Below are 72,089 nucleotides of genomic sequence, written 5' to 3'. Positions count from 1 at the left end.
CTACCCTGAGGAACTCCTGCAGTGATATCCTGGGACTGAGATAATTGACCGCCAACGACCACAACCATCTTCCTTTGTGCTAGGTCTGACTCCAACCAGCAGAGAGTTTTCCCCTTGTTTCCCATTGACTCTGGCTTTTCTGGGCTCTTTGATGCCATATGCAGTCAAATGCTGCCTTGATGTCAGGGGCAGTCACTCTCACCTCACCTCTGGAGTTCAGCTCTTTTGTCCATGTTTGGACCAAGGCTGTAATGAGGTCAGGAGCTGAGTGGCCCTGCCAGAACCCAAACTGAGCGTCAGTGAGCAGGTTATAGCTGAGCAAGTGCCCCTTGATAGCACTGTCGATGACCCCTTCCATCACTTTACTGATGATTGAGAGTAGACAGATAGGCTGGTAGTTGGTTGGGTTGGATTTGTCCCGCTTTTTGTACACAGGACATAGCTGGGCAATTTTCCACATTGCCGGGTAGATGCCAGTGTTGTAGCTGTGCTGGAACAGCTTGGCTAGGGGTGTAGTTAGTTCTGGAGCACAACTCTTCAGTACTATTTCTGGAATGTTGAGAGGATCCATAGCCTTTGCAGCATCCAGTGCCTTCATCCATATCTTAATATCATGTGGAGTGAATCGGATTGACTGAAGACTGGTCTCCTTGATGCTGGGAACCTCAGGATGAGGCCAAGATAGATCATTCCCTCGACACTTCTGGCTGAAGATGGATGCAAATGCTTCAGCCTTGTCTTTTGCACTGATGTGCTGGGCTCCCCCATCATTGAGAATTATTTGTGGAGCCTCCTCCTCCTGCTTCACACAAATGGCATCTTTCCCTTAGCCTCCGTGTTATTTTTAAGAACTTGCTGGATTTGCATATTAATTGGCCATTAAATGTGCTGCAGAAAGCTGGGACTCATAATTAAAAGCAAAGTACTCATGATTGTTAATGCAATGCTAATCAATCTCTCTGGCCCATATAAGAACAATTTAAACTGTTGAGTCTCATTCCTGCATGTACTAAATTATTGTTAGAGATTTTAAAAATATCTGTCACTTTTTTCTCTCTCTTAATCCAATCTTTCTTTCTCTTTCTTTATTTCTTTCTGTGCTTGATTTGACTCCAATTCACCCTCCTTCCCTGTCATACCTCTGTTTCTTTCTCAATCTTTAAACCTCATTAGCTAAGGAGATACACTGTCTTGTCATTCACTGAGGTCCCTGATGCCCCATTACCCTCATTGCAATGTTATCAGCTTGTACTTCCAGAAAGTTACAGCGCAAAAAATTTCAAGCTGAAGTTGCGGGAAAAAGTCTAACTAACATGACACATCATGAGATGCCCGTCTCCAAAAAAATTTGGCCTGGTGTGTCAGTCTGCAGCTGGTCCCTCACTGCTGAAAGTCACCCATCACAATCAACTCCAGTGCTGAAAAATAAAGATTTCCATTTATATAGTACCTTTCACAATCTCTGGATGGCCCAAAGCACTTTTCAGCCAATGTATGGGCTTCATAAATACAGGCATAGAGTACAAATGCAGGGAAGTTATGTCTAAATTTTATAAAGCTCTGGTTAGGCCCCAACTAGAGTATTGTGTCCAGTTCTGCTCACTACACTTCAGAAAGGGTGTGAGGGTCCTTGAGAGGGTGCAGAGGATATTTACTAGAATGGTTCCAGGGATGGGAGATTTTAGTTACATGATTAGGTTTGGAAAGCTGGGGTTGATCTTCCTGGAGCAAAGGAGATTGAGGGGAAATTTGATAGAAACGTACAGGCTTAGATAAGTTAGACAAGGAAAAACTGCTCCCATTAACTGATGGTATAAGGACCAGGAGACACAGATTGTAGGTTTGGGGCAAGAGATGCAGGGGGAATGTGAGGAAGAACTCGTTTATGCAGCAGGTGGTAATGACCTGGAACTCGCTGCCTACAAGTTTAAGTGGAGACAATCAATAATTTTTAAAGAAAATTGGATGGGCACTTGAAGGAAATAAACTTGCAGGGCTACTGGGATTGAGCAGAGGAGTAGGGCTTACTGTATAGCTCCGAGGAGAGCCGGTATTGACTCAATGGGCCGAATGGCCTCCTTCTGTGATGTAAATGACTCTATGACTAAGTGCTTTTGAAATTTAGTCATTGTTGTAAAGTGGCAAATGTGGTAGCCAATTTGCATATAGCAAGGCCCCGAAACAGCAATGTGGTAATGACCAGACAATGTTTTGGTAATGTTGTTTGAGGGAGAACTCCCTGCTTTTCTCTAAAATAGTGCCATGCAATCTTTTGCATCCACCTGAGAAGGGAGATGAGCCTTGGTTTAATGTCTCATCCTACTGCCCTCAGAGATAGTCCTGCTATTTGCCTTCAAAATTGGAGAGGGGGTCCTACCTGCATATTAGGATGACAATTTAAATAATGCTAGCACTGGATACAGGTGGGTGGCTGAGTCACCTGACTGCTAACCTCAGTCAAGATGACAGCAGATGCTGTGCAAACATGGCTGTAAATACCATAGCACCATTTTAACCATGTCATCATCCATTTGTGCCCATTGGATGAGTCACAATTGGCCCCAAGGACTGTTCTCTTGCTAAGTGCCTTAATGGGAAAAGCATTGGATATTTATTCAAGCCTTCCGGAAGAACAGTCTGCAGATTATGGCCTGAATTGTATTTGCATGCTGTGCTCCGCAGAGGCATGCCTTGAACTCAGCGGCCTTCCGACATGGAAGTGCTACCGGAAAGCCCCCACGATATTACACACGGGGGCTGATATAAGTAGGAAGGGCAGAGTGGTCACCCCTGATGACGTAGAGGGGACAGCCTCTGCGTCCCTGGCAACGGCATCCAGCACCACCGCGCAGGTTCCGGCGCCGTTTTTAAAGGGCTCTAAGCCCTTAGAAGAAATTTTAATTTTTAAAGGTACAGAATGCTTTATCTCTTATTATCAAATAAAAATGATATGGAGGCCCTTCCCCAACTCCCCCACAATGGTCATTTCATTGCCCGATATTGGATAAAGTTGCCTTTTTCCCTACCCGAACTTCCCCCCCCAACCTTCTAACTTTTGCCCTTCAACCCCTTCCCACCATCCCCACAGCCAATAAACATTGTTTTCCTCACTCCTCCATCCCTCCTGCCCTGAAAATGTTATTACTCCCCCTTCCCCAACAGATTCCTGCCTCGGAACTCCGTACAGAGTTCCAAAGGCACGCGAGGTGCGAGCGGCGGCCGTAAAATCGGTGTGGGATCGCTGCCAACAGCAGGTAAGTTAATTTACTTCTATTTAAGGTTAATTTAAATATTTAGATTATGGACCCGTTGCCAGGCGGTCGGTGGGTGGTGGGGGGTGTGGGGGGGGGGGGGGGGGGGGTGCCACACCAAGGTCCCCCTGCCGCCGTTAATATGCGGCAGGCCGTTCCTGACATCACAGGTTGAGGCGGGCCTCTCGCTGCAGAATTTTACCAGTGCCCCCCCACCACGACCCGTGGCACAAGGGGCTGATAAAATTCAGACCTATGAGACAGTTAAAAATGTGGTACTTAACACGTATGAGTTGGTGCCAGAAGTTTACCAATTAAAATCTTGAAAATTGAGGAAGAGACATTCGCTAGAGAAAAAGAAATGATTTTTAACCATTGGTATCATTCTATGAAACTTGAAAAGAATTTTGAAAATGTGAGAGAGGTGTTGTTAATGGAGAAATTCAAAAATAGTTTTCCAGCAGGTATTAGGACACTCCTAGAAGACCATAATGTTTCTACTATAAGAGAAGATGCTGTTTTAACTGATGGTTATGACTAATCCCATAAACAGCTAGGGTACAGTAAATCTTCATTTGCAAGTCCACACAGGACTTGGAGAGATAGATCAAATGATGAACCAGTTTCTGAGTACAGAGAAAGAGATAGCAGAAATGAGAATGATAAAAAAAAACAGTATAGAGGAAAGGAGCGAGTCAAAAAGACCAAGATGTTTTCATTGTCATAAGGTTCGACATGTAAAAGCAGAGTTGGAAGTTAAACTGAAAGCTGTAGCTTTAGTGAGCGTGAGTAGTAATACTGCATCAAGGAGTGAGGCTGTTGAAAAATCAGTACCATCTAATGTATTTACAATGGATGTAAATAGAGGCATTAAAGATTTTGAGGGTTTTATATTTGAAAGGGAAGTCACTCCATTTTTGTCTAAGTGCAGAGGCACTAGAGGAGTATAGAAAGTGCTGGAGGGTACTTAAAAAAAAAGTAATTCGGAGAGTGGGGAGGGGACATGAAAAAAAACACTAGCAGGAGAAAAACAAGAAAAAAGAAAAAGAAAAAAAAGGGGGCAGCACAGTGGCGCAGTGGTTAGCACCGCAGCCTCACAGCTCCAGCGACCCGGGTTCAATTCTGGGTACTGACTGTGTGGAGTTTGCAAGTTCTCCCTGTGTCTGTGTGGGTTTTCACCGGGTGCTCCGGTTTCCTCCCACAAGCCAAAAGACTTGCAGGTTGGTAGGTAAATTGGCCATTATAAATTGACCCTAGTAGGTGGTAGGGAAATATAGGGACAGGTGGGGATGTGGTAGGGAACATAGGATTAGTATAAATGGTTGGTTGATGGTCGGCACAGACTCGTTGGGCCGAAGGGCCTGTTTCAGTGCTGTATCTCTAAACATAAACTAAAGATTTTTATCCTGAGAGATACCAGTTCAGCTCAGAGCTTAATGTTAGAAAAAGATTTAGACTTTTCTTCAAGGAGTTTGCTGAATAGAAATGTATTGATACACGGTGTGGATGGAGGTTGTGTGACCATCCCATTGTATAGAGTGAATTTAAACTGTGATTTGGTAAAGGGATCTGTTATTATTGGGGTTGTGTCTGAACTACGCATTAATCAGGTTGATTTCATATTAGGAAATGATCTCGTGGGAGATAAGGTTTCGCCGTTTTCCGGAACGGTGGACAAGAGTATGAGAACTGTTCCTGTTTGCCCACACCTGTTTGTAATCCCCTTGGGCCAGAGAGTAAATTAAATAAAGACACGGATGTATCCATACCATTAATGGACTTAACAGAGGCAGCAAAAGTACCTAAAAATTTCAAATTAAAGGTTCTCTGCAAGAAGGACTGAAACTTCAGACTAACCCTGAAGAGTTCATGCGACCTGACATGAAATGAAAGGTGCCTGGCAATGCTGATACAGCACAAGGTGCAGGAATCCAAGCAAGTTACAAAGACCATTTGAAACCCCAAAGTGAATGGGATGATATTATTCAACAGTTGCATGACAGAATCACAGTGTTAGAACAGAAAGTGAAAGTCCAAAATGAAGAAACTATCAACCCCACTCAGAGTTTTAAACAAGGCTCATTCTGAGTGGGACCAAGAAAAACTATAGAATTACAAACTGTTTAGAGAACAGTCTAAACTAGAATATCAAATATTTCTATTCAAACATAAAAGCATTCAAACAACCTTCCTAAAGAGGCTAAAGAAGATTTTGACCAACAAAAGAAGGAATTGTTTTCACAGAAAGAAACAATTTTAAACATGCTATCTCAAAAGGTTTGAGTCTGGGGAATGGACATAAGAATAAAGATATGCCTTCAGTTAAGCAGAAAATGGTTTAACTGTGGAATTAAGTGGGATATTAATTTGAACCTGGAAATATGGAAGAGAATGAAGTTCAGAAAATGGAATTTGAACAGACTGATTCAAAGACTGAGTTTGAAAATTCACATGTGAATATTGATGAGGAATCTCCACTTACAGAATTCCGATCTACTGGTACACAAAAGCCAGAGGGACTATTAGAATCATTGTTTACTCAGGGACATGGTAAAAATTTAGATTTTCATATATGGAAAACACCACAAAAAGGAGCATTAAGTCTTGTCTTGACTCTTCAACAGTTTGTTGTATATGTTTCGGGTAATCAAAAAGAAACATTGACTTTTCTTCTTCTTTGGCCTCCTTGTCTCGAGAGACAATGGGTAAGCACCTGGAGGTGGTCAGTGGTTTGTGAAGCAGCGCCTGGAGTGGCTATAAAGGCCAATTCTAAAGTGACAGACTCTTCCACAGGTACTCCAGATAAAATTGGTTGTCGGGGCTGTTACACAGTTGGCTCTCCCCTTGCGCTTCTGTCTTTTTTCCTGCCAACTGCTAAGTCCCTTCGACTCGCCACACTTTAGCCCCACCTCTATGGCTGCCCGCCAGCTCTGACGATCGCTGGCAACTGACTCTCACGACTTGTGATCAGTGTCACAGGACTTCATGTCGCGTTTGCAGACATCTTTAAAGTGGAGATATGGATGGCCGGTGGGTCTGATACCAGTGACGAGCTCGCTGTACAATGTGTCCTTGGGGATCAGACCAACCGGCCGTCCGTGTCTCCGCTTTAAATGTGTCCTTGGAGAAACATTGACTTACACCGATCATAATCCACTAGTGTTTTTAGAAAAGGTTTGCACGAAGAATCTTCGGTTGTTTCGCTGGAGTTCGATGCTGCAGCCTTTTAACTTAAAAATGATTTATGTTGCAGGGAAGAACAACACAATTGCCGATGCTCTATCTAGGGTGTAACTTTTTTTTAAATGACGTACAACTGTCGTCAAAGAGACTTACGAAGTTCATTGGCATAGCAGAGTTTTGGAAGTGTCCTTTCCATCTATTTAAATGCTATCATCTTTTGGTCAAGGACAAGGTTTCTGGTTATGAATTCAGCAAAGGATAATTATCAAGATGGACTGTTTGGTGGACAATGGGGAAGACTGTTATGTGTTTTGCATGTGATAAGGTAGTTGTTTAAATGCGTAGCATGTTATAAGTTATTTTATTCTTGGTGTAAATCACTATAGTGTTGAATTTTCATTTTTTTCCTGGGCGAAGGTGTTATGATCATTTGGTTCATGACTTATATTAATTTTCTAGAGATGACTTTTAATTTGAGAATTGAGTTTTTTCATGCAAGACAAATGAAAACACCTGGTTTGAGAAGCTGGAAAACAAGTCTAGGGTGGCTACAAATCAAAGGGTGGCCCATGTTTATTTAGTAAGATCATATTGGAAAGTGTAAAGACCCTACACAATGGGAACCCCTCTTAACTTGTTGATGGGGATGGTGTGTTTGCAGCTGCGGTAATCAGGGGTTTAAATTATTCATATTCCCCAGCAGAAAGAGAAGATTTGGAGTTAGAAATCATTAGTTTAAATTGCTATCTGGGACATCCAACGCGTACCACTTGCTATGGAGATAGATGATGCACGGGATGCCTGTTGGGTTTTTGATCAGTGTGCTTGCTGACACAGTCAGTCAGTTGGCTTTTGGGAAATCAGTTGGCTTTTGGAAGTCAGTTGGACTCAGGAGCAAAGAGGCCATTGGGAACAAGGGGTGTTTCTGAATTGAGGTAGGCTCATGATAAAGTTGGGAAGTCCAGATTCAGGAGGTGATCTCATACCTCAGAAGAAATAAAAGTGAATGCCTGAAGCTGTGGTACATTTTGGATTGGTCCCAGGAGAAGTGAACAAACTGACAAGATCCTGTAACATCGAGGGAAATTTTTGGGGTGAAAGTTATTACAAAGAGTTTTTTTTATCGAAAGCTAAGAATTCTGTGTGTTTTTAAAAAATGATTTTTCTGTGAACATTGAATGCTGAAGCTTGGGCCAGGGTTTCATGTTGGGCGGACGGGAGCCGGCCACCGACTGAAAAGTCGGTGGCGAACCCGCTTCTGCCTCGCCTAGGAATCTGACCCACATTTTACAGGTCCCCAGGCTTTAATTGTTCTGAGGCGGAACTTCCACCCGCTTGAAGGACGAAGTCTCGCCTCATTGAGCTATTAGCCAATCAGCGGGCCGGCAGTTCTTAGTCCCAGCAGCGCCAGCGGGAGCAGTGGCCACAGCTGGGACTGCAGCCCAGCTGAAGACACAGCCAGGAAGGAAGGTAAGTTTTGGTTGCCTCACCATGGGTAATCAGTCAGGTCCCGGCAAGGTAAGGATGGTTATTTGGGGGGGGGGGGAAGGGGATGTGTTGGCCACTGGGGGTGGTTGGGGTAGTGGGGGTGGCCCTCCATCAGGCACCCTGTGCCCAATGAGCAGGCCCCCTATCCGGGACGATCGCAGCCGCCTTGTTTTCAGAAGCAGCTTTTCCTGGCTCCAGGACGCCCGCTTGCCACAGATAAAATCTGTGTGGAGGTGGACGAGGGCCCTTAAGTGGCCATTAAGTGGCCACTTAAGGGCCTTGATTGGTCTGGAACAGGCCGTCCGATTTTCATCCCCCCATTCCCCCACCCAAAGTAAAGGGGGAGCAGAGGCGGGAGTGGGTCAGGAAAGCCTCCTGGAGCCTCCTGCTCCATTTTACACCAGCCCGCACCAACCACCACCACCATCTGGCTCATTGGGGTGGCATAAAATTCCAGCCTTGGTGTTTGAACTGAGTGGGACAGACTGCAAGACACCTGTTCCAAAAAACAGCAGAGGGAAATGACAGGTCACATGACTTATTGTTAGTGTTTTGGTTTCACTTTTGCACTGTGAAAGACCAGTAAGCTGGACAGGCAGGATGCAGTGAGTTCTGGCTGGGACTTGCTTGCATACCAGAGAAAAAGACCTGTCTCTCTAAAGGAAGACTTGCATCTCTTGGAAAGAAATCCTACATTTGAGGTGTGGCTGTGATCTTTCTGGAGAGAGGAAAAGACCACTGAAAAGAGGAAAAGACCCAGGAAAAGAGGAGTTGCTATGCTCTGTGGAGAAAGATGGTTTTGCAGAGAAGAAGCCCCTGCATTTCAAAGGTAGCAGATTCCTCTTGCCTCCTGTCTCTGAAGAATTCCTGCCTCAAGTGATTCCTGTTGCCTCTTGTGTTTTGGGAGATCCTGAAAAATCAAGAAAGCTTCCATTGGTAGACTGTGACTTCAAAACAAGCAGACATGTTGCTACACCCTTTATTGAAAAACTTGTGAGACATCTGCTGCAGACAAATCGCCTTGAAAGCCTAACCATCAGACTGCTCATCAATCTCGCCTGGAGAGACTTGGAGTGGCATCTGACTATTCGACTCTGGGACACCTCAGCTTACCAGAAACATCCTACCAGTAAGTGTTAAACTCAACCATTTTATTTTTCCTTTTTATTCTTAAGAAACAGCTGTAATCCAAAACATCCTTTTTCCCCAGTTATCCTTTTCTTAAAAATGTATGTGCATGTGCATGAGGGTTAAGAAGAATGGGATGTTTGAAAAGAATCCTTTCACACATAGTGTTATCTCATTATTGTTTAAGACTTAGTTTATTAATAAATAGTTAATTTTGTTGTTTAAAGAAACCTTGTTTGGTGTGCTTTATTCTGGGGGACAAATAGAGTCTTTAATTTGGCTATTCACCGGTAGGTGGGAAACTTGACTGATATACTGTGACCTGTGGAGTAGTGGGACTGAATTAACAGTGCATTACTCCCACCTTGGTCGTAACAAAGTAACAGTTGAATAAAAGTGTTTTGTTGAGATTTAGAGTTTGAAGTATACATCTTCATGTTCTGTTAAGATATAATTGTTTCCAAATTGTAGTATTCGGTTAGTAGTGTTTTGCTTCGTTTAACTCTTGTACAATAAAGTTTTTTGCTTAAAATGTGAAATCTTCTGGTGTAATTCTTTCAGAAATAACTGGGAATTCGACTTTCTCTTTTTAAAAGTTAATGGTGGCTAACAGGATCATAACAGTGTAAAAAAAAACCTTTTACCCTTGATATTGCAAAACAAAAGCAATCAGATGTCAGCTGTGGCTCAGTTGGCTGCATTCTTATCTCTGAGTCACAAGGTTCTGGGATCAAGTCCCAGAGCATGAATTATGAACAAAAATCTAACCTGACACTCCAGTGCATTACTGAGGAAGCACCATGCTGTCGGAGGTGATGTCTTTTGGATGAGATATTAAACCGAGGCCCCATCTGCCTGCTCGGGTGGATGTAAAAGAGCCCCTGGCACTATTTTGAAATAAAATCCGAGTTATCCCAGTGTCCTGGTCAATATTTATTCCTCAATCAACATCACAAAATCAGATTATCTGGTCATTATCACATTGCTGTTTGTGGGAGCTTGCTCTGTGCAAATTGGCTGGTGTGTTTCCTGCTTCACTACAGTTCAGAAAATACTTCATTAGCTATAAAGCAATTAAACTTGTCTGATGGTCATGAAAGGTGTTATATAAATGCAAGTCTTTCTTTTGCATGGAAAATTTCCCAACCTTTTCTTCTGGGAAAACAGCCCAACGACATTAAAATATTCTTGATAGCCAATTTTTTTTTTTAAACAAAAAGAGCAGAATTTAGGAATCATTAATAAAGTTTTCTCAAACTGTACATAGTTATTTTGATGAGCAACTTTTTATATCTCATGAAAATTGCATCATATTCTAATTAGCTAAATTGCGTTCCTGTGAAAATGTATTTGAGGGAGAATGTTCACAGGACAAATATTCTAAATCCACTTCACACAACAGTGCTTAATTTGGCACTCACATCCAACTCTACTGGAGCCAAGCTACAAACCAGGCACCTAAGAGCTCTCCAGAAACTTCACAATAATTTAGATTCTGCAGCAAATCTGCACAGAATTTGAAGACACCTAAATCTGCATGTAATAAATATTTTTAAAATACTGAATAAAACAGCACTACATTGGTGATATTCATTAGGATAACTGTGTATAGTGTTACGAATGCTTCCATTTCTTTTGTTAAATTGTGAGAATTTGTGTTTTAAAACTGAAAATGATTCTTTAGATGCTGGAACTTTGTGTTTTTTTTTAAAAGGGGTCATCGGAAGGTCTTTTGGTATTGGCTTGTAGACAACAGTTGCTGGAAGGCATCTGTTTTCAGATGAATACCCAGCGGGGGGCCTTTTTGACTTGGGGAAGATGTTTATGGAGAAGTGATAGGTCAAGATTTATAGGGATCAGTAGGCTGGACTCCTGGCAAGCAAGGCATTTGGGGTATGGACAGTGTTCTGAAAAGGAGTTAAAGAATCAACCTGCCAAGGACTAACCCCATCTCAGCCATTTCCGGCTCTTTGAAAAGCCCTTAAAAGCGAGTGAAAGAAATAGAGAAATTGATGCTGTGCTCCTTCTGCAAGGCCTGCCTGAAACTCCTGTTGCTGCATTTCCCCTGGAAAGCCTGCCCAAACTAATCATCAACGTCACCTGAAAAGAACTGTTCTAGGAAGATCCCAGTGACAGCCATCTATGTGTATTTGGAACGCCAAACCAAAACAAAGGACATCTGATATCGTTCCATATCTTTTTTTTCTTCAAGAATTAGCAAGTATTTGGCCAAAGTATTCTTTTTTGTCTGTTTTTTTTTTGGGTAGTAGAGCTCAAAAGAGTAAATCCCTTTATTTTTTGTGGTATATGTGTGTGTGTATATGAGAGGGGCTAAGGTAAAAAGGGAACTTTCATATTTCAATCTGTGTGTTAATGCTTTGCTTCATTACTGGTTATATCTTGTTTTATAAGAAACTGATAATTTTTTGTTTATTAAAGAAACCTGGTTGTTGTGTTATTATTGACCTTATTGGTAACTAGGAAAAAATTCAAATATATGTTCTGACCTATGGAGAAGTGGAACTAGAAATACAGTGCACTCCTCCCACCTCAGTCGTAACAAGAGTAACCTATGTGCACACAGTTCAGTATGCTCAGCCTCTATGTTATATGCTCCTTAACCATTTACAATAATTGCTTTCACTTACTACCTAGCTGCCTCACTTGACATTTCCATTGATTTTAAATGGAAAGAAAATAGTGTAGTTTCTATAACAAGCACCTGACCCACAATGCCAGTTTTACACTGTTGCGTAATTGAAAATTACTCAGACTTTCTACAAAGCCATCAGATTTAAAAATCTGACATTCATGAATTCCCCAAGTATTTCATACCTTGAACAATTGGCAAAAAATAGCCTGCCCACCCCAGGCCAATCAAAGCCCTTAAGTGGCCATTTAACAGCCACTTAAGGGCCCTTGCCCGCCTCCACGGAGACTTTACCCGTGGCTGGTCAGGTGGCCAAGGTCAGAGAGAAGCTGCCGGTCAAAATCAAGCAGCTCTCAACCAGCCCAGGGGCGGGAAGGAGGCCCTCATGATCAGGCACCCTGTGCACGATAGAGGGCCGCCCCCACTACCCCAACACCCAACACGTCCCCCCCCCCCCCCTCGCCAGGGCCCGACCGATTACCCCCCCAGCGAGGCAACCAAAACTTACCTTTGCTCCAGGCTTCCTGACATCTCTTCATGCTGGGCTGTAGTCCCATGGCCACCACTCCTGGTGCCGCTGCTGGGACTAAGAGCTGCCGGCCTGCTGATTGGCCGACAGCTCTATTAAGCGGGACATCCTACCTCAAGCAAGTGGAAGTCCCACCTCACACCAATTGAAGTCCAGCGATCTGCAAAATAAAGGTCGGATCCCCATCGAGGGAGAAGCAGGTTTGCCATCGACTTTTCAGTCGGTGGCTAGCTCCCATCCACCTAGGGTAAAATCCCAGCCCACATCTTACAGCTTAGATGCTATGCTGACCCGCAGATAGGTCCGTGCAAGGAACAGTGGTGGGGAAAAACATTCTGACAGTGACCCACAGTACTTTTGTGCAGCCAGGAGGAACAAAAATATAACCTAGAAACTATTCTGCATTGTTTTTGGAACAACTAGCATAGCTGATACGAGCACATTTTCTGCCTAGTGTCCCTGAAACTGTAATCAGGGTCCTAAGGTGCCCAAAGATGGGCACCTTTAAAATGGTGGCTTTCAGAGTGTCGGTATTAGCAGGACAGTAAGTTTACCGACCCTGTTAACGCAGATTTGGCTGGATGAAAATCATCCTGATTGTAACTGTATTGGAACCAATGGGTAAAAACTGTTTAGAGAAGGAAAACAGGAAACATAAAACTAGTGGATGTGACATTTCACAGTGATATACATGGTTATGGGATCTTAGCCTCCCCTCCTAAGAGTCAATGTCCAGGCCCGAGCGTAATTTAATTTATATTTACCAAATATTGTATAAACTAAATATTTTATAGGAACCTATGGGATACTTCATATTCATGTGTGATGCTGTACCTAATTCTTAATAACCGATTGGGCTGGATTTCAAGAACCTGCTGCTGATCTCGGCGGTAGCTCCAAAAATGGCGGCCCACCCAAACGGGCCGCACGCCAAAGAGCCGCCGCAATCTCAAGCGCAGAGGCTCATTTAAATAGCTGGGGCAGAGTGCCCCCCCCCTCTTTACCAATCTTGTGGAAGGGGTGGGCTGTCTGTCCCCAGCAATGGCATCAGCTGCCTGTGCATTTATTCTAGGTAATACCTCCCACTGTCTGTGCCTAGCTATAAATACAAATACTAGCTTTAAACTGTAATTAACAGAGAACAGAAAGCTAGAAAAATCATTAAAATAATAACTGTGAATCCCATTGAAAGAATTGACATTTCCCATAATTATTAATAAGATTTGTTCTCAAGCTGAGTATGGCTAGGGGAACAGTTCAGTGTAATGAATTGATTGGAAGTGAAGCAGTCAAAGCAGATTCCTTCTGGTTAGACTAGTCGTTCTCTGACAGTCAAACAAAAATGATCTAGATTCCCTGTGCAGTGCACTTTGTTAATGTCTGACATTATTAAGTTAGAGGGCAAAAACAATTCTCTCTAGACAATGGAACTGATTTAGTGATTTGAGCTAGTTTAATCATAGGAGGGAATCACAATAATTGTCTTTTGATACTGCATTCAGGTAGGAGGTGCAGAGAGTTGAAAAGTTATATCTTTTGGGAAAAATAATGGAAGGAGATAGCTAAAGTCAGAGTGAAGGAAGAGAGATCCAAGAGCGTATATACAAAAATCTTTAAAGATTTGAGTTCAGGTAGAAATGGTAATTAAAAATAGTAAATGGATACATAAGCCATTGAATTCAAGGAAGTGATGTTGAAACTAAGTACAGTTTCCAAGTTTTCACTGAACAAAGTCAGAAATGAAATCCTAGTGACTGTGACCACAGCACATTGCTGCCTGTGACCCCATCAAATAATTCATCTGCTGTCCATTTCTGTGGCACTGTTTCCTAATTCATTCATATTTGTCATGATGAAGACATCGCATCTATTCCAACAGTTTCTCATCATGTCTTAATGGTTATAACTAGTGTAGCAAGGGGTTCCTTCTTGGTACCCTCATCAATATGCTACCCTGAAGCAATATCATGGGGTTAAAGTTCAACATCTATGCTGACAACACTCAGCTTCATCTCTGTGCCTCCATAAGTGATCCCAAGTTGGACTTTCCAAGTGCCTGTCTGGCATTAAAACTTGAATGATCTGAAATTCCTCCAGACTAAAACCATCCTCGAAGACTCCCAGAAGCACCTACTTGTCTCTGGTCTTAATTCCAATCTCCCGATCATGACTTGATGATACCAAGTTAGGGAGCATTGCAAACTGAAAGAGAGAATGTAGGTCAGCAGATAAATTAACTACCTAATCTGTGTGTGCAAATTGGGGGGAGGTGCAGAGAATTGCTATGGAATACATTTTGGGAAGTCAGTATCTGAGGAGTCGCGAATGGTGCTGAACATTGTTCAGTCATCAGCCAGCATCCCCACTTCTACCTTATGATGGAGGGAAGATCATTGATGAAGCAGCTGAAGATGTTTGTGCCTAGGACACTAGACTGAGGAACTCCTGCAATGAGGTACTAGGACTGAAATGATTGACCTCCAACAACCATAACCATCTTCCTTTGTGCTTGGTATGACTCCAGTCGGCAGAGAGTTTTCCCCCTGATTCTCATTGACTCCAGTTTTGCTAGGGCTCCTTGATGCCATACTTGGTCAAACGCTGCCTTGATGTCAAGGGCAGTCACTCTCACCTCACCTCTGGAGTTCAGCTCTTTTGTCCATATTTGGACCAAGGCTGTAATGAGGTCAGGAGCTGAGTGGCCCTCGCAGAACCCAAACTGAGCGTCAGTGAGCAGGTTATTGCTGAGCAAATGCCGCTTAATAGCACTGTTGACGACCCCTTCCATCATTTTGCTGATGATCAAAAGTAGACTGGGTTGGATTTGTCCTGCTTTTTGTGTACAGGGCATACCTGGGCAATTTTCCACATTGCCAGGTAGATGCCAGGATATTACAGCCATGGCCAAGGTATAGCAAAGATTCACCAGCATAATAACAGGAATAAAAAATGATAGTTTTGAAGAAGGGCTCAAAAATTTGTCTTTTTAACTGTAACATAATGCATAGGGTGTCTGAGTTTCAAAATTAAAAATGGTTTTGGGGAGGATAGAGAAAAAATGTTTACATGCTGTATAATGCAGCTCTCCATTAATGCCAAACATATTTTGCTCCCTCCCCTAATGGAAGATGACACCACCAAATTTGAGTAGAGAAGAAAAACATACAATAGTATTTTGAAATAAAAATCCATTAATATATCAGCACAGTATAGAGTGCACCTTTAACTTCAGTATGTTGGGTGATATAACACCATGGTGCAGGAAGTGTATGAACAGATGTCTTGTGAATTTGTTTCTCGTGGGTTTTGTGTGCTCTGTAAGGGATGCCCCAGCATCCTGATCCAACATGTGATGATTTAACTTTGCATCAGAATTTTGAAACACAGGGGACAGATTACTAATAAGCCTCAATCAGACAGAGTGGTAAGTAGTAGCAGTGATCATTGCTAAAAATTAATTACAGCATTCAAAAATATATTGGATAACAGAAGTGCACGCAGAGAAGCAGGAAAATGGGACTGTGTAAAATCAGCCCCCGAAAGGGGCCTATTTTCAGCTCAGACAAGGCAAGCCAAATTCATCTCCTGAACAAAATTTCTAGGAGGGAACATGAGCTGATTCTGTTCACTCTTTAAGCAATGCTTTGTACTGAGATATTACAATATTTGCCCATTGATTTTTCAGATTTAAAAAAATCAAATTAAATCAAAAATGTTAATATGTTAATCTCATCAGTAGGATTAAGATGTCAAACACACTGCACATTTTCAAATGATAAACAAGATGTTCTTTTGAATGATGTATTAAGGATCAATTATAGATTTGTAAAACTGAATAAACAGGTCACTGGACAGACTGCACATCCAGCAACACAGAAGATAAAGACATTGATAGTCAAACTTTATTGCCATAAATAGTTTACAAAACAACTAAAGTTCAAAGATTTTCAACTCAGCCGAAAGAGAAGTTTTTTATCCTGCAGAGCTAATGATTTAGAAATTAACAATTTATCATTTAAGCATTTTATAATTGCAATGAAACTTAAAGTTGACTAAATATGTAATTATATATAAAATTTAAACCTAAAAAATTTGATTCTGAACATACAGGCATTTATGAATACATTGCAGATTTATTAAACTAATTATCTTATGCAGTAATCAGACATTATAATTGAATTTAATTTGAAGCTTGCCATGAGTGGATTTTCTGCTCCCATTGTAAAAGCTAACTCCAGTTGGCAGAAAGAGGAAGAATGCCAAAATAAGTTTTATTAATTGCACATTTTTTGAAAATATTGAAAGTCATGAAATGTCCAACATTCCATTAGTACTATGAAAACCATACATGTAACACAAACGGTAAATAACCTATACTTCACCGAGTTGACAAGCTGACAATGAGAAAATACCACATGCAAACACCATAAGAATGCGACTGGGATAGTTGAATGGAGCATAGTTTAAGCCAGTCATTCCCATCAACAGAACTAATAAAAGGCAACTGGCATACAAATTTGTAATCAACAATGTCCAACATATGGAATATAGAGCAATTTGGAGGCCTTTAGTAATAATCTACCCCAGAACTAGATTTTAGACATCTAAATTTTGAGTAAAAGCAAAATACTGCGGATGCTGGAAATCTGAAATAAAAACAAGAAATGCTGGAACCACTCAGCAGGTCTGGCAGCATCTGTGGAAAGAGAAGCAGAGTTAACGTTTCAGGTCAGTGACCCTTCTTCAGAACTGGGGTTCCGAAGAAGGGTCACTGACCCGAAACATTAACTCTGCTTCTCTTTCCACAGTTGCTGCCAGACCTGCTGAGTGATTCCAGAATTTCTTGTTTTTATCTAAATTTTGAGATCTGGTCTAGCTGTGGAAATAACCACTAACATAAAAATTAAAAGTAATATACAAGAGTAAGAATTCTGCAATTAATTCAAGAGTATGGGGTTATTACTAGAGGAATTGGAATGTTAAATGGATACCTGTAAGCCTTAAAAATGAAGGCTATTGTTGATCTAATATTCGTTACTAATATTAGAATAATATGCTAACTGAAAACAAAAGTTCTATGCCCGCTGGCAAGCCTGCAGCCAATGAAGAAAGAACTGATATAATGGCCGGAATTTTACGCTGGGCGGACGGGAGCCGGACTCAGACGTAAATATCGGTGCCGATCCCGCTCCCACCCAGCCTGGGGATCCGTCCCGTATTTTACGGATCCCCAGGCTTTAATTGCCCCGAGGCGGGACTTCCACCCACTTGAGGGAGAAGGTCCCGCCTCAGTGAGCTGCTGACCAATCAGCGGGCCGGCAGCTCTTAGTCTCAGCAGTGGCTGCTGAGACTGCAGAGCCCAGCCAACCGAGGAGGATGCAATGGAACCGGGACAGAAGGTAAGTTCGGGCAGCCTCACCAGGGGAATCGGTCATGCCATGGTGAGGCTAGGGTAGTCGTTTGGGGGGGAAAGGGGCGTCCTGGTTCCCGGGGTTGGGGTGGGAGTGGCCCTCAATCAGGCACCTAGTGGCAACTTAAGGGTCTTGATTGGCATCGGGCGGGCAGGTCGTCTTTCACGCCCCCCTGCCGGACCAGCATAAAGTTGGTCGGAGGCAGCATCATGGCAGTGAGGCCTCCCGAAGCCTGCCACTCAATTTCACGCCCCCCCCCCCCCACACCACTATTCGACCCGCTGGGGCGGCGTAAAATTCCGGCCAATGAAAGATTCAAAGCCTAGGTCAGCTACATTTTTCCTGAACTTAAGCTTGGTTCTCCAATAATCAGCACCCTCCTTTAATATATGATCTGTATCTCATCTTACAGACAAGTCACAAATAGAATTCATTTTATTTTGTTCATAAGTTTATATTTTTACATTGATAAATATTCTATTCATGTAAAAATAGTATTTCTCCAACTAATAAAATCACTAAAAATAGCGTAAACATTTTTGTGCGTATTTAAGTACTGCTTTTGTTCAAAACAGAATTTCAGCAGCAACTTGTTTGTAAAAGGAATAAGCTTAACAGTGCCTCAATCCCAGAAAAACACTATTTAGAACATTTATATTTAAAAAGTATATTCTCTCTTCTTTAAGCTTGTGTCAGTAACTTCAGAATTCAATTTGGTTTGAAATCATTCCTTAAACATCTACCCGTCTTGCCTGGCCAAAGATGATAAAGACAGTAAGGCCAAATGTGTTGACTATGCTGATCAAGCTGAAAACAGATGGCCAGGATCCTGAGGATTCTATGAGGTAACCTGCAAAGTATACTAAAGCAACACCTGAAATGAAGAGAAAGTAAAAATTAAAGTGGTGTCTGTGGGAGAAAGGAAGTGTATGCAGGTATGCAGTAGACTGACTCAATACAAACCTTTGACCCACTGCACCGCCCCACCCCCCCCCCCCCCCCCCCCCCCCCCACCCACTGTCTTTAGTTGATTGTTCTGCCATTTTTGCACAGGACATGATTTTCACATGCATTAATGCAAGATGAGTAGCAAAACTCTGATGTTGTCAGTGATCTGACTCCTGCATGCACTAAAATTAGGTGGTGACAGTCCATCTCCAGGAAGTAGTACAACTGCAGCCCGATACATCATCAAGTCTAAAAAGAGTTTCCTTATGATTCATGTGACTGCCAGGGAATTTTACTAATATTAGAAAATTTTAATTTTACAATGATCCCTATCTGCAATCTACAAACATTGCAATCTAACTGTCAGTGAGCAGAGTTCAGAACTGTCAAGTATGTATACAAATACTGGTAACTTCAATGTGCAGGCACAGAGGGCTGAACACAGCCATAGAACATTGTGCACTCAAAAGCAGAACAAGCATCTATCAAGTATCTATACGAGTACTGTTCCTTGCCTGTAGGTTATCGTAACAGAAAAATACTGAAATCCAAAGCCTATTTTATCTTAATGCCTTACCCCAATTTTCTTTTTGAGATGTGCATCACCCATTTTTGCTTAGAAACAGGGTAGCTCCACAAGACCACTCTCCAAATATACAAACTCAGGCAGAGAATGAATCACTTAAGATTCTCTCTAATCCTGAACATTTATGTACGAGGGCACTTATTGAATTTGTTCTAGTCATCCATGAAATAGCAAGTGTCTGGGAATGCAGTACAAAGTCAATATATGAATAGGCCTGTGGGTATCGCACCAGTAAAACTCCATAAGAACATTCAGGAGATAGCATTTTGGAAGAACATTACTAATTAATGCAGATTTTAATTGAGTTTTCTAAAAAGTTGTTCCAAGCTTTTCTTTTGATATCTCCACTGTAGCCCAGCTGCCTTTCAGGTTGTTGGCAGAGTTTGCAATATGACAGAAAGGAAACAGCATGAACTCTCAGGTACATAAGGCATTACAGCATCACATGACTGGAGTGTTTTGCAGTAAGCTATTTATACACACACACACACAAATAATTTTCTGTAGTTCCCAAAACTACACAATTGTACTTAAATGTGCTTAGTCTTGAGAGTTTTCACTGAGGACAGAAACAGATTCTTCAACATAAAATCCAAAACAGGCTGGCTTTCTGTTCTCTGGAGCAAAACTAACAGGAGGCCCAATCAACGTCTTCAAAAACACAAAAGGGTTCAATAGTGTGAATGTTGAGAAAGTATTTCTGTGTGTGTGTGTGTGTGAGTGTGGAACAATTGTTCATAAGTATGATAGCTACTAAAAGACCAAACAAAGGTTTGAGGAGGCATTTCTTTATCCAGAAAGCATTGAGAATGTGGAATGTACTGCCACATGGAGCGCCTGAGGTAGATAGCACTGACACACTTAAGGGTAGGCCTGGTGCATACACGAGTGAAGGGAACAAAGGAATATAGTAACAAGATGGAAGAGGTAATTCAGAGTGGGAGGAAGCTTGTGGAGTTTCCACACTAGCACAGACCAATTGGATTGGCTGGCTAGGTGTTTCGGTGTTGTAGATTCTATGTAAGACAGATAGAAAGGAAGCAATAATTAGTGTGCTTACTGTTCAAGTTCCATAGCTGTAGAGATGGGTGTATCAAGCCATTACAGCTCTTATATTATAGCAAATAATTTTTATCTTTAAGCCCACAAAAGTGTGTATAAACCAATTATACACAGCTAACCCAAATGTAAAAGTTGAAAAAAAACATACTAACCGACCAAAGCTCCACCAGTGTTCATAACACCTATGCAATTGGTAAAACAAAAAAGTTAAATGATCTACATAGAGTAAATTTACTCTTCAAAAAAATAATTAAATAACGATCTACACCAAGATTAATACAGATCACAGAAGTAACTAAGTGATCAGTTTGGCAGCATCTGTGGAGAGAGAAACAAAGTTAATGTTTCGATGACCTTTCATCAGAGCTCCAATCTGATGGACTGTACTGATGAAAGGTCATCAACCTGAAATGTTAACTCTGTTTCTCACCACAGATGGTGCCAGACCTGTTGAGTATTTCCAGCATTCGCAGTATTTTACTTCTGCAAATAGCCAGTTTAACCATTTTATTTATTCTACAGGAATGCGTGGTGATCAGGAATTCCCAGTGAGATGTTAGTAAAAATTCACAGTCCCATAATTTCGAGTGCATGTTTAATGTTTGGAGTGGGAACCTGACATTTTTACTATTTCACATTAGTAATTGCTGACATTTGGTGTGTGTATAAATTTAATGTGCTGTTGAAGTGTCAACTGCATTATAAAATGGTGCAACCTGGACAAAAGATCACTTAACAGGTATTTTAGAGCTGACTTTGGGCAGTAAACTAGACCAAATCCAATTGGTCTTGGGTAGTAAATTGACCAAATCCAATTGGTACAGATAAAATATCTTAAAATTCAGAATCATCTACAAAACTCATTCGCTGCTTCACCGCAGGCTCTCTACATTACATCTCATCTCCAATTATTCATTTTAGCTTTATTGAGTTTAGGAATCTTTGTAGAATTATAGCTTTTAGATATTAGCACAAATAAACTTATGTTTGATAGCCTCCACACTTGCTGTTAACAATGAGAGAATCCCATTATCAGTCACAGGCAGTCACACTAATGCCTGATATATTTCTTAGGTCTGAACAGCAGTAGTACAGTGAACTCTTTGCATAATGGGTCAGTACTAGGACCACTGCTTTTCTTGATATATATTAATGACCTAGACCTCAGTGTACAGGGCACAATTTCAAAATTTGAAGATGACACAAAACTTGAAAGTATTGTGAACTGTGAGGAGGATGGTGATAAACTTCAAGAGGTCACAGACAGGTGGTGGAATGGGGCGGGGGGGGGGGGGTGGGAAACACGTGGTAGATGAAATTTAATGCAGAGAAGTTTGAAATGATTCATCATTCTTCCTACCAAATGTGAGGCAATATAGAATATAGTGTACAATTCTAAAGGGGGGTGCAGGACCTGGGATATATGTGCACAAATCATTGAAGGTGGCAAGGCAGGTTGAGAAAGTGGTTAAAAAGGCATCCTAGGTTTTATAAATAGAGGCACAAAGTACAAAAGCAGGAAGTTATGATGAACCTTTATAAAATGCTGGTTCAGCCTTATCTAGAATATTGTGTCCAGTTCTGGGCATCGCACTTTAGGAAGAATGTGACGGCTTTAGAGAGGGTGCAGAAAGGATTTACAACAATGGTTCCAGGGATGAGGGACTTCAGTTACGTGAATAGATTAGAGAAGCTGGAGCTGTTCTCCTTACAATAAAGGACGTTGACAGGAGACTTGATAAAGGTGTTCAAGATCATAAGGGGACTATACAGAGTAGATAGGGAGAAACTGTTCCCATTGGCGGAAGGGTCAAGAATCAGAGAACACCGATTTAAGGTGATTGGCAAAAGAAACAGTGGCAACATGAGGAAAAATGCTTTTTACGCAGTGAGTGGTTAGGATCTGGATTGCACTAAGAGGGTGGTGGAGACAGATTCAATTGTGGCTTTCAAAAGGGAATTGGATAAGCACCCAAAGATAAAAAAATTTGCTGGGTTACAGGAAAAGGGCGGAGTTACTCTTGCTGAGAGCTGGCGCGTACTTGAGGGGCTAAATGGTTACAGCACAGAAAAAAGCCATTTTATGATTCTACTCTACCATGCTTTGTGCCAGTGATTGAATGTAGATTCACACCCATCATTTCCCACACTTCAACCTCACAGTCAGGAACTAGGTTGCTAAAAAGGAGGTTTGGCACTTTCCTCACAAAAAAGACAAAACAACAAAGGGAGCAATCACCTTGCAGCACTGACTAAAGGAGCAGGCTGCTTGACCACTCCCAGCTGAAAAATGATGTATGGAATTGGGCACGGGGAGGCTGCTTCAAAAATGGGGGAACAAAGAGAACGCAAAACCAAAAGTACTCAAAATATATTAATCATAAGCTCGGACAACTTGCATGCAACGCCCTTGTGTGTTTGCCAACTTCTATTATAAATATTTGTTAACATGGCATAGTGTATACGATTTTCATACCTATGTAAAACTTATTTGTAACTGCGACTTACCAAACAGTGAACCAGCACATGATGGTGCTAAATCTTGTACATTGACAGATACCCCACTATTAAAACAAAGGAAGAACAGTGAAGTACCTCAACTTTACTTTTTACACAACACAATACAGTCACCTGGAATAAAACTTAGTCCTGTGCAGCACTAAGCCTGGATCAGATAAATACAACTTGCAAGTCTTCAGACAAAAGCCCATTTATCATTTACTCAGAAATTCAATCTTAAAACTAGAACTCAACTTAATATTTTAAATCACTTGTGAATACAATTTGCTACCATCTGTACAAAAAAGGAGTTGCATTTGTACACACTTATCACATTCTCAGGCATTTTAAAGTGTTTACAACCAATGAATTATGTTTGAAGTGCAGTCACTCTTGTTTTGTAGCACAAACACAGCAGCCAATCTGCACACAAGATCCCACAAATTGCAATGAACTAAATAGCTGGATCATCCAATTTAGATGTCAAAGATAAATGTTGGACAGGCTATCAATCCAGTACTTCCTCGAATGGTGCCGTGAGATCCTTTACGTTCACTGAAACAGCAGATGGAACCTCGGTTTAAAGTCTCAACTGAAAGGCAGCACCTCCAACAATCTAGCACTCCCTCTAAACTGCACTGATATGTCAGCCTAAATTACATATTCAAATTCTGGAGTGCAATTTGGACCTATAACAATCTTGCTCAGAAGCAAGAGTTTTACCATTGAGGCAAGGCAGGTCACCAGGGCAGGGATGATGGGAAAGCAGGACAGGAAACAGGCAACAGAGTTTTGGATGAAGTCAACTTTATGGAGGGTGCACATGGGAGAATGCTCAGGAGAGCACTGGAATAATCAAGTCTAGAGGTGAAAAGTTATGAAGGAGGGCTTCAGTGACAGATGGACTGAAGTAAGAATGGTGGTGGGTGATGTTATAGGTGGAATGAAGAAGATATGGATTGGAAACTCAGCTCAGGGCCAAAAAGAATGCTAAGATTACAAAAAGGTCTGGTTTAGCAAAAGATAGTGACCAGGAAGGATGTTGAAGCAATAATATAAAAGCAAAACACAGCAGATGCTGGAAATCTGAAATAAAAACAAGAAATGCTGGAAATACTCAGCAGGTCTGGCAGCATCTGTGGAGAGAGAAGCAGAGTTAACGTTTCAGGTCAGTGACCTTTCATCAGAACTGGCAAAGGTTAAAAATGCAATAGGTTTTAAGCAAATAAAGTGGGGGTGGGGCAAGAGATAACAAAAGGGAAGGTGTTGATAGGACAGGGTCACAGAGAATAACTGACCAGAAAGTCATGAAGCAAAGGCAAACAGTATGTTAATGGCATGCTGAAAGACAAAACATTAGTGCAGAGAAGGTGTTAATAGACAGAAAAATGAATAGCCCTGGTCTAAAGCACAAAGATGGAAAAAAGTGGTTAAAAAAAAAATGAATGATGAAACAAACAAAAATAAAATTTAAAAAATAAAACTAAAAATAAAGAAGGTAGGCCCATCATGGTCTGAAATTACTGGACTCAATGTTCAGTCCGGCAGGCTGTAACATGCCTAATCGCTAAATGCGATGCTGATCCTTGAGCTTGTGTTGATGTTCACTGGAACACTGCATCAAGCCCAGGACAGATATGTGGGCATGAGATGTGGGATGTTGAAGCAGGTGGCAAAGGTATGAAGTTAGCACCAAGTACTAAAGATAATGGCTATTATTCAGATACAGGAAAATAAAGAAGCAACCTGCATTTACATAATGCCTGTCACATCCTATGTCCTCAAGATGTCCTAATGCACTTAACAGACAGGAAGTGTAGTATCCCGTTGTCGGGAAATGCAGCAATCAATTTGCACATAGCAAAGTTCCACAAACAATGTTGAGATAAATAACCAGATCATCTGTTTTAGGTGTTGTTTGAAAGACCAGGACATTGAGAAATCTCCCACTCAACTTCAAATAATGCCATGGGATCTTATATTTCACTGAGACAGGGCCTTGGTTTAGTGTTTTTATGTTTAGAGATACAGCACTGAAACAGGCTCTTCGGCCCACCAAGTCTGTGCCGACCATCAACCACCCATGTATACTAATCCTACACTAATCCCATATTCCTACCACATCCCCACCTGTCCCTATATTTCCCTACCACCTACCTATACTAGGAGCAATTTATAATGGCCAATTTACCTACCAACCTGCAAGTCTTTTGGCTTGTGGGAGGAAACCGGAGCACCCGGAGGAAACCCACGCAGACACAGGGAGAACTTGCAAACTCCACACAGGCAGTACCCAGAATTGAACCCGGGTCGCTGGAGCTGTGAGGCTGCAGTGCTAACCACTGTGCCTCAACTGATAGATGGTATTTCTGCAGTACTGAGGGAGTACCCTGGAGTGAGGCTTGAACCTACAACGTCCTGACTCAGAGGTGACAGCACTACCACTGAGCCAAGGCTGATGCCTTAAAATAGCTTATACCATATAACTGTTCCCATTAACAAATAGTGCATGGACTAGGGGGACACAAATTGAAAGTTTTGGGAAAAAGATGTAGGGGGAATATGAGGAAACATTTTTTTTTTTACGCAGTGGGTGGTAATGACCTGGAACTCGCTGCCCACAAGGGTGGTGGAAACTGAGACGATGAATGACTTCAAGAGGAAGTTGGATGGCCACCTGAGAGAAATAGATTTGCAGGGCTATGGAGATCGAGCCGGGGAACTGACTGCATAGCTCAGTGGAGAGCCGACATGGACTTAACGGGCCAAACGGCCTCCTTCTGTGCCGTAAATGACACTGTGACTCTATTGTAAAACCTAATAGATGGCTTAAGACATGCAAATTTAACACAGCCAATCTTAGCTTACCTGTGACTGAAGGTCTGAAGTCCCAAGCTAGCAGATATACATATTAAGGCTTGGTAATAGCTGCCTGAGTAACTCAGTAATTTGGTAAAGATACTAGATAATCCCATGGCAATCACCTGTTTTTTTTAAAAAAACAAAAATTTGTTTTACTTCTATTCTCTTAATACAGCTGAGCCACAGCTGAACTATTTCCAAAGTGTTTTAAATTAAGTATACTAGTTATCATACCTGCATTAACTTACGCACCTTAGCAGTGTCAAACCCTGAAAAATACAAGAGAGTAAATATCGTAACATAGAAAATATTACACTACCAGTGTTGGCAAATAATTGTATACATTTCTCACCTGCATGAATGTTTTGTTTGCCACGTGTTTAGTTTGTCAAGTGTTCAGTTTAACAGATTTGAATAAAATACAACTTTAGCATTTGCAGATTTTTTTCCTTTTTTAAACTGAGATTTATAGAGCTGCTAATAATTCAAAGCAAAGCACTTACGACACCAAAACCGATTCTAACAAATTACAGAATCTATAAATGATTTATATACCTCATAATTGATCTTTTTAAGTAAATTGAAAATAGGTCAAAGGTGCTTCCTAGAATTATAGAAAGTTTAAGGCACAGAGATAGGCCACTTGGCCCATCGTGTCTGTGCCGGCCGAGGAACGATCCACCTATTCTAATCCCACCTTCCACCATTTGGTCTGTAGCCCTGCAGATTACGGCACTGGAGATGCATATCCAGACTCCTTTTGAATGAGTTGAGAGTATCTGCCTCAACTACCCTTTCAGGCAGTGAGTTTCAGACCCCCACCACCCTCTGGGTGAAAAAGTTTTTCCTGATCTCCCCTCTAATTTTTCTACCAATCACTTTAAATGTATGTCCCCTAGTCACTGACCTCTCTTCTAAGGTCAATAGGCCTTCACCTCCACTCTATCCAGGCCCCTCAAAATTCTGTACATTTCAATCAGATCTCCCCTCAGCCTTCTCTGTTCCAAGGAGAACAACCCCATCCTATCCAATCTTTCCTCATAGCTGCTTATCACAATAACTTATCTCGTCTTCAAACCCCTTTTGTATGGACTTTCATTGTTTCAGGATAATTTTAAAATGTTTACCGTTCATTAAAGTGCAATATTAACAATTTTAGAAAGGGAACCTTCCAAACACAGTAGAATTGTACTTTGTAATCCCTATTGCATGTCCAGTTGTTCCCCTTTGTAAAGTGGCTTGGGAAATTTCAAGAGCTAGAGAAGTGCAAGTGGTTCTACTATACTGACTGCAGCAGTCCTGAACAAATATTACTAGGTGATATCTCATGGTATTGTTCACAGCCTGAGGAGGTGATCAAGCTGCGTCTGAAGGGACCAAGTGTGTGGATAGAAACCAGGGTGCAGAAAGGTACTGGGTTAAGATTTGGGGCGTGTGGGTAGCAGGGCATTGTGTTAGGAAAATGGATTAACTCACAAAAGGGAGATAATAAATTTTAATTATTTTCCAATTATAAGGCAAAGAAAAGAGCACAAACAGGCTTTCTTCGGTTTAAGGGAGAAAAGTGAAATTTATTAAACCTTAAACTTAAACTCTATTACAGTTAATGCCTACGGATATATATGACGCACCCACACTAGCATGTACACGCGATACACACATGCAAATAGGGACAGAAAAGAGAAGAAAAATAAAATGGAGAGGTTTGAGGCAATCTCGAAAGGGGGTTTCTTGTTACTGTTTGTGTGTTTCCAGCTCACCATACAGTCCTTGATTGTCGACAGCTATTACTTTTCATTGGGGCCCAGTATTCTTCTTAAACCTGTTCACTGTAGGAGACTTTTCTCTCTTGGGGGTTCATATCTCTCCAATGGTTTCCAAAGCTGGCGAGAACGAGATGAGAGCAGATAGGAGAGAGGTCTTCTCAGTCCAGGAGAAAAGTGCTTTATGATTTCATCTCGGCACAGTGGCGCAGTGGTTAGCACCGCAGCCTCACAGCTCCAGTGACCCGGGTTCAATTCTGGGTACTGCCTGTGTGGAGTTTGCAAGTTCTCCCAGTGTCTGCGTGGGTTTCCTCCGGGTGCTCCGGTTTCCTCCCACAAGCCAAAAGACTTGCAGGTTGGTAGGTAAATTGGCCATTATAAATTGCCCCTAGTATAGGTATGTGATAGGGAAATATAGGGACAGGTGGGGATGTGGTAGGAATATGGGATTAGTGTAGGATTAGTATAAATGGGTGGTTGATGGTCGGCACAGACTCGGTGGGCTGAAGGGCCTGTTTCAGTGCTGTATCTCTAAATCTGTGGCAAGTTCAAAAAACCAACAGCCAGCTAGTCATGTGACTAAAACTGGTCTGACCACTTCTTCTGTGTATTAGAGAAGCAACGACTGGGTCTCTTTGTTCAAACACTGTCTGTTACTATGCAAATATCTTTCCAGTCAGGGGCTTGCAATTTTAAGTTTTAATGTTCATGCGGCGAAATAATGTGTGCCTCAGTCTTGGCAGGTGGGGGATTTGCCTGACAGTACATACCAGAAATTTGCTGATTCGGGTCTATTCACATAATTAGGGCTACTGATTTATGCTGACCAAATCAAGTTACATTTTTATAATGAGGTTGAGGGATCAAAACCCACAATTCTATTATTCCATGAAAAATTGCATCCTGTAAATACAAGCCTTGTATTGTCTTCAATTAAAAGATTATTTTGTTTTCCATTTCTTTGTGCTGACTCATACAGTATCACAAGTCAGGTTGAGCTAGTTTCTCACCAAGGTTGACCAGATGATCAGTCAGAAAGCCACCAAACAAGGAGAATGGTACTGCAACAGCCCATGGAACTACATTGAAAACCCAACCCTGAAAAGACAAAGATAGAATGCAGTCAGTTCTCAATGAGAACATTCTTCTTCAAATTAAACTCACCAATCATTCATTCAAACTTAGCAGTTGAAAGTCCAAGATATTTATAATTGATAAAATAAAAACTCCCATTTTGTTAGCTGCTCACCTGTTTATACCAATTCATTCTCTTTTCCAATCACAAAGAAGGCGCAAGAGAGATTATATAATGTTAATGTACATCTCAGAATCAAAGAGAAACCCCAACAGAAATGATAACAATATTCTCAATGAGGAGCCTGGTAAATAGACAAAAAAACTCTACTGTATCAACACGGATAATTCTCTACCTTTGCATTGCTGGCAGTACTGCTGGTAGTGGATGAGTGTATGTATGTTGGAAATTAATTGCAGTGATCACCTAATGTTCACAAAATCATGCATAGTTGCACCCAAGGCTCCATATTGGCAGTGTCACATAGGAAGGTTACCCTCTGGTGCAAGAAGGAGTTAAATTTGTCTATGCACTGTACAAATGCATTTAAAATTGCAGCTGCATAGGTATATTTGCACAGTGTTCACAAGGTATAAGTTGCAACCCTTCGAGTATAATGCTGTCATCTTCCAAAATTATTATTTTAATTGTATATAATTTAACAAGCACTATGACAAACGAATGCAGTTTTTTGGCACCTGACAATCAACATGGTGCAAAAATCCGTTACTCTCCAGGAAATTGCACCAACCCGTTTAGCGAAACAACTTAAAATGCTACAGATTATGCCTAGCAAGAGGAAAATCAGCGATAATATGACAAAACCACTGCCAGGCTGAATGCCTCAGGCCTTCCAAATCCTCTCGGTGAAAACAGTAAAGTGATGTCGTTATCTCTCAGTTGGACAGAATTCAGCTATTGGCAAAGCTACAGAAGCAAAAAAGTCACTTTTTTAAAATAAGAACAGTTGTGGACCACCTGTGTTGGAAAGAATATAAAACATTCCCTTTGCTCCACTAAATTTCCCAGTGGCTTGAGAGCACTGTACAGATGAGGGATAAGAAAAATAACTTCACTATCTGCTTCTATTTATAACAGCATTGGCACCAGTCCTTTGGGACGATCTCCAGAAGGTCGGAGGTGACTACAGTATTTACAGTGCTAATTTGCTGCCAGCTTTCAACAGTAATGTTGGGAGATGATCTGCACTGTAAAAAGAGTAAGATTTCATCATTTCTGAAAAAGCTGAAAATAGCTACAGCATGCCCTACATACACTGTGCCAAGCGGTAGAAGACAGACAGATGAGCCCAAAGGGCATGAAGTGGTCTTTTTGTGCTGTTTCATCTCAGTTTTCCAGTAATGTGTGAAGATCCATCATGTCCAAAATTAAAAATGTATCATTCAGAATAGCTGAGTGTTTGAAAGATGTAACCAAGTTTAGAATTCAAAAGTTTAATACTTATACACAATCTCATATTGAATATAAGTCTATAATACTTATTAGCTTCCTATCTTGCTCCAGGCTTTTCCATCATTCTCAATATACCTTGCAACATTCTCCAACTGAAACAGCAGGCAAATCTCCACTAATGTAACTCTACACAAGTGCTAAAAAGTGCCCAAGAGCAGCCCACAGTACATACCCTGGATGTTTATCCTCCCTGTGGGAGAACTGCCAAACCTCTAATGACTGCTTCCTTCTAATGTCATGGTCTATACGAAAGCCTCATCACCATGGTCACCGTTACAGCTGACATAGAACCATGATAAGAATGGATAGATTGTGATTCTGCTTTGATATCTATTCTTCAAGATCTTGTTTTAGTGAGACAATGATACATTGCCACATATAAACGCAAAGTTTTGAAGGGCTTTTGCCAAAATATTATAATGAATTAAATAGACTATCTTATAAAGAGCTAGATATGATTGACAAGCTAGAGACAACACACCTTGGATTCAGGAAATGAATCATGGAAGAATGTTGGCATCCATGACAAAAGGCAGAAAAATGTGCTGCTGGTGCAAACATGAGCTACAATGACAGCCCTGTTAAAAAAGCAAACATTAAAAGAATTATATGTAATAGACTAAATAATACAAAACAAATGTAGTGATGGTAAATGACCAAAAATGTGAAAAAAACTAACACTGCGAAAGGCAGACCTCATTATAAAAGATAAAGAATCTCCTAAGCAGAGGTCGTCAAAGCTGTACATTTCCACCGAGTGGTGGTAGAGAAAAACTGCTTTTCTCCGGTGATGGAGGAAACAAAATCAAACGTCGGAGACTTTAGTTCAAATTTAACAGAACTTGTTTTAATTAGAGTTGGAGTTGGAGGTAGTGTGGTGTGGGATGAGATACAACAAAAGACACGATCCAGGTACTGAAGTATTAATGGTGTTGATGTAAGCAGACTACTTGACTTGGGCTTTAAGAAGAGAACTGCAAGATACAGGTATAATATGAACAAGCCTCAATCAAGACCATGGATTGGAAAGGTCATCCACCCCACATATAGTGGATATGTGGAACAGACTGCAAGCACAAAAGTTAATGCTTTGTTGATTTAACTTTGGAAAATAAAAGGTGGATTAATATCTAGTTGGAAATGGATGGAAGATTATAGGAAAGGGATAGGCTGAAATGATAAAACATTCCACAGGGCAGGATAGCTCCTGTAATGTTAGCTGGCTGCATTATCTGTAGAGGCTAGCTAACTGAAGATGAATAGTTTACAAATACGATGGATAGATATTCTGAAGTTTTATTGGATTACCTTTGCCAGTTAGTGACTATTTATACAGATGTTTTCTTGAGAAAAATAAATTGAATAGTGGTGAAATTGGCACACAGTTCATGAACGTGGATTGTACATGGTCATTGGAAAGTGAGAGCTTGATAGGGTCAAAAGACCTTATGCAAACCAACCCATAACACTCACAAGCAACTTATCAAAGACTTGGGAGAAGGAGGCTACTGTCCTTTCAACTGGATAATGACAAGTGACAGAGGGCAGAGGGGGAGATAGGGGCAGGAAGAAAGTTAGACTAGTACTCTGCAGCACTTTGGTGTCACTCAATTACTCAAGGTATAGGTTTCATCTTTGACAATTATGAACATGGAAATTCAATATTTCTGGGAATAGCTGCGAACTTTTCAGTAAGCATCACCATTCATTGATTATACACTCAAATAGCCAGAATCTGTTGTTACTTTCTTTGTCTGTTCTATCTTTGAGATTTATCCTGAAAGACAACAGATATTGGGGTCGACTTCAGGGCCCAAATTAGAACACAGCCTAGTGAGCCATGGTTGGGGTTGAGAGACAAAAAAGGAAGACTTATGATAGGGTGGAAGGCAGGAGAGATTAAGTGACAAAAAGAAATTCTCATGGGACAAATAACAAAAAGATGGGTCTAGAGGAGGTGTAAATGGGAATAACAGAATCACCAACACTTGTTGTCCAAAAACAAAAAAGGGCAGAGGATATGATCCAAAATTGTTGAACTCAACACTGAGTCCAGAGGCTGTAAAGTACCCAATCAAAACATGAGGTGCTGTTCCTTGAGCTTACACTGAGCTTCACTGGAACATTGTAAATTCTGAGGACAAAGCGGTCAGAGTGGAAGTGGGACAGAGAATTCAATTAACAGATGACTAGAAGCTCAGGGCCACGCTTGCAGATGGAATGGAAGTGTTCTGCAAAGCAGTCACCCAATCTGCGTTTAGTCTCCCCAATGTAGCAGAGACCACATCGTGAGCAAATACAGTATATGAAAATGAAAGTACAAGTAAATCATTGTTTCACCTGGAAGGAGTATTAGGGTGAGAATGGAGGAGGTAATAGGGAGAGAATGTTGGAGTGATAGAGGAGTGAATCAGGGTGTCACAGAAGGATTCCCCACAGAATGTTGGAGGGGAGGGGAGAAAAATGGAAGATGTGTTCGTTTGTGGTATCATGCTGGAAGTGGCAAAAATGGCAGAGGATGATCTGTTAAATATGGAGATTGGTGGGGTGAAAGGAAAGGACATGGGGAATCCTATCATGGTTCCTGGAGAGAGGGAAGGAGAATGCAAAAATGTGGGAAATGGAATGAATGCTGTTGTGGGCTCTCTCCACCAAGGTCAGGGAAATCCTCAATTCAGGAAAAAGAATACCAACACCCCTCAATTTACCCACTTATAAATCAATTCAAATTAACTACTGTGAGGCATCTGCAGAGGTTTCATTTGAATGCAACTATGTTTATTATAATGTAAATACTGCCATCTTGAGGCTGGAAACCCCATCCAAAACCAACTCCGGCAAAGGGAAATCTCATCTAAGTAAACTAGGGTAGTATTACAGATCGGTGATATTCCAAACCCCACTTTAAAAATGTTTGCCATGTACCAAACCACACCCACCTCCTGCAATGCCATTTCTTATAGACAAAATAAAAATTAAATCCTGAAAATTCAATGGTTTGCTAATGGTTGAATGTTATGTTTTTGCTAATTGGTCTCCAGAGTTATGAAATGTTGCAGCACTATTTCAGTACCAAGATATCGCTAGCAAGGTGCTGCATTCAACTCTGAAGTATTTGTTAAAAAACTACTAGTAACATGGTAGCTGATGATCAATAGAGCTTAAGTTCTTTTTTCCATTTTATCGTCATCAACAACAACTTGCATTTATATAGTACCTTCAATATAGATAATGTCCCAAGGCAAGCATTAAAAGGGGTACTATCATCTTGTATAGGGACTAATATGTCATTGAAAAGCCAATAGATTATTAATACTGGCACAGATCAGCCCTCATCACACACTCCAACCTTTCCTATAACAATTTAAATCTACAAAACAAAAAGCAAGAAGAAAATAGTGAAAGAAAATCCTACTAGGTGAATCAAAACCATCCTAGTAGATGTACACTACATATGGTAACTATGCCAATTAGGAAGTCCTAAATTGGAAGCTTTAAAAAAAAACAAATTTCACAAAGTCAGAGTTTTCATAAAACACAAAATGCCCCAAAAATGTAAAGTTAATCGAAATGTTATTTTCTTAAATATCAATGACAGAAATTATGAGATTAATTTATCTTTGTTCCAACACGTCAAGTTCAGTTTTTGATGCATTATTGGGCAGCACAGTGGTTAGCACTGCAGCCTCACAGCTCCAGTGACCCGGGTTCAGTTCTGGGTACTGCCTATGCGGAGTTTGCAAGTTCTCCCTGTGACCGCGTGGGTTTCCTCCGGGTGCTCCGGTTTCCTCCCACATGCCGAAGACTTGCGAGTTGATCGGTAAATTGGCCATTGTAAAAAATTGCCCCTAGTGTCGGTAGGAGAATTGTGGGGATGTGAGAGGGGGAAAATGGGATTAATATAGGAATAGTATCAATGGGTGGTTGATGGTTGGCACGGACTTGCTGGGCCGACGGGCCTGTTTCGATGCTTTATCTCTCTATGACTCTAACTAGGTTATTAAAAATAATACATTAACACTCACCTTTGGAGATACAGTGCTTCACATTCTGATCACTTCAACATAGGGTAGGTATTGTGTCACAGGGAGACATATCCACAAATTTCTACACTTTCTGTATGCAGTACAATTTGTTGGCAGAATGTCCCAAAGGTAGTGAAAATGCCAGTTTCTAAGTCATAATCACTTGTGACAAGAAGTCATACTTCTAGGCCACATTTAACTTTGTTTGAAGGTCATGAGGTCAAGCCCCACTCCAAACCTTAAGCACACAATCCATGCTGATTGTGATGCAGTATGTGTGAGGGAGTGTTGCACTAAGTGTCAGAAGTGCTGTCTTTCAGATGAGATGCTTCATCTCATCAAATGCTTTATCTGTCATTTCAGGTGAAAATAAAAGAGCACACGGCATTATTTGAAGACGAGTAGGAGAGCTCTGCTAATATACTAGCCAATATTTATCCCTCGGGTCATGCAAGGTGGTATACAAAAAGCAAATTCACTCTTTCTTAAACCATCTAGGAAGAACACTGCAGTCAGTCACTTACCATACAGAAGCGCTTCTAAACAATTTTCTCCATGCGACTTTATTGTTCTTTGAATTCACTAGACTGTTGCCCAAACTTTCAAAAGATATAATCTGGTCTATATGACATAAATTGTTACTCATGTCAAAGATCTGAACATAATTGCAGAAAGGAACAACAAATCTCACTGAAGACAAAATAAATGACAGACAGGGACTTATAAATAAGTAACATATATTCACCTTTAAGGTAATATTTCCACATACAGTAGGCCCAAAGTATGGAAGGGAGGCCAGAGAAGTAGAACACACTCTCCCAGCCATACCAGTCCAACAACACTGAGCCAACAGCTCCGATTAATAATGTTCTACAGAAACACAAAAGGGTAACAGTTCATTACAATGCAATGGCAAGTGACCATTCAGTACAAACAAAGTCAGCATTTCTTTTGTCCCAGTACTGTTTGCAATGCATCCCATGAACCACAATGAACCATGAACTGCAGTAACTTATCAGTGATACCTTGGTTTTAAAACAATTACCAAAGTTATTTTCACAGAATTATTTTCCAATGGAGCATCAGCAATTAATATAGCTCATTGTAATATCATGTAAATGAGACTATGAAAACACCATTAGTAAAATGTCCCATGAACATAGGCAAACATATAAAAAGGACACTAAGCCAAGGCAGGGGATAGTAGGACAGGTGACTGAAAGCTTGGTCAAAGAGGTAAATTGTAAGCAGCATTTTATCAGAGAAAAGAAAAAGAGGTTTAGGGAGGGAATTCGAGAGCTTAGGGTCTTGACAGCTGAAGGCATGGCTGCCAATGGTGGAGCAATTAAAACTGGGGATGTTCAAAAGGCCAGAATTGGAAAAGCACAGATTTCTTGTGGGGTTGTAGTGCTGGAGGAGATTACAGAGATAAGGAGGGGCAAGATAAATGAGGGATCTGAAAAAGAACATTAAAAAAAAAACAAGGGGCTGGATTTTCTGCTGGAGACAGGGCTCCCAGCACAAGGCCAAAAAGGCAGGGGGAACCTCGCTGTTGCATTTTCATGCTCCCCCTAGAGCAATCTTCTGTTCTTTTAAAATTAAAGTTTCAGGAGCCGGGATGTCCATTCCTTTAAAGACGGGGATCCTGCCTCCAAGAGCTGCTGAACAATCAGAGGGCTGGCAGTTCAACAGTATCGGCAGCGCCACCAGGAGCAGTGGCCACTACTGGTACTGCAGAGGCATCAGATCCAGGCCCAGAACTGGAATAAAAGCAAAATACTGCGGATGCTGGAAATCTGAAACAAAAACAAGAAATGCTGGATTCACTCAGCAGGTCTGGCAGCATCTGTGGAAAGAGAAGCAGAGTTAACGTTTCGGGTCAGTGACCCTTCTTCGGAACAGCTGGAACCCTGGACTAGAAGTAGGTGAGGCAGGACTGCTGGGGCCAGTCCAGAAGGCTGGGGGTGGTCATGCAGTCCAAGGGGAGGGGGATCCTGGGGGTGAGGGGGGTAAAGTTGTTCCCAGTGGGGTTCTCTGTGAGCCACGAATTGCCCACGTAAAAGGGACCCACCCCACCCCCAAGCCCGCAGGGAGGTCGCCTCATTTTACAAAGCATCCTCCCAGTGCGGTTGAGGCACCCCGCCACTGGTAAGATCCCAGGGGTGGCAGGAAGAGGCCCTTAATTGGCTGTTAATAGGTCACTTATGGGCCTCAAATGGCCTCTGGGCAGGAAGGTTGTCACCGGCCTATCCCACCCAGGAAGATTGCATGGCGACAGGGAGGTGAAGGGCCCTCCGTCCCCCCTCGCCATAATACTCCATGCCCCCCTGTCTCTGACCCCGCCTCAGGAGATCACACAAAATCTTGGCCAAAGTATTGTTTGCCCGGGTGCCAATGTAGTCAGCAAACATAAGGATGATGTGTCAACAGGACTCGATGGGAGTTGGGACAGTGGCAGCAGAGTTTTGGATGACCTCAAGTTCACGGAGGCTGGCCAAGAGTCAATAGTCAGGTCTGGAGGTTACAAATGCATGGATAAGTGTTTCAGCAGTAGATGAGCTGAGGCAGGGCAGAGTCAGGTTATTTACAGAGGTGGAAATAATCGGTCTTAAGTGATGGTGTGGTCAAAAGCTCATCTCAGGGACATAAATGACATCAAGGCTGCCAACAGCCTTGTTCAGTCTAAGACAGTTGTCAGGGACAGAGATGGAGTCAGTGGCTGGGGAACAGAGTCTGTGGAAGGGCCCAAAGACAATGGCTTCAGTCTTCTCAGTATTTTGTTGGAGCACTTTCTGCTCATCCAGTACTGGATGTCAGACAAGTAATCTGACAATTTACAGGCAGTGGAAGGGTTGAGAGAGAGATTGGTGAGGTAGAGCTGGGTAATGTCAGCGTACATATGGAAACTGACACTGTTTTTGGATGATGTCGTTGAGGGGCATCACACAGTTGAGAAATAGCAGGGGGTCCAGCGATTGATCACTGGGGGACACCAGAGGTATCGGTGCGGGAGCAGGAAAAGAAGCCATTACAGGTGATTCTTGGGCTACAACAGGATAGATAAGAATGGAACCAGGCGAGTGCAGTCCCACCCAGCTGGACAACAGTAAACAGAACCTAACACGAATCTATTATTTGTTTTGTCATGTGACTGCTTCACAAGGGAAATCTGTCGGGGAACTAAACCTTTGCCTACTTTTTATCCAGTGCCAGATACAGCACCAATTAGATATTCAGTAAAATTCCAACCATAATGCTCAACTTCAACAGATAACTGCGATACAACATTTACCTTTTCCACTCTAGCCATCCTCTGGCAGGCCTGGATGAGGCTGCTAACAAACATCAAACTGTGTGTGGTTATGTGCTGTGATCCATAATCAGTGGGGACAGTGTCAAGACGAGATAAAGCTAGTTAAGTTTGAACACTTTTAACCAGCAGAAATAAGAGGCTGGGCTGGATCCAAACCAGGTCCCAGGAGTCAGCCCACTGGGCCGCATCCTAAATCCAAACTAAATAACAACTTCATTCACGAGATTATGCATTATGCAAAGAAAGTCGCTAAACTCAAGCACACAAGAACTGAAGAAACCAGCACAGAAAATTGCATCACGGCATCAGCAGTAGAATCTGTCAAGCAGTTATTGCTGGTGATAGTCATGGAAGGACACTTAGCATGATGTTGCTTTATTCATCAACTTCGCAGAGTTATTAATCCATTTAAAATCAACAGGTTCATGCCAGTATTCAAAGAGTTTACAGAGGGAATAGCTGAATACATTAAGCAATTGTCTAATAACAATAGCAACAGTAATTTCTAGCCTATAATACTTTCAATACAGTTACAAGTTATTTTTGTGATGCGAGTAATTAACTTATTTGTGTATTACCACAAAATGAGATGAACACAGTATTGTCATCTGTTGCCAAGATTGGTCTTTCCTACCCCAGCCTAGGTACTTGGCTTCTTGTAATCAACCTTAAAGATGTGACTTACCCAACCTGAGAGCCTGTGCACACTGCACTGGAGGTAAACGCTCGCTCGCTTTCCTGCACCTTATTGGAGAATAGACTTGCCAGGGATGGAAAATAAACACCTAAATCTCCCCAAAAAAATATAATATTAGCCTTTGTAATTATTATTTAGCTTAATTACAATTATCATTTTAAGTTGGAAGAGTTAAAGGTGCATTCAGAATTGAAACATTCAGAGCATTTTAAAATTCCTTAAACTCTAAAATGTCATGGAACATAGGATCAAGAGTAGGCCATTTAGCCCATCGAGCCTGCTCTGCCATTCAATTAGATCACGGCTGATCATCTATCTCAACGCCACTTTCCCAGGCTATCTGCATACCCTGTTAGTATTCAGATATCTAGCGATTTCTGTCTTGAATATGCTCAATGTTTGAGCTTCCACAGCCCTCTGCGTAGAGAATTCCACAGATTCATCATCCTCTGAATGAAAAAATTCCTCCTCATCTCAGTCCTAAATGGCCTATCCCATATTCTGAGACAATGTCCCCTGATTCTGGACAGGGGAAACATCCTATCTACATCCATCCTGTCGCATCCTGTAAGAATTTTGTAAGTTTCAATGAGATCACCTCTCATTCTTCGAAACTCTAAAGAATACAGGCCCAGTTTCCTCAATCTCTCCCCATAAGACAACCCCGTCATCCCAGGGATTATCTGGCGAACTTCCGTTGCACTCCCTCCATGGCAAGTTTATCCTTCCTTAGATGAGAAAACCAAAACTGTACACAATACTCCAGGTGCGGTCTCATCAAGGCTCTATACAATTGCAGCAAGACGTCTTTACTCCTGTATGTAAATCCCCTTGCGATGAAGGCCAACATACCATTTGCCTTCCTAATTGCTTGCTGCACCTGCATACTAGCTTTTAGTGACTCAAACAAGCAAATCCAGGTCCCTTTGGACATCAACACTTTCCAAATTCTCACCATTTAAGAAATACTGACTTCACACTTATTCACATTATATTCCATCTGCCATGTTTTTGCCCATTCACTTAGCCTGTTCAAGTCCCCTTGAAGCCTCCTTGCATCCTCCTCACAACTTACATTTCCACTTAGTTTTGTGTCATCAGCAAATTTGGAAATTACATTTGGTTCCCACATGCAAATCATTTATATAGATTGCGAACAACTGTGGCCCCAGCATTGATCCTTGCGGTACCCCACTAGTAACAGACTGCCATCCTGTGAATGACCCGTTTATTCCTACTCACTGTTTTCTGTCTGTTAACCAATTCTCAATCCATACCAGTATGTTACCCCAATCCCATGTGCTCTAATTTTGTTTACTAACCTCCTGTGTAGGACCTTATCAAAAGCCTTCTGAAAATCCAAATACACCACATCCTCTGGTTCTCCTTTACCTATGCTACAAGTAACATCCTCAAAAAACTCCAACAGGTTTGTCAGACATGATTTCCCTTTCATAAATCCATGTTGACTTTGCCAAATCATATCATTAGTTTTTCAGTGTCGAGTTATCACATCCTTTATAATAGATTCTAACATTTTCCCTACTACGGACGTCAAACTAACAGGTCTGTAGTTCCCCATTTTTTCTCTCCCTCCTTTCTTAAATAGTAAGGTTACATTTGCTACTTTCCAGTCTGCAGGAAGCTTTCCAGAATCTAAAGAATTTTGAAATATAGTAACCAACGCGTCCACTATCTCTATAGCCACCTCCTTCAACACTCTGGGATGTAGCTCATCTGGTCCAGGGGATTTATCAACCTTCAATCCTGTTAATTTTTCGAGTACTATCTCTATTCATACTAATTTCTTTCAGTTCCTTATTTTCACAAGTTCCTTGGTTCCCTAGTATTTCTGGGAGATTTTCTGTATCTTGTTCCATGAAGACAGACAGAAAGTAATTGTTTAGTTTCTCCGCCATATGTTCTTCTGTCTCCGCCTGTAATGGACCCACATTTGTCCTTGATAATCTTTTCCTTTTCACATACCTAAAGAAGCTTTTATAGTCCGCCTTTATGTTTCTCACTAGCTTGCATTCATACTCTCTTTTCCCTTTATCAGAGGGGTACTTCGACATACATGAGGTAATTTTGCAAGACTCTGCTTCTGTTTCCCGACGCTGCATGCTGGGAACAAAGGTTGAGGACAGGGCTATTGCACTCTGGCCAATTCTGTAACCTAGCACTCCTATCTAGCTAGACTCCAAACTAGGTTATGAATCTTGCAAAATCATGCCTATATATACCCTTAGGAGTATTGACAGGCAGAGAGATCTGGGCGTGCAGGTCCACAGGTCACTGAAAGTGGCAAAGCAGGTGGATAAGGTAGTCAAGAAGGCATACGGCATGCTTGCCTTCATTGGTTGGGGCATAGAGTATAAAAATTGGCAAGTCATGCTGCAGCTGTACAGAACTTTAGTTAGGCCACACTTAGAATATTGCGTGCAATTCTGGTCGCCACACTACCAGAAGGACGTGGAGGCTTTGGAGAGGGTACAGAAGAGGTTTACCAGGATGTTGCCTGGTCTGGAGGGCATTAGCTATGAGGAGAGGTTGGATAAACTCGGATTGTTTTCACTGGAACGACGGAGGTGGAGGGGCGACATGATAGAGGTTTACAAAGTTATAAGCAGCATGGACAGAGTGGATAGTCAGAAGCTTTTTCCCAGGGTGGAAGAATCAGTTACTAGGGGACAGAGGTTTAAGGTGAGAGGGGCAACGTTTAGAGGGGATGTGCGAGGCAAGTTCTTTACACAGAGGGTGGCGAGTGCCTGGAACTTGTTGCCGGGGGAGGTGGTGGAAGTAGGTACCATAGAGACGTTTAAGAGGCATCTTGACAAATACATGAATAGGATGGGAATAGAGGAATACGGACCCCGGAAGTGCAGAAGGTTTTAGTTTAGGCAGGCATCAAGATCGGCGCAGGCTTGGCGGGCCGAATGGTCTGTTCCTGTGCTGTACTGTTCTTTGTTCTTATAGATTCAAATGTTTTTTCTGTTGATTGGCCCCATTCAGTGATTTGAGATTTGCTAGTCTTGCAACAAACTAATGTTTTGTATTGTTAATGGTACAGAACATACACTCTATTTACAGCCAGTCAACATTCCAAAACAATCTCATTTTATAATTGGGGCATTGGTGCGATAAAATCTGATGCTTCTCCATTAGACAAATAGTGATTTTGTTAAACAAATTTTATAATACCAGTAAATAAATATGTCAAAACACGACTCCATTAGCTCAGTGGGCGAATGCATCATGCAGTTCATTACTGAACCATAACCAGGAAGAACAAAGATTAAAATTAGCCTTGCACTCAGTATAAAAAGAAACAAAAACAAATCAGCATTGTTCCGGCTCCTGCTTGTTAAACACTCCTGGAAGTACACATGTGTACCAGGCAAATAATTTTTACAAATGTGCTGTCTCATTTCCTCAGAAGAGATTTTTTTTTAAATTGACATTTGTTTTGTTTTACTTTTTGTGTCTCTTTTACTTCTCTCTGTTAATCCCATCTGTATTTCCAATCGTTCTTTTGCTTTCTGTACATGATTTAAATCTAATTTATATTTCCTGTCTTATACTTCCTGGCTTAGACACTAAATGCTGAATTTTAGTTCCAGGGTCCCGATCCCAATGCTGGGCTGAATTCTGGGTTGGGAACCCAGAAGTAACCGTGGCGAGACTCTGGAGAGAGATTTTCAAGGAAGCAGCCAATTAACAAGTAATTTCCAGGAGCCCTGCTCAATTAGACGGCAGGTGGGTTCCAGAGCTGGGAGGAACAATAGGAGTGCCTGAGGCTTTGGGTGGCTGGAAGCCCCACTGGGAGAGGTGGGCACTGTCAGTCCAGGTGAAGGATTGCAAGGGCACCTCAAGATGGAGGCACCCTCTGAAGACTTGTAAATGTTCCAATACTGTGGCCACAGAGTGGCCCGCAGCATAGCGATGGCCCCTGTAGCCCAACAGATCCATGCTGGGCTGCTTTGCAGGATGCGCCTCTGGGCACCCCTTGGCGTGCCGCTGGGAGGCCGCCACCATTCCATCTATAGTCTCCAACAACATCGAGCAGCCTGTCTGATATCTGGAAATTCTGGACAGCATGTGAAGAGTGCCCTCAATTGGCACTGTAATTGGCCTAATTGGCTACCAGCCTCCTCCCTGAAAATAGGCTGGAGACAGGAACATGCCGGAGCACAAAATTGTCAGCACACCCGGCTCCAAACCCCGACCTCCACCACGGGATGAAAATTCAGCCCCACGTATCTCAGTGAGGATTCTTCAATCTGATCGGTTAAACAGCCTCACTGTTTCTTGACCTGTTCAGAGATGCCCAGTAGAGTGTGCTGCACTGGATCCGATGTCAGATTTGGGCAAATCTCCACTGAAAAGCTTGTGAAAACATTGTGGGCAGATGTCAGCGTGGTGAACAGCAAGCGCCGTTTCTTCGCCACAGACTGCAAAATTAGGGCCAATATCACATGCAGAATCCTTTCAGAGTGAAGGAGGCAGAGTTTGTACATACAAACCTAATTTTCAGCTATAGGTCTGAAATCCAGATCCTCCCTAACAGATTAGTATTTGCTACAATTGAAGACGAATATGATTAGTCTTGTTGAATAAACAACATAACTAAGAACAGGGAAGAGGTCCTGTGGAGATAATGTCAGGAGTTAGGAACCACATTCAAAAGCAGGACCTAAAGAGTAATAATCTTTAGATTATTGCCAGAGGCATTTGCAAATAGGCATTGAAACAGACAAATCCGGAGAATTAAGGGCCTAAGGGCTGGTGTGCGAAAGAAGGGTTCATTTTCATGAGGCACTGGCAGCAGTACTGGGACAGGAAAGAGCTGTACCAATAAGACAGCTCCAAATGAACTGGAATGGGACCCATGTCCTAGTGGAAAAGGTAAATAGGGAGGTAGGAAAGGCTTTAAATTTGTAAGGAGAAGGTGGGAGGAGGAGAGGAACAGCCAAATGAAATGCCTCAAAATATAATGAAACAGGAAAGGAGAGCATTATTGCACAGAATAAACAAGGAGAGGTCATAAATGTCAGGGAATAAATAAAATCATAGAACAGGAGTGCAAAAAGATGGTTAAAAATTAATTGAGAGGAACTTCTATTAAAAATTAAACTCTGTACAGAAATGCACAGTGTACATAATAAAACAAGAGCAATAACATGCTGCAAGAAACCAGATGTAGTATGGATTGTTGAGACATGACTACAGAAATATCTGGACTGAGAATTAAACATTGCAGGGCATAACTTATTTAGCAAATATAAAGGGAAAAGGGGAGGTGGAGTACATTTTCGAGGTAACAAAATGGCAGTAGAAAATAAATTATAGTTACCAGTAAGTTAGAAATATATTCCATAAGGGATAGAGATAAAAGATAATAAAAGGTCAAACACACTAATAGGGATAAGTCAACAGACCACCTAATAGTGGAAGGGAGATGGAGCAAGAAATATGTAAAAGAATTATGGAAATGAGTAAAAAATAGAATAACTATAGCAGATTTCAATTATCCTGAAATTTATTGGCCAGAAGAGATAGTAAAAGGAGATAAGAGATTGAAGTTCCTACAATGTGCACAGGACTTCTTTTTCATCCAATACACAAGAAGCCCAACCAGGAAGGATTCACTACTGGATTAAGTAATGGGGAATGAACTAGAGCAGATGAGAGAAGTAAAAGTAAGGGGCCATCTAGGCAACACTGACCATAATAAAATACATCCTAAGATATCAATTGAGAAGAGCATAATTATGATAAAGACCAGGTGAAAAGTTATTTTTGAGGGTCTGACAATAGAACTTAGGAAAACAAAATGGACAATAATGATGTAGAACAGCAATGAGAAATATTTTAAATCGTGTTCAGAGTCCCAAAAAAATGCATTCTGCAATAAAACAAGAACAAAATAAATGCTCATGAGACACCATGGATGAATAAAGACCCAAGGAAAAAAATGAGGGTAAAGAAAGAGGCATACACTAAGTACATGGATAGCAGGGATACCATGACAAGGTAAAATACAAAGAGATTAGGAAAGAGTCAAAAGCACAATTAAGAAAGCAACGATTAAATTAAATTATCAAGGATCATAAATCAAAGATAACAATATTTTACAGGCACATAAATAGGTCATAATGAGAATAGGCCACTAAGGGATGGACAAGATAAAAATCACAGGTAATAAAGATCAAAATTGCAGAAATATTAAATAATTACTTGCATTAGTATTTACCAGGAATACCGATCAGATGGACATGACATCAGAAGATGAGATTAGAAATTATATAAAACTGCATTTAAAATAAAGAGAAATATAAAATAATCAAACTCAGAGGGTAAACAGACAGATTACAACCGTGCATTTTGAAAGAATCTAGGGAAGAGACAGCAGAGGCACTATTACACATATTTAATAATTCATTTGAAAAAGGTGTAGTACCAGAGCACTGGTGGACAACTAATGCAAAATCTATATTTAAGAAAGGGATAGAACATGCCCAGGGAACTATAAGCCAGTTAGCTTAGTATTGGTGAAAGGAAAAATAATGAAAACTATACTAAAAGGAGAAAACAGAACATCTGGAAATCAAAAGTATCATGAATACTCAGCATAGATCTCAAAAGGGAAAGTTTTGCTTGATGAACCTCAACTAAATTTTTTGAAGAGATAAGAGAAAATAGACAAGGGTAATGCAATAGATGCAATTTATCTAGATCAATGGTTCTCAAACCGGGGTCTGTGAATCCACTGAAACTTTCCATGGCATCTGCATAATAATGTGAAAATGCATACCATGCAGGGCCAGCGTTAAAAGTGAGGGACCGCGCAATGTAGGTCAGGTGTTGCTGTGGTCAAGAATAACACAAGAACGGTGGCCAAGGTGGGCTCATTATGAGTCAGGAAGCCAGAGCAAAATATAGACACCGCACATAGGAGGGAGTTTTATGCTCTCCCCCACGGCGGAGTTGGAGGCAGGGAGAGCATAAAATCAGGTGGAATGGTGACGGAACGGATTGCTATGACCATCACACCTCCGCTGAAATTTAGTCTGGGGCAGGAAGGCTTGTGAATGACCTTCCCTCGTCGCTGCCAATTGAGGCCCTTAACTGGGTAATTAACCCCCAATTAAGTGCCTCTTCTCGCTGCAGCCGCAATTATCAGTGCGGTGGACAGCCCTGTCACCACACGGGAATCATGGTAGGAAAAACCGTGCAGGCTGCTTCCCGGCTCCGGAACAGGGGTGGTGGGTCCCTTGTTCAAAGGCATTCGCTGCCGACTCCCCTCCCCCGCGACCCCCACCCCCACCTCGTGAGACCCCTCCTGCCCTGACCCACCTGAGGCCTGGCTCCAGAGACCCTCCTTGGCCTTTGGAGGTGCAGCCACAGCCTCTGCGGTGGTGCTGTAGCTGTTGGCCTCTGATTGGTCGGCAGCTCTGCAAGGGCGGGACTTCTGGCAACAGGGTCCTAAATCCTAGGAAGGCTCACCACTGTCCACTTAAGTACCTGATTGGAACTAAATTCTGTGGGCCTTCCGGAAAAGTGGCGACGCGGGGATCTCAGCGTCAGTTTTCCCTAACATCAAGAACCCTGCCGCCAGTATAAAATTCCCCCCATAGAGTTCGCTGGCTGTCTCATGTGTGAATGGAAGGTGCATGGAGCAGTGTTGGGAGCAGCAAGACGATCACGTGGTAGACCCACAGTTACCAAGGTTGGTGGTGGATGTTAAGTGAGTTCAGCCTTGTTCAAGACAGGGAGTTTTTCTCAAATATTTATGTACTACATACTTAAACTCAAAGAAAGGGTGCCAAAATACAAGTTCGCCCATGGGGACCATGGCCCTGTTAGAGTATAACTGTAAAAACAAGTATCATTGTCAAATATCACACCCAGGAGAGTGGACTCTACAGTGAGAAGCAGGCGTACCCATCTCACTGATATCTGTAAGTAAATACCTAGTTTCTTAAAATTATTAAAACACTCTCTTCATGCAGCACTTTTATATTATGATTACATTGCATTATATTAGATGGGGAGTGGGGGGGGTCCATGTTTGCCAATCCATTTGAAAAAGGGTCCTTCAACCAAAAAGGTTTGAGAACTATTGATCTTGATTTCCAAAAGGCCTTAGATTAATGACTCAGGTCAAAACATGCAGAGTCAGAGGACAAGTAGCAGAATGGATAGCTAGTTAGCTTCAAGACAGATGGCAGAGAGCAGAGGTAAAGGGAAGCTATTCAGAATGGCATAAGGGGGAAAATAGGGTCCCACAAGGATCAAAGCTGGGACCGCTGTAACTCACAATCTATATCAACGGTTTTGGAATTTAAAACAATTTCTAAAATTTGCAAACGACATTTGTCATGGAACTGTTTTTTCCTCCTGTTTAGAAACAGTGTACCTTTAAGACAGAGAGAAGTTTTTTAGATTCTTTGAGAATAGTGCCACAGCCAGTCTGTTCCCTAGGTAACAACAGGAGACATGCTTCAATGTAACTGTGTGCAGGGACTGACTAAAACCAGTCGGAACTAGCACAACGCAGTGTGCTTACTAAAAAGAAACTGGTTATATCTCAGCAGAAAAAAAATCTACATTGAGCTCAGACTGTGTTTGCCTAAAGAAGGTAAAAATCCCTGGAAAGAACATTTTCATTGTTGGAGGTCGTAAATTCTGTTTTACTTAGAAACTCTAAGAGGTCTCTGCAACAGAGGTAACTCTCTTTATTGCCAGTTTGTGTTTGCTGGAATTTTCAGTGAAGTTTCTGCCTAAGGACTGCCAGTTTGAAAATCCAAGTAGACCTATTGCTGTGCTCCTTCTTGAAAGAGCTGTGATGGCTGCTGCAGCTGAAATACTTTGAATGCATATCTATTAAAGACTATCTCGTCGAATTCGCCTGGAGACTTCGAGTGGCATTTATTCTACTCTGGAACACCTCATCAATCAGCAACGTAACCCACTAGGATTTACAACCCAGCCACTATTTTATTCCTAAGAAACCCCTTTTTTTTTCAAAAACTGGTTAACCGATAGTTTTTGAATGTATGTATGTGTGCATGGGAGGGTTAGGTTGAATAAGTTATAAAAAATCTTTAACACATAAATTTATCTTAATAGTGTTTAAGATTTAGTTTATTAATAAATAGTTAATTTGTTGTTTAAAGATACCTGGTTTGGTGTATTTTATTCTGGAGGTCAGTAAAGTGTTTATTTTGGCTGTTTTCTGGTTCGGTGAGAAAACTTTAATAATATGCTGCGACATATGGAGTGATGGGACTAAACTGACAGTGCATTGCTCCCGCCTCAGTCATAACACATTAAACTGGTGGGAGGAGGTGGGTGGAAAGAGTCAATTCTGAGGTGACTGCAACAAATTACAGGACAATGTTAATAAACTTGCAGAATAAGCACATAATTGGCAAATAAATTTCAACACAGGTAAGTGTGAGGTATAACATTTTGGTAAGAAAAATAAGGAGGTCACAAATTACTTGGAAAATAAGAATCTAAATGGGGTAGAGGAGCAAAGGGACCTGGGAGTACAAATACACAAATCACTAAAACATGCATTAACAAGGCCATAAAAAAAACAAGCTCCAGAGTTTATTTCTAGAGGGATAAAAGTTGAAAAGTAGAGACATTAGCCGGGATTTTGACTTGGCGACGGAGGTCTCAACCACTGGCAAAAGCACCAGCAAGAGTCCCGCGTCGCCTCCTCTGGGGACGGCCCGCCAAAGAAAAGTGCCAATAAGTCACTTAAGTGGACAGCAGCAGGCCTTCCCTGGGATCAGGGATCTAGGGACAGAAGTCCCGCCTGCTGAGAGCTGTTGGCCAATCAGAGGCTGCCATCCCTTTAACTGAGCAGCGCCACCAGAGAGGTGGTGGCTGCTGCCAGTACTGGACTCACCCAAGGCCCTGGACCCAGTTCACAGGTCAGTCACAGCGGGAGTGGTTTCGCAGAGTGGGGATTGTGGGGGAGGTGGGTGTACCGGGGGGGAGGTGGGTGTACTGGGTGGGGGGGGGGGGGGGGGGGCGGTCGGTAACAAGGGCAGGGGAATGGCTCTCAGCAGGCACCCCCACCCCCTCTTCCCGATGCCAGGTCCCTCATTCAGGCACTAACTGCCTTTTAACTAGGGGCACCCTCCCCCCCCACCCCACCCCACTCTCCCTGACCCAGCAAGCAACCCGCAAGGGTTTGCTTGGCATGCTCCCCATGCAGCAAGTTCCGTCTGCTGCTGGCGGGATCAGGCCCTTATTTGGGCATAAAGTGCCCACTTAACAGCCTCAATTGGCAGCAGGGCAAGAAGGCCATTCACAGGCCTTCCCGCCCTGGACTTAATTTGGGTGGAGACGGGAGAGTGGCAGGATCCGCCACCCACCCCCTGCCACCATTGCATCCGACGATATGCTCTCCCTGCCTCCAAATCCAATGCGGGGGAAGAGCATAAAATACCCCCCATTATGCTAAACTTGTACTGAACCTTAGTTAGGCCATGCTTGTGTACAATTCCAGTCGCCATATTATTAAAAAGAGAGGCACTGGGAAGGATGCAAGAAAAGATTTACATAGATGGGAGCAAAACTGCAATGTTGTACCTGTAAGGTGAGGATGAACAGGCTGGGTCTCTTTTCTCTTGAAAATAAAAGGCTGAGGGGTGACCTACTAGGGGTCTTTAAAATTATGAAAAGGTTTTCAGAGAATAGACACAGAAAGAACATTTTCAATTGTGGGGAAGAGCAAAACTAGAGGCCATAAGATAGTCACCAAGAAATCAAACAGGGAATTTAAAATAAACATCATTACTTGGAGAATGTGGAAGTCGTTACCATATGGAGTGGCTGAGGTAAATAATATCGATGCATTTAAGAGGCTAGATAAGCATATGGGGTAGAAGTGGGTAGAGGGTTTTGCTGATAAAGATGGAGAAGGAAAGACTGGAGGAGGCTCAAGTGGAGCATAAACACCAGCATGGACTGGTCGGACCAAATGACCCGTTTCTGTGCTTACGTAAATTCTTTGAATTGAAGTCCAGCCAGTATAAATACCATAATCCATATCTGAGCCAACCCAAGCAGCTCTATTATTGTAAATGTAAATCATTTCCCCTCAATAAACTTGACTTTGAAAGACACAAAAATAATTATTATAAAACCCGAGTATTTGTTGGTGCAATTTTCAATTTCAACCAGTTATTTATTCTATAGTTTTCACATGCTGGTTTACATATTCATGATTCGTTGCTTCATGTTGCTGTGTACACATTAACCAGAATTTAACTCAAAGCTTCAGCAACTGGCATCCTGTATTTCACTCATTGGTGACTGAGATTTTCAAGCTCTTCTGTGTTAACCTTCTGCCAATATTGGAAAACTCCTGGGCACTCGCATGTAATATTGACACACTCCTGGGATCCCCCTGCCAATAGCTGACGCACAAGGGATGCTATCCTCACTTCTGAAAGATAGTGTCAGCTATCCAAAGGAAAATAATGCTATCATGGTTTGAAATGTTTTTAAATTAGTACATACAATGACAGATACAAAAAAGAAGAAATCTGAATGCTTCAAAGATATCTTGAATCCCCTGATAGATCTCTTAAGGAGTGCAGACCCCAGTTTAAAAATATCTGATTGAGAACACATAAGCACAGACCTTTAATTCCAAGAAACTCATTATTTGGCTTGTACAATTTTTTTCACCTCCCGCTGGCTTTGTCACTTCCATTCTTCATCACCTAAATTAAACTCACTCTTATACACCTTTTAAATTTGGCTCAGAGGTGGGAGAACATTGCACTCTTATGATAAATCACACCATAACTAAGACAGGTTGATGAAACATGCAACAGAAAATTTTAGTGCTGAGTATAATGGAGTGACTGAGCTAGATGACCTTTTGTTAATAATTGAACATTCTAGCAACAAATGAAGTTCAGGACACCATCTTTGGCCTGGAGCTCTGGGTTAATGCATGTAAAATATTTGTGCAGAGCCCAGAAAAAGAGGTCTTACTTTTAGTTGATGAACAATAAAGACGATGCAGCAACACTGAGACAGACTACATTCACACATTCCTACTGATTGCTTGAAAACTATTTATGCATTAGTGGAAATATACAGTTGCTTCAACATGAATACTTAAAATGTTATACACATAGGCATGAAAATAGACAACATACATATTTCATGAATGATGTTCATATAGAACAAAATTGAAGAGACCCATGAGTCTCAGTAGATTCAAAGCTAAATATGCTCAACCACCAACAAAACAGCAATTAACAAAGCTAATAGGGTATTGCACTATATAGCCAAAATATTGGAATACGAGTCAGCGGAGGAAGTAATTAAACAGTATCATGCTCTGGTCAAACTAAATCTTGAACAGTATCCAGTTCTGTTGGTCAAGAAACAATGAAGATATTCAAGTACTGGAGGCTGTGCAGAGAAGAGCCACAAGGTTAATCTCCAGTGTAAGAGATCTGAGCTATGAGGAATGACTAGATACGTTTAGGACTTCCAGTTTGGATAGGATATCGGAAGGGTGATCTTGTAGAAGTATATAGAAGATTTTGAAAAAAATAGAAAAGTGGGACTGTGGGGACATGGCATTAAGCTAGTAAAAGTTAATTTTAGGACTGATATCAGACAAAGGGTAATCAACATGTGGAATAAACTTTCAGATAGAGCAGTGGAAGCAAAAACCCTGAAATCAATTAAGAAACAATTGGGCATTAGAATAGGAGATCTCGAGATAGTTGAATGAAGATGGACCTAGTTGCCCTGGTCATTTGTGATCATTTTGAGAAGGTTGTTCTCCTTGGAGCAAAGGAGATTGAGGGGAAATTTGATAGAGGTGTACAAGATTATGACAGGCTTAGATAAGGTAGACAAGGGAAAACTGTTCCCATTAACTGATGGTACAAAGACTAGGGGACACAGATTGAAGGTTTTGGGCAGAGATGCAGGCGAGATGTGAGGAAGAACTTTTTTTTTTAAACATGCAGCAAGCAGTAATGACCTGGAACTCATTGCCCACGACGATGGTGGAAGAGGAAACAATCAATGATTTCAAAAGGAAATTGGACGGGCACTTGAAGGAAATAAACTTGCAGGGCTACGGGGATCAAGCAGGGGAGTGGGACTAGCTGGATTGTTTTGCGGAGAGCCAGCATGGACTTAATGGGTCAAATGGCCTCCTTCTGTACAGTAAATGACACTATGACTCTACATGAATTTACTGACATTAAAAATCAGTCAGTCTCAATCAAACCAGCAGCATATTTTTAAAATGCATACCTTAAACCTTCAACATGGACCATCAGGGATCAATTTTAAATCCCAGATGGGAACGTGGCCTAGCATGCAACCGGCCAATCCGGGGAGGGACAACTGATTATAACAGCTAGGCTTCATTAACACTTTGCTGATTAACTTCCTGACCAAAACAAACAGCAAGTGACAACCATCCCCAGCTCTAAGGTAAGTGGTCAAGAGCACCTTGAGACAATTTTGCTTTGTTAAAAGTGTTACGTAAATAGAAGCAGTTGTGGTTGAGACATAACTTGCCTTCTTCCGGCCCTGAATCATAATCATCAACAACCTGTATTTATATAGTGCCTTTAACACAGTAAAGCATTCCAAGGCACTTCACCGGAGTATTATCAAACAAGATTTGACAGTCACTTAAGGAGATATTAGGGCAGATGACTAAAAGCTTGGTCAAAGAAGTGGGATTTAAGGAGTATCTTAAGGGATGAGAGAGGGGTAGAGCTGTAGGGAGGGAACTCCAGAGCTCAGGCCTTGGCAGCTGAAGGCCGTCAATAGTGAAGTGAAATTGGGGATGCTCAAGAGGCCAGAATTGGAGGAGCACAGATATCATGGAGGGTTGTGGGACTGGAGGAGATTACAGAGATAGGGAGGGGTGAGGTCATGCAGGAACTTGAAAACAAGGATGAGAATTGAAATTTTAAAAAGGCATTGCTTAGCCAGAAGCCAACATAATTCAGTGAGCACAGTGATGATAGGTGAATGGGACTTGGTGAGAATTAGGACACAGGCAGCAGAAGTTTGGGGATGAACAGTTTACGGAGAGTAGAATGTGGGAGGCCCACCAGGAGTGCATTGGAATAGTCAAGTCTAACGGTAAAAAGGGCATGGATGAGGGTTTCAGCAGCAGATGAGCTGAGGCAGGGGTGGAATAAGGCGATGTTAGGATACCTTCCTGACATTTTTGGCCTGGCAAGGAAACCACCAGTTTCCTGGTTCAGCATCAAGTTAAAACTGCAGTCACGCCACGATGACCTCATGAGAACTGATCCACTTATTGAAACAAGGAGCCCATAGGCATTAGGTGGATGTCCTTGGTGCAAGCAACATAAAATGGCATACTGGGGCAGAAGATCAGCAGGTAAGTCTCGGGCTCAATTTTAACTGCTCCCCCTGCCCATTTGCTGCTGGGCCAGGAAGGGCAGGGGCAGTTAATTTCCCCTTTATGGAATTCTGGAGAGTTTGAAAAGATATTCCTGATACTTCAAAAGATTTGGTTAACACAAGTTCTATTAACACTAGTCCTTCCATAACAAGGTAGTATTTTTGATCTTCAAAAATTTGTAGAAATTGAATAGAAAACTGTAAGTTACCACTTTCATTGTTTTTGGCACTATTCAGTATGATGTCTCCATCAAGACCTGGCCAGTGATTGCTCATCTTACTGCAGCTGTACTAATGTACATATAACTTCACAGGATACAATTGCAAGACTACTGCTTAAAACTGCTTAAGTAGTCTTTCCATCAACATTCCTGTTAAAAAAGTCAAATGAAAAGAATTTGCATTATTTATATATATATTGTTTGAAAACAATTTAAATGGTGTGTATTGAACAGATTAAAGATCTACTAAACCAGACCATCAAGATAATTTAATTATAGTGATCACCTAAGGGCTTGGTGCCAACGACACACTAACAACGCCTTGGTAAAAGGAAAATTTAGATCTGATCTTAGGATGCACTTTTTAAACACAAGTGTGATAATTACCCAGAATAGATTTTTAATTTGTCTCCATTAGCCCAAGATCTGCAATTGTTCAGGAGGCAGCAGGATGTTATGATTAGGGGATTTCAGGCTTCTGTTAATCCTGTTACATCTATTTCCTCCTTTCTAATTATTGACTTCAATTCCTATTTTGTTGCTGATGCTCTGTACATTGCTATACAGACAACTTAATATGCTTGTATTTTTCATTACTCCTACATTATTTTTATCAGGTATTTTATTCTTACTCTATGACTATGACTATATTCTTTTCTGCACTCTGAATATTCAAGTTGGCCCAGATTTTGCAGTTCTATTAACGGTGAAACTGTCAGCGATCAGTATCCTTACAACTGTGAAAGTGACAGCATCTTCTGGAGTCCACACGTGTGCAGTTAAACACAGAAATCCACAAGTTGCTGTCACCGATTCCCTGCTCATCCACAGAGTTCGCTGTTGAAGTCCTCGCAGATGAAAATCTTTAGAAATCACTTATATTTATGCAAACTTCCACTTTTTAAACGCACTGATCCTGCTATTAAAAAAGCCAGAAAAAGTTACGCCTTATTGAATGAGGTGTAACTGGGTTTTTAAACAGTGCACCAAGTCATAATTACTGAACAACCAGTTATTAAAACTAATTTTATGTTTGTGGAATGTCAAATTTATTTATTTAGAGATACAGCACTGCAACAGGCCCTTCGGCCCACCGAGTCTGTGCCGACCATCAACCACCCATTTATACTAATCCTACATTAATCCCATATTCCTACCACATCCCCACCTTCCGTCAATTCCCCTACCCCTATACTAAGGGCAATTTATACTGGCCAATTTACCTATCAACCTGCAAGTCTTTGGCTGTGGGAGGAAACCGGAGCACCCGGCGAAAACCCACGCGGTCACAGGGAGAACTTGCAAACTCCGCACAGGCAGTACCCAAAATTGAACCTGGGTCGCTGCAGCTGTGAGGCTGCAGTGCTAACCATTGCGCCACTGTGATAAAAAATTCATAGGTTAATCTAGTTTTTTTAAAAGCTTGTTTATAATATTTCAGCTTCTACCTTAATCCCATGTGTATGTCCCAATTTTATTTTGTTCGCTGTAAAATGATTTAAAAGAATAATCAATGTACTATACATCCTGGTTTGCTGTCTGAAGAGAATTCACTATTGCTGGACACCAGAGATCCCCTGTAGTTGGCGCCAGAATCAAATTAAATGTCATAAAAGGTGAAATCCATGCCAGAGAGATCACTAGATCTTTTTAGGCAGCATTTTTCGAGGTCAACAGCGAGTGCCGTCACTTTACCAAGGACCGCAAACATCTAGGCAGTTATTTTTCTTTCTGTACTCTGACTTTTTCTCTCATCAGTTTTACTGGGTATGATAACCACCCAAAACCTCTGCCCCTTTACTGGTTTAAGTTGTTTCTACAGTCCTATTTATCCATTCCACTAGGACAGGGGTCGGCAATCTAAATAATGATTTTTTAAAATTTAATCAAAACGCAATATCTTAAGAGCTGCAATGCAGTTACTCAAATGCCAATAATAAAGAAAAACAAGACAAAGACACATTGCAACAACATTTTAAAGGTTTTTACAAAAATGCTGTGATTGAGTAATACTTTCTCACAAGTGCAATGTTAATAAAAATTTAAAAGAAAAAAAAAACAAGCCATTTAATTACCATCAAAATGAGTTTGACCAACCAAGGACAGGAGCCACACGCGAGTCCTTATTGAGCCACACGTGGCTCCAGAGCGGCAGGTTGCAGACCCCTGCACTAGGACCTTGCCCCAGCCCAGTTCAGACATAACCCATCCTAGCAGTGCAGCTCCTTCCTGCCCAAGTAGTTCAAGGCAGCCATGAACTAGACTGTCACTGCTCCAATTCACCATATTGTTTTAAATCCTCTCTTTTGTGAGGGGAAACAATGGACTTTTGTGATTTTATTATGAAAAAGGCAGCAACTGACTGGGGCCAACTAAGACTTTTAAGTTGAGGCGACATCACGCGCAAATTCCTGATGTACGATTCACCGAGTCCGGCTGTATGAAAAATTAGCAAATCCAAGTGTTAGAGAAATATCCCAGCATTCATCCACTCTGAAATGCTTTTAAACATAACGTAAAGAGAAATGAAAGTCTCTCCCTCCAACTCATTGCTACTCACCCTGCAACAGGCCCATAAAAAATCTGGATATGGTTAAAAGAACGAGTGGTGTAGAGCAGCAGTGTACAATAAGTGGAGTAAGGGTGATTACTGATCCCCATGCAGTAGTTGAAAGCAGAAGCATTTTATCGCCGCCCAATCTGTTTAAAAAAAAGATAGTTTGCTAGTGAAACTTAGTGAAAAATACAGCATTTGCAGAGAAAGCATGACTACAAATTGCAAGCCAGTTGAGTATTATTATTCTGTAATACAATACAACAGTGACTACAGTTTAGAAGCACTTCTGTGGCATCCTGAAGTATTAAAAGGTGCTATATAACTGCAAGTTCTTTCCTTTGACAAATATAGGAAAAATGCTGTAAATCCAAATTAAAACCAGAAAATGATATAAAGACAGGTTTGTTAGCACCTGTAAAAAGAAAAGGCAGCAAAACATTAAAAAAAACATTAGTTCTAAACCTTAAGGCGGCCTGATGCTAAGTGTGCAATATTATAATGGTTCATTCCCTGATGCTAGACGAGAAAGGTTTTGAAGTCTCCCCCCACCCACCCTTTAAATTGACTCCAGCTGTTACGTCAGTGATGCATAAGTAGCAGAGCTGCATCAACATTGAAAGGTTTCTTTGGGGTAGATTTTCATTTTCACCACCTGGGCAGTAATCTTCCAGGGCAGATTGCACACCCTTCATTTTATTGAAGTCAATGGAATGAAAATCAGGCAGGATCTATAAACAGCGTGCAAACAGGCCCGCTAGAATACCAATTAAAGCAGTGAAGATGAAATTTACTCCATTGTGACAGCTCATAAAATCAAACGTCACAAATTTAAACCACAATGCTTTCATTGAAATTTGGAGATTAACAGTGATAAGCTAAATATCACAGCTGTTATTATATCGGTCATAAGGACACAAACACAGAAGCGCGACAGGAGAAAGTACTGCAGGCTACCTCAAAAAGAAAACATTTCAGATGTACAGGATAAACAGGCCATTTAAATATGACTTTTAATTCACAATCTGAAATCAAGGGAAAGTCTGAAAGCAGTAAACACAATGCTCTGCTCACAGCTCTCCCTGACAAAAAAAGAGACAAGAATTTTGCTTTGGAATTTGCAGTTAATTCTACAACTCTTTCTACTCACCCTACGCGCACCCCCCACCCCCCTCCCACCGACCCCACTAACTCCCCAGCCAAGTTAACTAGAAATAAACCTGTCTGAAACACCATCTGTTACTTCATCAGAAAATTCTGGAATTCAGTGCTGCAGTTTTCTGCACCACCAGTACAGCTTAGCTTCTGCTGGTACAGCTTATGCAGCCTAGGTTAGAAAATAATATTTTGTTGTACTGCCACAGTAAAGACTGGCAGCCTTGGAAACCATCAAAAAAGAGGAAATAATTAAAGCCAGAAGATTTTAAAAAAATCATTCAAACAGAATGGTGATTTGTACAAATTATCTAAAGAGATCAAAGAAAAAGAAACCTGGAAAGCAAAAGTGCAATTTATGTGTAATACAAGGGAAACATCGCAACAAAACACAAGTGAAGATAGATTAGATTAGATTAGAGATACAGCACTGAAACAGGCCTTTCGGCCCACCGAGTCTGTGCCGAACATCAACCACCCATTTATACTAATCCTACACTAATCCCATATTCCTACCAAACATCCCCACCTGTCCCTATATTAGTGACAATTTATAATGGCCAATTTACCTATCAACCTGCAAGTCTTTTGGCTTGTGGGAGGAAACCGGAGCACCCGGAGAAAACCCACGCAGACACAGGGAGAACTTGCAAACTCCACACAGGCAGTACCCGGAATCGAACCCGGGTCCCTGGAGCTGTGAGGCTGCGATGCTAACCACTGCGCCACTGTGCCGCCCTAAGGTATTTCAAAAACTTTGCTGCTTCAAAGAAAATATTTGGTAGCATTCTCGCCCAAATCAAAGGATTGTGGGTTGAAACTGACTCCAAAGACTTGAAAACATAATCTAGGCCAATACTTCAGTGCAGTACTGAAGGAGTGCTACAATGTCATAAGTACTGACATTTAATGAGACGTGAAACAGAGTCCCTATCTGCCTTCACTGGAGGACATCATTTGAAGAAGAGCACAGGAGTTCACCCAGTGACCTGACCAATATTTATCCCTCAACCAACACCATTAAAACAGACCTGAAACATTAACTGTTTCTCTCTCCACAGATTCTGCCTGACCTGCTGAGTATTTCCCACATTCTCTGTTTTTATTTCAGATTTCCAGCATCCACAGTATTTTGCTTTTCGATTAGTCATCAAAACAGATATCTGGTCTTTCATCTCATTGTGGTACTGCGACTGTGCTGCCTCATTTATGTACATTACAACAACAGTGACGACTCTTCAAAAAAGTTATTCATTGGCTGTGAAGCACTTTGATACGTCCTGAGGTTGTGAAATGTGTCATATAATGCAATTCTTTAAAAGTCAGAGTTGAGTAAAATCACCCAAACAAATCATCTTTGAAATACTAAAACTAAATAAGATGGGGTGAGTGATGAAAGACCAGTGGTGAAATTTTACTGGAGACTGATATAAAATGCCATATATATTTACAGTTCAGAGGTAGTTAGTACAATGTGCCTATTTTAGATAAAGGGCAGCATAATAATTACAAAACTTTGCACTAGTGACTGGGAGTTACATATTCTGCATTGAATGGAGTTTGCAACAAAAGATCGTAGCTCCTGAAATGTAATATTTCACAATTACATTCACAAGGATTAGCCAAAATAAAATTTAAAAACATATTTTTAAATTATTTATCTGGGTACTTCAGGTCCAACAACAATGAGCATTTGCACAGATGCAGTCATAGAGTTATACAGCACAGAAACAGGTCCTTCGGCCCAATGGCCATTAAGCACCGATCTATTCTAATCCCATTTTCCAGCACTTGGCCCATAGCCTTTTATGCTATGGGGTTTCAAGTGCTCATCTAAATACTTCTTAAATGTGGTGAGGGTTCCTGCCACAACCACCCCTTTTTTTTCATTCATGGGATGAGGACATTGCTGGGCTAGGCCAGCATTTATTGCCCTTCCCTAATTGCCTTTGAGTAGGTGGTGGTGAGCTGCCTTCTTGAACCACTGCAGTCCATGTGAGGTAGGTACACCCACAGTGCTGTTAGGAAGGAAGTTCCAGGATTTTGACCCAGCGACAGTGAAGGAACGGCGATATAGTTCTAAGTCAAGATGGTGTGTGACTTGGAGGGGAACTTGCAGGTGGTGGAGTTCCCATGCATTTGCTGCCCTTTTCCTTCTAATTGGTAGAGGTCGTGCATTTGGAAGATGCTGTTTAAGGAGTCCTGATGCGTTGCTGCAGTGCATCTTGTAGGTAGTACACACTGCTGCCACTGTGAGTCTTTGGTGGAGGGAGTGAATGTTTGTGGATGGGGTGCCAATCAAGCGGGTTGCTTTGTCCTGGATGGTGTTGAGCTTCGAGTGTTATTGGAGCTGCACCCATCCAGGCAAGTGGAGAGTATTCCATCACACTCCTGACTTGTGCCTTGTAGATGGTGGACAGGCTTTGGGGAGTCAGGAGGGGAGTTACTCACCACAGGATTCCTAGCCTCTGACCTGCTCTTGTAGCCACGGTATTTATATGGCTACTCCAGTTCAGTTTCTGGTCAATGGTAGCCCCTAGAATGTTGATAGTCGGGGATTCAGCAGTGGTAATGCCATTGAATGTCAAAGGGAGATGGTTAGATGATCTCTTGTTGGAGATGGTCATTGCCTGGCACTTGTGTGGCGCGAATATTACTTGCCACTTATCAGCCCAAGCCTGGATATTGTCCAGGCCTTGCTCCATTTCTACACGGACAGCTTCAGTATCTGAGGAGTCGCAAATGGTGCTGAACATTGTGCAATCATCAGCAAACATCCCCATTTCTGACCTTATGATCGAAGGAAGGTTATTGATGAAGCAGCTGAAGATGGTTGGGCCTAGGACACTACCCTGAGGATCTCCTGCAGTGATGTCCTGGAGCTCAGATGATTGACCTCCAACAAACACAACCACCTTCCTTTGCACTGGGTAGTGTTTTCCCCCTGATTCCCATTGACTTCAGTTTTGCTACGGCTCCTTGATGCCATACTCGGTCAAATGCTGCCTTGATGTCAAGGGCAGTCACTCTCACCTCACCTCAGGCAGTGTGTTCTCGATTCCAACCACCCTTTGGGCGAAAAAAAAGTTTCCTCAAATCCCCTCTAAACCTCCTGCCCTTTGCCTTAAATCTATGCCCCCTGGTTATTGACACCTCTGCCAAGGGAAAAGGTTTCTTCTTATCTATCCTATCTATGTCCCTCATAATTATATATACCCTCAATCAGGTCCCCTCTCAGCCTTCTCTGCTCTAAGGAAAAGAACCCTCGCCTATCCAGTCTCTCTTCATAGCTGAAATGCTCCAGCCCAGGCAACATCCTGGTGAATCTCCTCTGCACCCTCTCCAGTGCAATCACATCCTTCCTATAGTGTGGCGAGCATAACTACACAGTACTTTAGCTGTGGCCTAACTAGCGTTTTATACAGCTCCATCATAACCTCCCTGCTCTTATATTCTATGCCTCAGCTAATAAAGGCAAGTATCCCATATGTCTTCCTAACCACCTAATATACCTGTGCTGCTGCCTTCAATGATCTATGGACAAGTATACCAAGGTCCCTCTGTACTTCCTAGGATCCTACCATCCGTGGTATATTCCCTTGCCTTGCTAGTCTTCCCAAAATGCATCACCTCACACTTCTAAGGATTAAATTCCATTTGCCACTGCTCTGCCCATCTTACCAGCCCATCTATGTCGTCCTGTAATCTAAGGCTTTCCTCCTCACTATTTACGACACCAATTTTTGTGTCATCTGCGAACTTACTGATCATACCTCATATACTAATGTCTAAATCCTTAATGTACACTACAAACAGCAAGGGTCCCAGCACCGATCCCTGCGGTACACCACTGATCACAGGCTTCTAATCGCAAAAACAACCCTCGACCATCACCCTCTGCCTCCTGCCACTGAGCCAATTTTGGATCCAATTTGCCAAATTGCCCTGGATCCCATGGGCTCGTACCTTCTTGACCAATGTCCCATGCGGGATTTCATCAAAAGCCTTACTGAAGTCCATGTAGGCTACATCAAGGGCTTTACCCTCATCTACGCACCTAGTCACCACCTCGAAAAATTCAATCAAATTTGTTAGGCATGATCTCCCCCTCACAAAACCATGCTGACTATCCTAGATTAATCTCTGCCTCTCCAAGTGGAGATTAATCCTGTCCCTCAGAATTTTTTCCAATAGTTTCCCTACCACTGATGTTAGACTCACTGGCCTGTAATTACCTGGTTTATCCCTACTACCCTTCTTAAATAATGGTACCACATTTGCTGTCCTCCAGTCCTCTGGCACCTCTCCTGTGGCCAGAGAGGATTTGAAAATTTGTGTCAGAGCCCTTGCAATCTCCTCCTTTGCCTCACATAGCAGCCTGAGATACATCTCATCTGGGCCTGGGGATTTATCCACTTTTAAGCCCGCTAAAACCTCCTCACTTTCAATGCAAATTTGTTCAAGTATATCACAATCCCCATCCCTGATCTCTACACCTACATCGGCCTTCTCCATAGTGAACACATATGAAAAGTAATCATTAAAACCTCACCTACATCCGCCGGCTCCACACACAGATTGCCACTTTGGTCCCTAATGGCCCTACTCTTTCCCTGGTTATCCTCTTGCCCTTAATATACTTAATAAAACGCCTTGGGATTTTTCTTTATTTTGCCAGTTTTTTTTCATGCCCCCTCTTCGCTCTCCTAGTCACTTTTTCAAGTACCCCCTACACTTTCTATACTCCTTTAGGGCCTCTGCTGTTTTCAGTCCTCTTGCTGCATTTCCCTGAGAAGCTATCTCCCCCAACAGTATCCAAAGTACAAAATCTGTTTGAGGGTGATGGACCCAAGGGACTCCTGCACTACCTGCCTAGTACTTCTACCCTGCCTGGTGGTCACCCATTTCCTTTCTGCCTGAGCAGTCATTACCTGCGGTGTGACCACCTCCCTGTACGTGCTATCCATGATGATATCAGCCTTGCGGATGCTCCACAGTGTCCCCAACCGCCGCTCCAGATCCGAAATGCAGATTTCGAGTAGCTGCAGCTGGAGACACTTCCTGCACACGTGTTCGCCCTGGACACTGGAAGTGTCCCTGACTTCCCACATTGCACAGGCGGAGCACTTCACGCTGCCAAGCTGCCCTGCCATGACTTACCCTTAATTTACTCCCTTAAATTACCCAAAAATTAGATGTTATTTACACGAGGGTCCTTGATTCCCTAAAAAAATTATACTTACTGTAGACCGTACCTTTCTCCTTAGTTTAACCCAGCTATTTAGGGTTATTCCCTAACAGCAGTTACTCACCAACCAATCACCTTGCAGCTTTCCTGTGATGTCACTGTTCACTGGTGGCACTGACCATGGTCACTGAAATAGCAACAAGCTCTACAGCTATGAATGAACTGGCAATTATGAAATTCATAGAGAGAGAGAGAGATACAGATATTTATAGAAAGAACACACAATAAAAGTTGTAATTATATGGTCAACAAATACATGTCGAAAAGTTATATATACTCACATAAAACAACATAACCATTTCCTGACATGTATTTATTGACCATTTAATGACAAGTTCATCATGCACTTTTTCTGTTACAACTTTAAACAATGTGGCAACTTCTAACATCTTAAAATGCTATTTTTTCTACATATACTCCTAGCTTTTTTTAAAACTAATGAGTATGAAAGAAAATGTATCTGAAAAAAATCAGGTAAAAAGTAGAAGAATCAAATGAATACTATACAGAATGCATCTAGGTGGGGGACTTCAGTCTATCTCAAACAGTGGTTCGGTAGCGCCACTACCGACCAAGCTGGCCAAATCCTGAAGGACATATCTGCCAAGCTGGGTTCTCTCACCACCTGCCACAGGCCAACAAGAGGGTAAAACCTACTGGACCTCTCACCAATCTACCTGTCGCAGATGCAGCTGTCCATGATAGTATTGGTAGGAGTTATCACTGTACAGTCCTTGTGGAGATGAAGTCCCTTCTCCACGCTGAGGATACCCTCCATCGTGTTGTGTGGCATTACCACTGTACAAAATGGGATAGATTCAGAACAGATCGAGCAGCTTAAACTAAGCATCAACCACAATCTGTAACCTCAAGGCCCAGCATATCCCTCACACTAACATTACCACCAAACCAGGGGACTGACCCTGGTTCAATGAGGAATATAGGAGAGCATGCCTGGAGCAGCACCCGCAGTACCTAAAAATAAGGTGCCAACCTGGTGAAGCTGCAAAACAGGACTACATGCATGCTAAACAGTGGAAGCAGCATATTACAGACAGAGCTGAGTGATCCCACAACCAATAGATCAGATCAAAGCTCTGCAGTCCTGCCCCATCCAGTCATGAAGGGTGGTAGACACTTAAACAACTAAACGGGTGGAGGAGGTGCCACAAATGTCGTCATCCTCATGTCAGTACAAAAGACAAGGCTGTAGCATTTGCAACAATCTTCAGCCAGAAGTGCCGAGTGGATGATCCATCTCAGCAGCTTCCTGAGGTCCCCACCAACATAGATGCCAGTTTTCGAACAATTCAATTTATTCGATGTGATATCAAGAAATGGCTGAAGGCACTGGATACTGCAAAGGCTATGGGCCCTGACAACATCTCAGCAATAGTACTCAAGAAGTGATCTAGAACTGGCTGTACTCCTAGCCAAGCTGTGCCAGTACATCTACAACACCAGCATCTACCTGACAATGTGGAAAATTGACCATATGTGCCTTGTCCAAAACAAACAGGACAAATCAAATCCAGCCAATTACCCCCCAATCAGTCTATTCTCAATCATCAGCAAAGTGATGGAAGGTGCCATCGACAGTACCACCAAGTGGCACTTGCACAGTAACAACCAGCTTGCCGATGCTCAGTTTGGGTTCTTGGTCCAAACGTGGACAAAGAGCTGAATTTCAGAGTTGGGGTGAGGTGACAGTGACTGCCCTTGACATTAAGGCAGCATTTGACCAAGTGTGGCATTAAAAGGAACCCCAGCAAACTTGAAGTCATTGGAAATCAGGGGATAACTCTCCACTGGTTCGAGCTATATCTAGGACAAAGAAAGATGGTTGTGATTGTAGGAGACCAATCATCTCAGCCCCAGGACATCATTGCAGGAGTTCTTCAACGTAGTGTCCTAGGCCTGACCAATGACCTTCACTCCAACATAAAGAGGAAGCGAGGATGTGCACTAATGATTGCACAGTGTTCAGTACCATTTTCAACTCTTCAGGTACTGAAGCAGTCTGTGTCTACATGCTGCAACACCTGGACAACATTCAGGTTTGGGCTGATAAGTGGCAAGTAATATTTGCGCTACACAAGTGCTGGGCAATGACCATCTCGAATAAGAGAGAATCTAGCAACTCCGCTTGACATTCACTGGCATTACCATTGCTGAATGCCCCACCATCAATATCCTGGGTGTTACCATTGACCAGAAACTTAACTGGACAAGCCACATATAATACTGTGGCTACAAGAGCAGGTCAGAAGCTGGGAATTCTGCAGCCAGTGACTCACCTCCTAACTCCCCAAAGCCCGTCAACCATCTACAAGGCACAAGTCAGGAGTGTGATGGAATACTCTCCACTTGCCTGGATAGGTGCAGCTCCAACAGCACTCAAGAAGCTCGACACCATTCAAGACAAAGCAGCCCAATTGATTGGAACCCCATCAACCATTCATTCCTTCCACCACCATGCACAATGGCAGCAGTGTCTACCATCTACAAGATGCACTGCAGCAACTCACCAAGGCTCCTTTGACAGCACCTTCCAAACCTGCGACCTCTACCACCTAGAAGAACAAAGGCAGCAAATGCATGGGAACAACACCACCTGTAAGTGCCCATCCAAGTCACACACCATTCTGACTTGGAACTATATTGCTGTTCATTCAATGTCACTGGGTCAAAATCCTGGAATTCTCTTCCTAACAGCACTGTGGGTGTACCTACGCCAGATGGACTGCAGTAGTTCAAGAAGGCAGCTCACCAGCACCTGTTCAAGGGGACTAGGGATGGCCAATAAATGCTGGCCTTGCCAACAACACTCATCCCAAAAACAAATGAAGATTAAAAGTGCCTATGAAAACACAGGACAAGGAAAGGATATTTGGCTGGCAATGCTGACCTCATTCACAGACCACATACCAACATGGTGGTGCATGTTAAAAGAATGTATTTCTTTTTAATCATTGTTTGCTTTTTTAAAACTTTCACTTACATGAAGAATAGAGCATTCAGGCCAAGTATTTGCCACTTGCACCTACAAAGGAAAGTCTGATCAATGGACTCTGAGGTTAGAAAGTCATTCAAGATTTGCCCCATAGCTCAAGACACAGCACAGAAGCAGAATAAAATGTTTATCTTTTATTTGATTATTGTACAGATAACGTGCTGCTATATAGCACCTTTTAAATACAAAGGAGTTATTGCATTCAATTACTCAAATATGAAAGTTTTCACAATTAATACAAGATTATCTTCTCACCTGTCACTGATGTAGCCGCCAATTATTTGTGTTATGCAGTATCCCCAAAAAAAACTTCCAAGTACAATGCCAGACTGCTTCTTGTCCCACGCGAATTGTTCTGCCATGGTAGCTGCACAGATAGGCAGAGTTACTCTGACACAGTACAGCAGGCATGTGCCCATGAACAAAAAGGCAATCCATGACTTGGCTTCTAACCTGTTGGAATCAAGAAATACAAAATGATTTCACCACTTTGGAGACACCATGAAAATATTGCTGTGGGCACTATAACACAAGCTGTGATGTTGACAGTTTTCCAAAGAACATGAGCAGTTAACATACTTCAAAGTAAATGTTTTATTGTCTGCACACTGAAAATAGAACTAGTACAAAGGCAGAAACATCTTACAGGTAACGCCTTCCATTCTCTTCTCTGCCAATCACACTACTCCTATTTTCTCCTCTTGCTCTCTGCAGTGGAATGGAGCTATCCAGCACCTTTTCCTCACACGTACACCCACACAATAATCTTCATCAGATTCTTTGACTGAACAGCATCACAGTCAAGCCTACTTCTGTTTTCACAATGTCCACGAGTCTATATTTATTTTCCTGAAGAAGTCATGAATGGCAACCAAGAGCAAGAGCACAGGCAAATGCTGTTCAGCTGAAATCATTTAACCATTCATCACAGGTCAGGAATCGAACTGGGAACTTTCTGGTCTGTATGGCTAATAGCAATTCCTTTATCCAGTGAAGGAGTAAGCAATGCAGTTTCTACCTATTTAACCCTTTGTGCATAGAAATTCATAGGAAAAATATCATTGGGTTCTTATAAAGTACTTGTAAAGTTTGGGGTTAGTGCTAATGTCACAATGCATTGATCCAATACTCCAACATCTTGTGTTAGTGTTGAGGTGCACTGTCCTACACTGAACTCCCAATCTGAGCGAAGGCACATGTGGGAGACAGTGGTCATGTAACAGGAAATAATAGGTCAAATGTTCAACAAATAATAACTATAGACAGGAAGTGTCACTGTCTAAAGCCAATTATTGCCAAATAAAACATGTTATTGTTTATGGAGAGACCAGTTTCCAATTTTGAGACACAAATAACTACTTAAAAAGTGACAATTCATGATTGATCATCCCTCATGCACAGCTGAAGGCTGTTCAATCACAAATGTATTAGTGATAATGGGAAAGGTGGAGGGAAACAAACATCAACTGCTTCAAGAGTCAAATAGTGAAATAGTGACAAAAGCAAAATACTGCAGATGCTGGGAATCTGAAATAAAGACAAAATATGCGGGACATACTCAGTAGGTCTGGCAGCATCTGTGCAGAGAGAAACAGAGTCCACAGATACTGCTCCAAAGATGCTGCCAGACCTGTTGAGTATTTCCAGCATTTTCTGTTTTATGAAATCGTGACTTTCATTGATTTTTCCAATCTTCAGAAACACGTCAATCTGGTGATTTCAGAAACTTCTTCCCACTCAAAGTTGACCCTGGGGAGCGATTGCTTATTGTACTGGAAAGATAGAGGGAGGATGCCTCTGAGTAAAAGAAATTAACAAGTGAGAGTGGGAAAAAGTGGAAATTCTTTACAAGAATTGGTTAAGGGATAGAGAAGAGAATTGTGGTGAATATGGCTATTTTTCATACAGGAGGGAGGTACACAATGGTATGCCAAAGGGTTCAGTACTAGGACCACTACTGTTTTTGTTATACATTAATGACTTTGGGAGTCTCTTGAGAGCAGAGAAAGTTAGGAGGAGATCTGAAAGAGATGTTAAAATCATGAAGGGTTTAGATAGAATAAATAAAGAGAAACTGTTTCCAATGGCTGAAGGGTCAATAACCAGATGACACAGATTTAAGGTGGCTGGGAAAAGAACCAGAGATGACACAAGGAAAAACTTCTTTATGCACCGAGCAATTAGGATTTGGAATGCACTGCCTGATAGTGTGAGGAATACAGACGCAACAGTAACCCATAAAAGGATAAATACTTTAAAGGAGAAAATTATTTCAGGAATATGGTGAAAAAGTAGGGGAGTGGGACTAACTGGATTGCTCGTCAATCCAGGGCAGAGTTAATAGGTGGAGTTGTCTCCTTCTTGCTGTGCTATTTCATGTATCTATAAGAGTGTTTAATGAGAGGGTTAGTAAAATGCATTGGGTGGCCTAAATGGAAATCAGGTTTTGTTGGTGGGTGGTGAAATATGCTCTAGCCATAGTCCCAAAGGACCATAGGCATCTCTCCCCATTAGAGAGACAGCTGGTGATGTATAGCTTGAGGGTCACCACTCCTCAAGCATGGGGCAAGGCGAGGAGGCAGGTCTCCATGAACTACCATAGCCGCTATGGGGATAGAACCCATGCTGTTGGTGTCTTTCTGCGTCTGATTCGAGCCATCTAGCCAACTGAGCTCACCGACCCCTGGTGAAATATACATTCCATTAAAAAACAAAAGACTATGCATGTGGAAACAAACTTTCACCAGATTACACCCGAATCAAATCATTGCACATACTTTGTAAGAATGAACAGAATTCTTTATTAACTGGTATCTTTAATCAAAGTTAAGCTCAGAAGATTTGGGAAGTGGAATCACCCCATACTAGCTCCATCACTGAATCGGATATATCAGAAATCTTGGTCTGGATTATGCAGTCAGCAGCACAGGAATAGCGCTTGTCATTCAGAACACTGGCAGCTACCCAGAGTTTTCACAAACTTTTGCTAGAGACTTCCTACCATTGGATGTTTGATCCATCGTGACAACCTCTACTGGAGATCTGTGGTGTGAGCAGGGCAAGCAACAGTGAGGCTCTTTGACCAGATTGAAGAATCTCACTGAGACACGCAAAGTCCAAACCAGGAAGCACAAATTAGATTTATATCATGTACAGAAAGCATAATAACTATAGGGAATGAAAAATCAGATTAAGAGAGACTGATAAAATACAGACAGATTATGTTTTAATCTCCAATACTAATTATTTACTCCACACTTGTAAAATATAATTTTCAGTCCCGGAAAGATTGTTTGGTAGTAAGTATAACATCACATGGTTAAAAATGCACTTATACATGAATGCACTGTATTTTCCAGTCTCGCTTAGTGGGTAGGTACCACAACTTCACAGTTGGTGAGGTACTGTTATCGTGCAGCATGTAGAGCAGCAAGGTCATTTGGACAGTAACTTTTGGATTTCTGTGTTTAACAGCACATGTGTTGAAGCTGATGTCCGATTTATTCCATAACGGTGGGTGCTGATAACCTCAGTGTTACTCGCAACATAAAATCTAGCCCTTATGTTGGCACATATTTCCTGATATTTCTTTCCATTGTTAACAGTAACATTTAAAATGTCATACTGTAAGTACTTCCTTCTGCCAGTGACGTTGCTACAGGAGGTATAATGGTATGAATATAGACACAGCAATTGTTAATGGAAACAAAAGTAAGGGCGGAATGTTTATTTTAAAACAGAAACTGTACTATATCCTCTCCAATTATTCCCCCCACCTTCTTAATCCTGCTTCACCTGAAAATTAAGCTTGTCAGGCAATTTTAACTCTCCTTGGCAAGCAAGAGAAGAGGAGGGAGAAGTCGAAAGGAAATGTTGTATTTCCCACTGTTTCATGATTTCAACACCGCTGGTTTTGGCAACAGATGAGACTCCTGCTGGACTATCACAGTACCCTCATTAATAAATGCAATTCAGGATACCATGCCGTAAATGAGATCATGATGGAACTTCAACTTGCTCTTGAGTGGGGCACCACCCTCCCTACAACCACCCCCCCCCCCCTCCCCCCCAATGCCAGGTGAACCTGTCAGGAGCCCAGTGAGAGTATTGAAGGCAAGTTGAAACTTTCCTTCGTGTGCCTCTTCCTCCAGGCCCCACAAGTCCAAGCCTGTGCTGTCCCAGGCTTCCTCCCCACAAGAACCTCACAACAAACCCCCAACTCGCACACTTAGCTTCCTGATGGCAACCTTGTCTTGTTACCAATGGTGGCCTCTTGACCACCTGATCTTTGTCCTCTCCCACAAGCCAGTATATTGACAATTCTGGATTATTCTGGAGTTTCTTGGAATGGGCCATGGATCTACTGGATACTGCTATTACCGTCAGCATTAAAAAAAAAAGTGGAATGTATGATTTGTATGAAAAGTAAAATTGGGAAGAAGAGAAAAAAAGTGAAAATGTAACATGTCAGCCCCAATTATTTTAGTGTGGCTTCTGGCTCCTCTTTCTCAGAATTACCCCCGATGTCCCTCAACATTTTATACATGATTGCCCCTCTGAACTGAAGGGATATAAGCATGTGATATTACTGGTGCTGCTTATTACAACTTTTAAAAGGTTAGTCTTTTACCACAAACTCAGCACTGTCACATATACTATTCTTAAAAGATAACTTTAGTCACATGATGAAATTCCTTAATGCAAGCGACAGGTTTCAGCCTATTGTTTGTTGAACAACTTTTGTCAAATATTCATAACCAAGTGATGTGACTGGTGCTGTGCTTGGACATCCTTTCTGGAAGAGAAAGTGCCAATGGAAAGGTGAACAGTCAGGCAAAAATAAAAAAAAGTGAAAGTTAACATGGATTTGACTATTTAAATATAATTTTACATTCCACTTGATTTACTAGAGCTACACAGTCTACAGGTCAGAAAGAGGCCATTCAACACAAATCGTCTATGCCATTGTTTATGTTCTACCCAAGCTTCCTCCCATCCCATCAACATATCCTATTTCCTTCACCCTCATGCGCTTATCTAGCTTCCTCTTAAATACATCTATGCTATTCACCTCAACTACCCTTTGTGGCAAAACGTTCCATATTCTTAGCAATTTTTGGGTGAAGAAGATTTTCCTGAATTCCCTACTGGATTTATTAGTGACTATCTTGTGTTTACAGCTCCTAGTTTTGGACTCCCCCACAAGTAAGAACATTCTCTCTACATCTACCCTATTGAACCCCTTCACTATCTTAAAGTCCTCAATCATATCATCCCTCAGCCATCTCTTTTCTCGAGAAAAGAGCCTTAGCCTGTTCAGCCTTTGCAGTTAAGTATATCCTTTCAGTTCTGGTATTATTCTTGTGAATCTTTTTGTATTTTCTCCAGTGACTCTGTGTTCTTTTTATAATATGGAGACCAGAACGGTGCATAGTACTTCAAGTGTAGTCTAACTAAGGTTCTCTACAAATTTAACATAACATCTCTGCTTTTCAATCCTTTCCCTAGAGAAATGAATCCCATGCTTGGTTTGCTTTTTTAATGTCCATATTAACATCCATCACTATTTTTAATGATTTGTGTATCTGTACCCCTAGATCCCTTTGTTCCTCTACCCCACTTAGACACTTAGGGTACAATTTTAACTCTGTGCAAGTGAATGGGTTTTGAATGAATTAAAATGAGGGCCTCCTTATACTTCTGACTAAAATGGATCAGTTCACACTTATCTATATTGAGCTTCATTTGCCAATTACACACCCATTCTGCAAATTTATTAATGTTTGTGAAATGCCCCTGAGCAAAAGCCTTCTAGAATCCATATAAATAGCATGCATAGATACTCCCTTATCTACCACATTAACTACCCCCTCAAAAAATCACCTCGGCTTGTTAGACTTCACTTCTCCATTAAAATTCAAGCAGCCTTTCTCTGAAAAATTCATATTTGTCAAAGTATTCAATCACCCTGTCCCTAATAAGGGTTCAGTAACTTTCCCACAACAGATGTTCCACCAACATAAAAGCAAAATACTGCAGATGCTGGAAATCTGAAATAAAAACAAGAAATGCTGGAACCACTCAGCAGGTCTGGCAGCATCTGTGGAAAGAGAAGCAGAGTTAACGAAACGTTAACTCTCGTTCTCTTTCCACAGATGCTGCCAGACCTGCTGAGTGGTTCCAGCATTTCTTGTTTTTATTTCAGATGTTCCACCAAGTCGACCTATAATTTCCTAGCTTGTCTCCCCTACCCTTCTGAAAGAACTGAGCTCTCTTTGTGATTTTGACTGACCTACTGATCAGCAGAACAGATTGTGATTGTTACTTACCTATTACCCACTAAGGAAATTGACGTTAGAAATTTTCAGTTATAGAAGTACCTAAGCAACAAATCCATACTTACTTTGACCAGAATTTCCCACTGGGGTTAATCGTGGTGGTTGTTAACACAGGTTGTAATTCCCCAGAATGCTTGAAGCTCATGATGGTTTCCTGAACGCCATCATCATGCACAGCAAAAGCCATCAATTGAACTTTCCAAGCATCACAGTTTTTGGAAGGAAGCAATAACCAACCACGGAGTCACTTCTGCTTCGGTAAATCAAAAAAATGCAAAATCAATTCAATTTAAAGTAGATGTTTCAGACAGCTCCACCTATCTGAAACTAAACTCCTTTGCTCCTCCTCCGATCCGGATCTGGTAGTAATACGTGTCACTTTACATCAAAATCAATTTCAGCACTTCCGGGTACATCTAAGTAAATTTCGGGACTTCCGTGTAAAAGAAATCGAAGTAAACCCACGGAAGGGTTGGAAGTTCCAACTACAGTTACCGCTTGCAACTCTATCGTTCTCCTGCACACAACTAATTCGCCGGCGCTAGCAGAGTGAATGTTCTCGCAAACGCTGTCGGATGTTACTTGGTCGTATCAAAGCAGTCGATGTCTCTTTATCTTTGCCCACAAGAACTTATTAAGTTACTTATGCCGAGATTCCGAATACGTGTGTCACCTTAATGAAACTCCCATGTATAGTAACAAAAACTGCTGGTCGCGCCCAAAGTACTTGTTACTTCGTGCAATGGCGTTGTTACATTTGATTATAATATATGCTTTTGCTACTGAATATGAAAGAGAGAAACTTACATTTATAAAAGTAAATGCTTTTCAAATTTGCCTGCGGGAAAAGGGGTTCATGTCCACTGCAAATATTGACTCGTCCCCGGGAACACTTTGCAAATATTGATACAGTTCTAGAAGCGATGTCATAACTTTTGGAAGACTGTATTAATTATCCAAAGAATCTTTGCAGCAGTTTCTACTCACCCATCAATCAACGTGTCATTGCACGCTGGCTATCAACAACAACCAAGTACAGTCTTAACTTACGGTTAGAGGGCAAGGGACACTACAGTGCACATATATACTTCGAATCCCATTTTAAATTCATACATTTTGACCTTATTTTTATATAATTCGATTTTATTTAATCATGTTTGGTTAAATAA

General features: G+C 41.7%; 1 protein-coding gene across 1 annotated transcript; it reads right to left on the bottom strand.

Annotated features, from left to right (window-relative positions):
• Nucleotides 1–17,067: 17,067 nt before the first annotated feature.
• On the bottom strand, nt 17,068–71,470 carry slc17a9b (solute carrier family 17 member 9b). Its single transcript, XM_068048302.1, has 13 exons — nt 70,986–71,470; nt 64,838–65,035; nt 55,173–55,312; nt 37,932–38,031; nt 34,679–34,803; nt 34,458–34,554; nt 30,390–30,486; nt 28,371–28,458; nt 25,832–25,866; nt 25,604–25,719; nt 22,745–22,800; nt 20,389–20,418; nt 17,068–18,514 (listed from the first exon to the last, which is right to left on the bottom strand). The coding sequence occupies exons 1-13, from the start codon at nt 71,105–71,107 to the stop codon at nt 18,372–18,374; spliced, it is 1,347 nt and encodes a 448-aa protein (XP_067904403.1). The 5' UTR covers nt 71,108–71,470; the 3' UTR covers nt 17,068–18,371.
• Nucleotides 71,471–72,089: the final 619 nt, after the last annotated feature.

This window comes from Heterodontus francisci, chromosome 16 (assembly GCF_036365525.1).
Source record: "Heterodontus francisci isolate sHetFra1 chromosome 16, sHetFra1.hap1, whole genome shotgun sequence".
Classification (NCBI taxonomy): Eukaryota; Metazoa; Chordata; class Chondrichthyes; order Heterodontiformes; family Heterodontidae; genus Heterodontus; species Heterodontus francisci.
The sequence above is the reverse complement of the archived record's forward strand: the minus strand, read 5'-3'. Positions and strand labels throughout refer to the sequence as shown.

What these genes read in the sequence shown, in the direction of transcription:
- slc17a9b (XM_068048302.1), bottom strand. Translation starts at nt 71,107, where the DNA reads ATGGCTTTTGCTGTGCATGATGATGGCGTTCAGGAAACCATCATGAGC. An exon ending in TTTAGAAGCGCTTCTGTATG is followed by an intron (nt 30,487 to 34,457) that starts GTAAGTGACTGA and finishes CTTTTTTAACAG; the next exon opens with GGCTGTCATTGTAGCTCATG. An exon ending in ATTCATTTCCTGAATCCAAG is followed by an intron (nt 28,459 to 30,389) that starts GTGTGTTGTCTC and finishes TTGTCTTTTCAG; the next exon opens with GGTTGGGTTTTCAATGTAGT.